Source organism: Quercus lobata, chromosome 12 (genome assembly GCF_001633185.2).
Source record: "Quercus lobata isolate SW786 chromosome 12, ValleyOak3.0 Primary Assembly, whole genome shotgun sequence".
Classification (NCBI taxonomy): Eukaryota; Viridiplantae; Streptophyta; class Magnoliopsida; order Fagales; family Fagaceae; genus Quercus; species Quercus lobata.
Genome location: NC_044915.1, coordinates 15,479,505 through 15,551,593, shown reverse-complemented (window position 1 = coordinate 15,551,593; position 72,089 = coordinate 15,479,505). Strand labels below are relative to the sequence as shown.

Here is a 72,089-nt window from a genome sequence, read left to right as displayed (position 1 = left end):
TGCTTGAGGCACAGGTATTTTGATTTGTTTGCTCTCTTTGCAACTTGCAGCTTGTAACAGTTTGGACGTATGTGTCCAAACTTTCCACAAAAGTGACAAACCCATGCAGGTTTATCATGTGTCTTGTCCTTAGATAGGGTAGGCTTCTTAGACTTAGACTCTTTCAGATCAACCCTAATCTTCCTAGATGATGAAACTTCTATGGGTTTGACAACCTCACTCACAGGGGGTTTGACAATTTCACTCATAATCTCACTCACAGAAGGTTCAGAAGAAGATGAAGGGACAAAGTTTGTGGAATGGGGAGCAGACACAGAGATGCTTTCAACATAACCTAATCCAGATTTTTCAGAATGAGACTTTTGAATACTCAACATTTGATCAAGTTTAGAACTAGCAGATCTAGCAACAGATAAATCAAGTTTCAAAGATTTAACTTTATCAAGCAAAAGCATATTCTCAGTTTTCACATTGTTCAAAAGATCATTAGCATCAAACAGTTTTACAAGCAAATTCTTCTTATCAAACTCAAGAGATTCAATTTTCTTCAGGCCAAGTTTAACATTCATAGCATCCTTTGTAGCAACTTTGCAAAGTTTATTATAGGCCTCTTGAAAATCTGCATCCTTAGAGAGTTCCCCATTAGAAGGGTTCTCTTCAACAGATATGCTTTCATTGACTACAGCAGTAGCAGTGAAAGCAATGAAGTTTCCATCCTCGTCACAATCCGATTCATTATCAGAAATTTCACCATTACTAAGGGTTACAGCTATAGCCTTACCCTTAGACTTCAAATAGGTAGGACATTCAGATTTCATGTGACCATACCCTTGACATCCAAAACACTGAGAACCCAAAGAATTATTAGAAAATTGACCTACTTTTTCTCTAGGTTTATCATTATTGTTAACCTTAGTGGGATCATGCTTCCTAAAATTTCTAGGTTTAGTAGTGTTCCTGCCTCTTGCCTTTCTGTTACTACTCCTAAGAAAATTTCTAAAGTTCTTAGCAAGGTAAGCAATCTCTATAGTAGAGAGCTCATCATCAAATTCACCACCTTCAACATCATCAACTGACTTAAGAGCCATTGATTTGGACTTGGTAGTTTTGGGCAGGTCCAACTCATAAGATTGAAGAGATCCTACAAGTTCATCAACAGGGATGGAGTCCACATCCTTAAAGATCCTACAAGTTCATCAACAGGGATGGAGTCCACATCCTTATTTTCAATAATGGCAGTCACCTTGGGTCTAAAGTCTTCAGTTAAAGATCTAAGAATCTTCCTAACAATTTTAGGTTGATCATAGATTTCACCCAAATTAAAAACAGAATTAACAATATCATTCAATTTAGCATAAAATTTATCAAAAGATTCATCATCAGACATTCTAATGTTTTCAAATTTAGAAGTTAATTGCTGCAATTTATTGATTTTGACAGCCTTTGTGCCTTCATGCACAGTCTGGAGGATATTCCACGCAGTATGAGCAACCTCAACATTAGAGATTCTCTTAAATTCCTCCATGGAAACAGCGTTAAAGATAGCATTCATAGCCTTGCTATTGAATGCAACTGCTTCTTTTTGAGAAGTTTCTCACTCACTAACAGGAGTAGTGGGCTTCTCCCACTGTATTCAACAAAGTTCCAGACTCTCTCATCGATCGATTTTAGGAATACTTTCATCCTTACTTTCCAATAAGTATAATTATTCCCATCAAAGTGAGAAGGAATAACTAGAGAGTGTCCGTGTTCCATGACAACAGGGGTCAAGGATCAGCTTAGTGATCAAAATATCAAAAATAAGAAAGCAACCCGCTCTAATACCACTTAATAATTTTTAGACCCCTTAAAACACAATTGGATTAACCTAGGTAATTAGCCAAGTTGTTACTTAGTCCAATTTATCAACACTAGGTTATCACAATCAAAACAATCATATCATACAAAGCAGCGGAAAGATAAATAACACAAAGATATAATCACCCAAAAAAACCAAACCGGTAAAAATCTAGGAAGGATTTGACCTAGCTATCCTCAAGGTAAACTTGAATCCACTATCTTGAAAGAATCGAAATTCATACAATAAGACTTACAAGCCCCCACGCTCGACTTTTTATTGCTACCAACTAGTAGAACTTACTGACATGACCACGTGCAAGCTTCGAATCCACGGACTTGTTCTTTCTTGGATTCACCACCAGATACAAGTACACCCGCTTGTGTTTTCTTTAAACTTCAATGGCAGCAACCGAGTTGATCATCAAGGTGTAGATAATATCTCCTCCTTGAAAACTCTAAGTTTGTGTAAAGGAAAGCTCCTCTAGATCTCACAAGAGATTTACATAAACAACAATATGAGCCATACTAAAACGTGGCTAGGGTTTGCCTTTTATACTTAGGACAAATTAGAAAACCCTAAACATTTTAAACAACTAGGGCTGAGTTGGAAATCTGCAGAAAAACACATTCTGCCCGAGATTCGATCGATCGAGCCTAAGCTTCGATCGATCGAGTTAAGCCGAAATGCACAATACTTTCTGCATTAGCTCGATTCCAACTTTACATAAAATATACAACTTTGAGCAAGACTAAAACACTTCTAAACACATTGTTTTGATCATGGTTTGCCGACAATACACATTAGAGTTCTAAATACATAAAAACCTAAGTCTTTAGAACCTAACATTTCATATCCATGACTGGCTTTAAGGCTAGTGAAGCCTTCAAGTCGGAATCAATGGAGAGGCCCACCTTAAAGGTACTTGCAGCAATTCCCCCGTTATCTCCCCCGATCTCGTTGTACAATTCCTAATAGCGATCTGAGTAAGCCTAAGGGTTTCACCTTCCTTCATTGCTGACGAGAGGAGTATGGTGAATGGTTTCGGGGTCTTGCTACTGCATGTCACAAACCTAGCCCTGACTGCCCTAATCAACTCGTCATAACCTCAAATAGCCCTTTTTCTCTAACCCATCAAACCATCTCATAGTTATCGGTCCCAAGCTAGAGGGAAAAATTTTATACATCAGGGCCTTGTTTTTAGAGTATATGGTCATGCTTTGATTGTAATGACTAATGTGCTCTACGGGATCCATCTTGCCATCGTAAATTATGAAAGTTGGCCTAGTAAATCTCTTGGGTAGGTTTGTTTTTTCTATGTCTTCTAAGAACGGGGATTGAGATATTTGATGTAGAGCCTTACTCATGACATCTTCATTGGTAACATAGGGCGTTGCATGGACTCAGGAATGATGAATTGGCCCTTTAAGCCTCTCCCCATCCAGCTCCTCCCTTTTACTCTTATGTGGAGGTGGAGAAACTGTTTTGTCCCTGAGGGGAGTTTTCTCTTACTCCCCATAGGGAGGAGGTGATCTCCTATCCTTTTTTCGATTCCTATCACCCACTCCGCGTTCATCTCCTTGGGAGTGACTGGGTGCTGGACTCGGTCTCCTTTGATGATGCAGCTCCTTGTCTTTATGACGAAGCAATTCTTTGTCCTTCTCCTCATCCCTTTGCAATAGGGCCACTTGCTTCCTCAACCTTTCTACCTCCATATCCCTATTAGCATAGGATGGGCTCTCTATATTGGTAGCTGGCCCTTCTCCTTGCGGAGAAGGAGTAGGTTGTCGTTAAGTCTCTTTATGAACTTCAAATCTCACTCGTTGATCTGCGTGAATAGATTCTTCCGATACACTGGGCCATTCCAAATGAACAAGACTGCTCTGTGTTCAGTTGGCCATAGTCCCAGACAATCCAACTCTTGTTGTGTCTTCTGCTTAATAGAGTGATTCCCACAAATGACGCCAATTGTAGGGACACAAAATTTAGCCATCATGGAGCTCACCTCAGAACTCTACAATAACAGTTTACACAACTTAAATATAAATAAACAATAAGGAATAAACATTCCACAATGGGAAACACAAGCAGTGAATTTCTTTGACTATTCATGTAACGATTACAATTACAGATGATATTATAGGAAACTATACTATTCTTGTGGTGACACTCTTGGTGTTCCTCTTTCTCTCTTTCTATTTCTCTCCCCCAAGTAGATTTTTCTCCCTCTCCATACTTTACCTCCCCTCCTCCTTTTATAGCTTCAATCATTGTTCTCATCACTACAATTGTCTTGTTGTTTATCATAGCCTCAGGGATATTTTTCTAAACTTTATCGGATTCCTCATCTCCCTTATCCTGAAATTCTAACTTTTGGGGGTTGCTACTATTATTCAAGTTGTCTCACTTGCATTTAATGTGGCAGGGGTGAGGTAAGAACCTCATCACCGATGCAGAGGTAAAAATCTTCAACCTTCTTGTATATTCTTGATCCTTCCTGTGGTTTCAAGAATCTTCTGGTGATCATACATGGACTGCTTACACCTCATACCTCGGATAAGATGACACTTTGCCATATCCACAGGAATTAATCTTTTGCGTCACTCATTTTTCCCATGATGCTGGGGATGGCCCTACTATTCTCCTTGTATGGTGCACTATCCTCCGAGCTTTCCTTCTCAACATAGGTCAGACCCAATTCCTTCCCATAACCCAATTGGTCCTTGGGCTTTAGGCTCGGGGTGTGACTGCTCCACTCCCTACACCTAACATCATTGTTTTCCTTTCATTCTTGCGTGAACAGAAGCTGAGGCTGCTAAGCATGCAGTGTTTCAGGCTTTTAGCATAATAGTTAGCCAAACTTTGTCTCATTTTTTTTTAATTGTCGTTTCTAACCCCTTCTGTTAACACACTTTGGCAAAAAAACATTACAAATAGTAGATGAGTATGTTGTATTAAAGTCTATTCCCACGGGTTTGGAACAGGTAAGTCAAGTTGACACCAGTAATAAAATTTAGGCGAAAACACTATTTTGGTCCCTATATTTTGGAGTCATAGTCAATTTAGTCCTTACATTTTGGTAACAGTCAATTTGGTCCTTTTTATTTTCAACTTGCAATCAATTTCGTCCCTACTGTTAACTCACTAACAGAAAATGTCTACGTGGCAATCAATTTGCATTGTTGGCATGTCCAATATTTAAATATTAAATAAAATGCTGACATGGCAAAATTTTAGTGGCTACATCAATGCTTAGATGGCAAGAAAACTCCACATCAGCTTTTAGAAAATAATTTTCTTTTCTTTACCAAAATTTTTCCTATCTTTATTTTTTTCTTTTTAATTTTATTACAATTTCTTTTAGCCAAACACCCATTCGCACCACCAATCTTTGACAACAAGTCCTCTGTAGCACCTAAAAATCTCCTCCATCACAGATCTAGGAAACCCATGTGAGAGACCAAGAACAGGAGCCTCGTGTTTGGACAGAATTAGAATACGTGATAAAGGGTTTGATTTAAATTTGATTGTGAGAATTGAGGGTTTATTTGAGGAAAGGGGAAGAGATAGAAGCCACTGACATTAGCGGTGGTGGTAGTGCAGATGTAGCCATGGTGGCTAGTCAAGAGAGACAAAGAGGGCTGAGAGAGAGAGAGAGAGAGATTAAAAAATGAAAAAGGAGCTTCAGCGGTGGCGAGATCCATGTAGATTTGCAGACAAAGAGAGGCAGATGCAGTGCTGGCTCAAGCATATAAGCAACTGATGCAATCGCCTAAGGCCTCAAATGAAAAAAGGCCCCCAAATTTTAACCAATAATTTTTTTTAAAAATTTTTTTTCTTAGAGAAAACCAACCAATAAATATATGTCTTTAACATATATGAGTATTAATTATAACCCAAATTTTTATTATTAAAGAATCATCTGGAAAACAAAAACAAAAAATTGTTGGATGTGCTAAACGATTCGTTTTCTCTATGGATAGTGTAAAAATCATTTAATTTCCTACATATATTGAAGCTGAAAAATCACACACTATCTCCCTCTCTACAAAGCAAATTGAAAGCAAAAAGCCCAAAATAAATTCAATCTCAAACCTCAATTTTTTTACTGATTGTTGACAAATTTCTACGCTCTTTCCATTTTAAGAGAAAAAGTGGTTTTCTGAAGTCTTCTTTGGAGTCGGCTTTGGATCTTCAAACCTCCCTTCTTTGTTGAGCCATAGCCTTCAACATCCAGGTTTGGAATTTTAACTCTAAAATCTCTGTTTCTTTAACCCTGTTCTTTCTTGCTTTAGTTTGCCTTCTTTTATTTTTGGTTGTTAGTGGTAGATAGCCCTCACACTTGTTAATGATCCATACATTTTGATAAATAAATAAAAAAAGGGTACGTGAGTATTGGGTACTAGGTTGCATAGGTTTACCTCCACACTTTAATAGTTTTATATGTACTTCCCTTTTTGTTTGTTATTATTATTATTTTTTTTGTGAGAGGATTCTTTTGGTTTTGTTAATATATAAATTCTTAATTTGTTAAAAAATAATAATTAATTATATCTTTATATATAACAAGATCAAGCTATGTTTTTGATTCCTAGTACAGTAAACAATGATGATAGTTTGAAAAAGTCTTGTCTATAATATCTTGAATGTTATTTCAAACATGATATTTATGATATTGATGGCTTATATTTATTAATAACATATTATTTAAGATCAATTATGCCATTATTCTCCTTCACAAAAAAAAAAAAAAAAAATTATGCCATTATTCTAAAAAAATGTGGATAAGCCAATTATCATTTCAAATGGAAATGTTAGTAGAATTTGATTACAAAAACTTGATTAATACTTTTACATTGCAAAAATTAATAAAATTAGGCTTTAAAAAAAAAGATATCAAAATTTAAATAAAAATTATTTAATTCATATTTGATTAATAAAAAGGCCCATTTAAAATTGTTGCTTTAGGCCCCACAATTCATTGAGTCGGCCCTGGGCAGATGCTTATGCTGTGGTGTCGACGATAGTGGCGGCAATGAGCATTGTTGGGAGGCCGATGCCTCTTTCTCTCGTATTCTTTGTTGTCGTCACTGTGTGATCTGCAAAATGGATACATGGATAATGAATTTTATTGAAATGTGTTTCAGTTTTGGGTTCTCTTGTTGTGTATTCTTTTTTAGATGTAGTGATCTTCTTGATTTGTAAGCATATTTTGATTATTGGGATCACTAGGAAGTGAGTATTGGTTTCAAAATGTTAGACATGCCAACAATGCAAACTGTTTGCCACGTAGACATTGGGTTTACTGTCTGAAGCAACCTATAAAGTAATTGGGTCCATTATCTTATTACAGGTTCCAAATGAAGTACTGACAAAACTTAGAAGTATGTTTGTCATACACAAAGCATCATCTTGTAGAACATTCAGTTCTGCACTAAAAAAATAAAAAATAAATAAAATAATGGTGCAAAGATTCACTTACTGTTGTTTGCAAATGCTTACTTTTGCTGAAAATGGAAGATGGCTGATCAATGCTTGTTAAGATTTTTACATAAGAAATGCTTATAAAAGATCACCATTACCGGTGATGCTAGGGGTGTGCAAAAAACCGACGAACCGAACAAACCGACCGAACCGTTGCCAAATTTTCGGTTTGGTTTCGGTTTCATTTTTTAAAAACCGAAATTTTTCAGTTTCGGTGCTAGATTTTTTCACACCGAAATCGACCGAACCGACTGAATATATATATTCATGTAACTCTAGTACATAACTGATCAGTGGCTTAGTGGTATGCTCCTTGTGGTTTGGCTAGCTGATCCCAAGTTTGAGCCTTCGAGCGGGGTGTGCGTTTTTTTTTTTTTTTGCTATTTAATTTTTTAAAACCCTAGAGCATGAGATAAATATGGAAATACCCCTCCCCTATTTTATTCTTCCCTTTTCTTTTCTTCAATTCAGCCGCCCCCTTCCCCAACTTTTTCTCTCAAATTTTTGTCTTTTTCCTTGGAATCATCGATGTGATTTTTTGACACACACACACAGGGCAAAATGGAAGAAGAAGCTTTCTTCACTCAAATTCTTCAGTCTCTTTCTTCAGTTCAACCGCCCCCTTCCCCAACTTTTTCTCTCAATTTTTTGTCTTTTTCCTTGGAATCATCGGTGTGATTGTTTGACACACACACACAGAGAGCAAAATGGAAGAAGAAGCTTTCTCAAGCTTTCTTCACTCAAATTCTTCAGTCTCTCTAACTTGTATATCTCTGATTCTCATATAATCGGTGAGTTTTTTTTACACTTTAGACTGTGTTTGTTTTGTTTCGTATTGTGATTTTTTTTTTTTCAAGTGAACAGTGATTTTGCTTTAGAGTGATCTGTGTGAAAAGGTTTGAGCTTGTGGTTTTTAACAATTCTGAGTGTGATTTTATATGCTTTGGTTTTTGCTTTATCATTTGAAAGAGTGTGGTTTTGAAAATCTCAATAACCCTCTCTTTGAAAAACCGAAAACCGACCGAAACCGAAATACACCAAAACCGATTGATTTCTAGCCATTTCGGTCGGTTTCGGTTGAGAATTTCACAAACAGAAATATTTGGTTTTGGTTGGCCATACCCATACAAACCGACCAAAACCGAACCGAGCACACCTCTAACCGGTGCAATGTTCTAATTTCTTCAAGATTGTAAGATAAAAATCGCAACAAGTAAATTGGCATTTAGAGCTATTGGTCTAAAAAATTGCCACTATAAAGCACAAATCTGTCTCCAATGATCCCATCGCTATAGAATTCATCGATTATGAGTACATCAAATGCATGTACCATAAGTACAACTCAAAGCGGTGGCTTTGTTTTGCCTCATTTTCTATATTCTAGCAATGCCTTATTGTGTTATTGAATGGTATTTCAGCCACAAATTATGATAGTCATTTAGGTGATGTTTGGATGAAGAGAGTTTTGAGTGATATCATCCTGTTTTCATACTCATGATCCAAAACTGGTGGGGCCCATGGAAAAGCACTTGTTTGGACTTCATGACTCATGATCTGTGACTTAGTTTCCATCACTCAATTCTTTGATTTTTGAGTTATGAGTTATGGAAACTGAAAACACATTTTAGCTGTTTTCAGTTTCCATAACTCATAACTTAATGGCATTTTTGTAATTAAACACACATGGAGGGACCCACAGCCACACCTTTTTACCTTTGACTTTTTTCTTTTTTCTTTATTTATTATTATTATTATTTTTTTTTTTGTTTTTCACTAGGTTCGGTTTCTAGGTTTCTTCTTCTTCTTCTTCTTCTTCTCTCATTGGGTTCGATGAGTTTGGGTGCTGGTGGTTGAAGGAAAAAAAAAAAGTAAAAGCTGCACAAGGTACAGGTATGGGATCCACAAATAGTTGAAAAATATTGAGTGATGACAAGTGAGTGATGGTGCCAAACGAGGTGGGGTGTTTTAAGTGATGAGTGATGAAAATTGAGTGATGAGTGATGAGTGATGGGTGATGAGTGACCATTTTTTTTTAAACCAAACAAGTTAGTAACTTAATACTTCAAAGATAGGCAGATAATCTTGCCTCTTCTTTAGCTTCACCAAAAACTATCTGCCTTTATTTCTCCCAATCTGGGAGTTTATAGACAGATCATTCAGCTATGTTTTGGGACCATTCAAAGCGAGGAAAATTCTTTTCACGTGGTGCCACATGCTTTTTCGTCAAGGAAAATTCTTATGTACTCCTGAAGTATAACGAAATGGTGCTCTCTTCTCTCTCATTCATAGTGAACTTCACCATAAATTTAATGAGTGGACTTCACTATAAATGTGAGAGGAGGGGGCCACTCACTATGCTCTGACTAGGGGTGTTAAATGGGTGGGTTTGGGTGAGTTTGGGATGGGCATAATTGGGTTGGGTCATAAAACCCATTTACCCATTAAAACCCATTTAATTAATTGCTTCTAACCCAAATCCATCCCAACCCAATTATTATGGGTAAACCCCAACTCACCCAATTATCCAATTATCAAAATTACCAAAATGCCATTAAAGTGAAAATGACCATTTTGAAGCTTTGAAGCTGGAGGATCTGGTGGCGCTGATACTTCACAGGGATCGTCTGATCTAATAATCTCATCCTACAATTTCAAAATTGCTCGGACTTTCAAGTGACTTAGTAAAGGCCTCGGCCAATACTGAGTCACTTGCTTCCGACTTAGAATACCCTATTGTTCTCAACCTAGATGATGTTTTGCCACCCCTAGAAGTTCTATACTAAGCTAAAGCAGAAGCTCAAGAACCCGATAGATTTTGATAAGGATGAGTTTTTACTAATTTTGAATCAGTTTCTTGAGAAAATTATTGGTTGGCAAATAGGCTTTCAAGAATGGTGGAGATTTGGCGGTGGCAGAAAGGGAATGGACAGCGGGGATGTTGGGATCAGAGGGCGGAGTGTTCTCTGCGTTGGATTTGGAGTGTTTGGAGAGAAATCTGGGGAAGGAGGTTTCAAATGGAGGAGGCGGATATGGTTCCTAAGAAGTGAGACTCTGTGGTCTCTGTGCTGTGTTTGTTGTGCCTCATTGTTTTCTGTGAGAGCTAGAAAGAGAAAGAGAGAGAGCAAACGAGAGAGAGAGAGAGAGAAAGAGAGAGAGAGAGAGAGAGAGAAGTGTTTGGAGGCCGAGAAAATGAAGGAAAATGAAAACCCTGAAATACTAAAATGTCTGAGGGTTTTTTTATTTATTTATTTTTTTTATGGGAAGGGCTGGGTTGAATTTGGGTATATTGTTTTTGAGTTAAATAGGCCTCAATGGGTTTTAGTTAAAACCTAATAATCATTGGGTTTAATTGGGTTGATGCTCATTTAACCTAACTAATAATTTGGTGGGTTTGGGTTCAATTAGAGTGAGTGGGTTTGGACGGGCAAATGGGTTTGGGCTTACTTTACCACCCCTAGCTCTAAGAGAGTACTTAAGAATTACTCTTCCGTCTAAGTTAACGGCAAACTTAATGTCGATGTGCAAAGTGTAACAATGATCATAGTTTATATAGAGCAAAATGTGCATTTAAAAAGTTTATGATACAAAGCATAATTAAGAGTATAATTTAAGATGATAAAGTGTAATATTCCCTAATAGAAGTCCTAAAACCTTTTAAACACACAAAAAAAAAAAAACCCTAAAACCTATGAACCCTAAACCGTAAATGCTAATTGCTTTAACCTTAAATCTCAAACCCCAGGGTTTGATGAATAACATTTTTCATATAAATATAACTAAATGTTAATTTTTTTTTTCTCAAGCTAAAACTTTAAAAAAAAAAAAAAAAAAAAAGTCCATAATCTTTAAACTTCTAACCTTAAACCATAAAATTTAAAGTCAAAATTCCAAAGTTTGATAAATACCATTCTTTATTTACATGTAACACAAAGTAGTTTTATAATTAATTTGTATAAACAAAATGAACAATGCTAGCTAGCTCAAAGTTCGGTTGGGCTATAATATTTATCCATTTTATATAATTTTTTTTTCCTAAGAATTGTTTTTATTTTATTTTTTTTTTATAAGTATATATATTGTTGCACATTAATGGAACGGAAGTTTGCAGTTTAGACATTAATGGTTTTTATTATTATTATTATTATTATTATTATTATTTTTATAATTTTGTTTAGTTTCTCTTGTCCTGGTGTCTCTTGTTTAGTTACATTTGTAAAGTCTATGATGGTTGTATATATAAGAGATTTGGGGTTCAATTCTTATTTATACTAAAAACTAATTGGTGTTTTGAATCTCTTTACCTGATGATAAAAAACTATCATCAAAAGTAAATGCTATAAGTTAAAACTCCTTAAACAGAAGAAGTTATATTTTCAAATAAAATAGTGAGCTTTACGTGAAAAAAAGGTGGGGAAATCACATTGAACAAATCAAGCACAAAATCAGTGATCATAACCACTCAAAATTTTGACGTGTCACCAACATTTTATCTTTTTATTCTGGATTCTTTTTTTTTTTTTTTTTTGAGAGAATTCTGGATTCTTATTAGTTATTAGGTTCTATATTTTTACTTTTGGATCTTGAAAAATTATACAAAACAGAAACGTACAATTGAGAGCACCTGAGAAGGCGAATAGTGGCACATTTACGAGTATTTTATTCTGGGGATTTTTTTTTTAATTATTATTTTTAAATTTAAATTCCTATGTGCTAAATGCATGACTTCCATATGCCGATTTCAATTAAAAAAGAAAAGAAAAAAAGAAAAAAAAGAAATGCATGACTTCCATATGCCGACTTCAATTAAAAAAAAAGAAAAAAAAGAAATGCATGACTTCCATTCTAGTCTATGGCTATATCACATAAATAAAAAAGCCCTAAAATCTTAAGCAACCTTAAGGCTTAAGGGTGATTGCAATATAGTTTGGTGTGATTTTAAGCCATTTTTAGCACTGCATTAATTTTGTGGTGTGCTTTAACCAAAACCATAATTACATCACACCTTATTTTTATGGTTACATGTACAATGCAGTGTATAAAATGCGATTTGAAACCAATTTGTTTTTTGAATTTTGGGTTTTTCCTACCCAGCTTAAAATTGATTTTGCCCTTTGTTTTGGACCAAATTTTAAACTATTGAACTAGTTTTTCTTTATATTGGGTTGACTTTCCTAATCAACACTTGCTAGAGTTATTAAACTTTTTTTTTTTTTTTGAAAACTAGGATTATTAAACTATTAATAATATATTTAGTATTAAAAAAATAAATATATTAATATATAAAGAGGATGTGGTGCGGTGCAGTTTGTACCGTTTTCATATTATAAAACCGCAAACTGCATTGCACTATACGGTGTGGTGCACTATTACTTGCGGTGTATTTTGCAAGTGGTTTTGGTGTGGTTTGTGCGGTTTGCTAAACACACTTACTAAGGCCTAAGGCCCTAAACCATAAAGCAATATAAATCCTGAAAATCCCAAAAAACCTAAATCCTACACCTTAAAAAACTTAAGCCAACTACACCTATATCCTACGAATCTCTAACCCGTGCCTTTAACTATAACTTTTAAACTCTCTTCACCCTAAAATTGGACAATTTTCTCTCTTTAAGCCCATTGGTGCGTAACTCTTTCATATTTCGATTATTTAATGTTAAATATTAGCATTGATACACCATGTTGAATATGCTAGTATGGATGCGGAAGCGAAAGCATAAAGTATAAAACACAATAACACACACGAGGTTTACGTGGTTCAGCCTAACGGCCTACATCCACGGAGGAAACCCTAAAAGGCTATATCAATAATATATTAGAGTGTAGTACAAATCCTGTGTTACAATGAATTATATCATGTGTATATATAGTAGACTAAACCCTAGACTAATAGACTTCTAGTACAAGTAGGAGACTTGACTTGCACACAAAGTAGAATTAGGCTTGGGCCTATGTTAATGGGCTAATATATCTCTAACACCCCCTCTCAAACTCAAGATGGAAGCTTGATGAAATTTTGAGATTTGATAAGGTTGAGAAGATCCCTTGAATGAAGTTTGGCTCTGTGACGGTAGTTTGAGGAAGGCAATGGTCTTGCAGTGTTGATGCGACTTCTAACGGTGACTTGATTATACCGGAGAGTTTTGACGGCAGTAGTAGGAAGCCAAAGAAGATGAACGCAGCGAAGAAAAACACCGAGGAAGACAAAGATTGCTCTTAAATATACCGTAAGGACAGAAAACCATGACCACAAGAAGGTGGTTCTGATACCATGTTAAATATTAGCATTGATACACCATGTTGAATATGCTAGTATGGATGCGGAAGCGAAAGCATAAAGTATAAAACACAATAACACACGAGGTTTACGTGGTTCAGTCTAACGGCCTACATCCATGGAGGAAACCCTAAGGGCTATATAAATAATATATTAGAGTGTAGTACAAATCCTACAAATCCTGTGTTACAATGAATTATAACATGCGTATATATAGTAGACTAAACCCTAGAATAATAGACTTTTAGTACAAGTAGGAGACTTGACTTGCACACAAAGTAAAATTAGGCTTGGACCTATGCTAATGGGCTAATATATCTCTAACATTTAATAAATATATATAAAAAAAAATAAAAAAAAATCTCTTCATACTTCTTCCTTCATTTAAGTAACAAATCAAGAATGTTTGCGACCATTTCTGCGTTTCACAACTTCATCATCGTGACCAAGGTATCCTCTTATTTGGTGGTCAGGATGAGTGAAGATTGGTGTCCAAAAATCTGTTGCGTAGCGCCGTGAAGAATGGTCATATATTTAGTTAGCATTGTTCTGGCAAATAATTATACTGGCAAATAACATGATTGTTTACAACATAATTAATGTGAGAGTGCTGTTTCTATATCATTAATCCAGGGCTTAGTCCCCCGTTTGCACATACTTGGTGTTCAGTGCTTCTATTATTGCTTGCAACTCAGCTAGTTGTCGTAGATTCATGAACAATATATGTTCTTTTCCTCAATTACCAGATGATAGATTGAGTTGGTATATGATATAAGAATTATTGCTTACACATTATATATATACATGGGGAACACTGAAGCATTTAACATGTACTTGTACCATGATTTCAGTACCACTTGCTCTGAAACTTTGTAACTTTAAAACTGATTGGTCTTTGTCAAAACAAAGTGAAAGTAGGGGGAAAAAAAACTATTAAAGGCAGCCTATAGCTTAAGAGGTTGGATCAGACTTCCCCATAAGCCTGCGGTGATGGGAACTCTGAGTCTTCTCTCTCTCTCTCTCTCTCATACTTCTCGTGCCATTCAATTATGGAAGTCTCTATCAAAATAAGGGGTTTCCTTTAATTTCTCCCTTTCTCTGAGGCTTCCAGCCTTTAGAACTGAAAGGATAAGAATCTACTTTATATAAAGAACATTGTAATCTCATGATGTGAGAATTCGACTGCTCAATTATAAGTGCCCGTGGCCATCTCCTTTGGACCAGGTAGTACGATGAGCACTTACGAAACTTTGTGGCATTCATTTTACCCTCCTTTTTTTGGTTATTGTCACGAGTTTTCATATGACTCCCTTTCTAAGGACCAATTATATAGTTTTTGTTTTGTCAACCAAAATCGTTATAGTTTTCAATCTAGATGGTATATAAAGATGAGTTTTACTAATGTATGTCCATAGTGCATATGTCAAACTATTTTAGGAATTTTTTTATATGAAAAAGTGAAAGAGTAATTAATTTTTTTTTTTTTACAGCTTTTTCAATTTTCTATAAAAAAAATTTTTAAAATAGATAATTAATGTATATCCTAACTGAACCTTATAAAGATATCGAGTTTGATTGTAAAAACCAAGATTGATATTTCTGAATAATAAGCTAATATATCAATATCAATAATATACTATAATATCGAGTTTAGTCTCCTTAACCCACTTTAATATACTAATATCATTATAGGTTTTTTTTTGGACTAGATGGGTGTATAGAGCTTTTAAAGAACTTGACTAATGCCTGAATGAATGTAATCTTACCTCCCACACATATTGAGTAATTATATGTATGAAGAAATTCATTGAGGTAGCCCAAAGTGTTGTATTAGGAGAATTGAATCCAGGAATTCATAAATTTTATGAGACTTGGAAACCATGGCAGAGTTAGGATTTCAGTTAGGAGGCAAGATTAAAATAAAAAGTTGAAAAAAAAATTTCCAAAATGTTAATTAGTATAAGTAAAAAGCATTTTAATTAATTATGAAAAGTTTAATTGACATGGAAAAAAAATGTAAATATTAGTTATAATTTAATTAATCATGCTTAAGGATAGAGTTGAGACTTAATATAATATTTCTTATGCTTAAGGTACTTTATAATCTAAGGTGACTAGAAATATTTATCTGAAATAAGTAAAAGGTATAAATAAAAAGTTAAAAAAAAAAATATATAGTAATTAATAGGTGAAGTTAAAATTAATCTAAATACATGATATTAAAACAAGTCATTTAATAAAAGCAAAATGGAAAAATAAATTAATATAAAACTACTAAATAACGAAACTATATTAAAAAATTTTAAAATTTTGTATGTATGTCTTGATTTTTTAAAAAGATTGTATGAAAATTTTATTAATTTTAAATTAACTAAAAAGAATCAACCTTTATCTATTTTATCTTAGCTTTCATTTCCAACTATAAAAATATGAGATTATTGAAAAAAATATAAATAAAAAATAATGCACTATCAAAGTTTTTTTTTTTTTTTTTTTTAAAAGTAAACAAATAAAATTTGATATAGTGGTTAGAGGAAGTTGTGATAATATACACTTTTAATGATCACTTTAAAGCTTCATATTGGATATTTTCCCCCACATTTCAAACCTTGCCTAGCATTTGAGGGGATACGTAGACTATGTATAGCTTATGTTTATATTGTTATCATGCAACATCGACCTCTCATGTCTTTTGAATAAATTAACAAAGATGCACGTGCCTTCTCTTCCAAAATGTAAGAGCCGTATATGTCTGAAAGGGGTTTAATTTTGTTGCAAGTTTTTAGTCATCATAGGGCTTCATTGTGTTGTCAATAGTCAATGTCGAACTTTTCCTTCGTGTTGAGTTTAATCCTTTAAGAGGGGCCCTGATCAATGGACTTGTTAACCACTAGATGGTGGATCTAGTTCAAATGTTAAATCATACTTATTCTTTGCTAATACATTAATTCGACCTCCTGAGAATTTGACAGTACTTTCGACCACCCGAAGAAGTTGGGAATCACTGTCTCTCAAGTTTTGATTTAGGCTCTCCATCTGTGTTAGCTATAGTTACATTGTATACAAATTGATTGTCAATCAATATAAGGTACCATGACCCACCATGTGATTAATAGAGGGATGGATTATAAGTGAGATGATTTATACCACTAACTAAAGAACATTATCTATCATGGAGCATAATTTGATAGCTGAAGTCTTCGTATTGCTTCATATGATGCTTAGTAGGAGTTGAGTAGTGGTATTTCAAACGAATGTGTTATGCCTACAACGATAGTCTCATCAAGATCTTGGTAGTACACATGGTATTACTCTTACCCTCACATGGTGTGGACTCATTTTTTATTCAGTAAAAAAAAAAAAAAAAAATGATGGCATAGAGATTATAAACATTTTATACCATTTTGGTGGGTGCACCCATGATTTATATGCAGAACTGGACCTTCTTTCTTTTGCTTTATTGAGTCAGAATGAATGAATGTCAGATGAACTCCTTACCCTTTTATTGTCCCTACAACTTCTGCCATTGGATTTCAATGAAAGAATAAAGATTCCAAGGCGTGTTATAGTGAATAGAGAAGGCTCTTTTAGAATGGGAAAGAGGCGGACGTTCTTTCAAATGAAGGCGTGTTAATAATGAATATGAATAGAGACTTTTATTTGAAATCATAGTAGAGGTTGATGCTCTTTTTTTTGGCTCCATAGTTGAATTCGAAAATTGTATGTCAGTAATAGTAGATTCAAAGCAGTCCATCTTTACTCGCTTTTCTTCTTTTTTTATTTATGCAAAAGCTATCTCTCTCTCTCATGTACTTTCCTTATCACTTTTTTCCTTTCTATCTAGTCTCAAAATTTCGAAATCATAGTGCTGAATCTCGAAGATTTATGACTGCCCTTCTAGTATCTGATATTGGCTCAAACATCACTCAAGGTTGTCGTATGCCTTTGTTTACTTTTTAAGTATTTTTTATTTTTATTTTTTGATTGAGTTTTACTTTTAAGTATAGAAGTCAATAAAGTTGATGAAAGATTTTGAGCTATCTTTGTCCCACTGTACTGAAATATTGAGTTAATTCATGGGTCATGGCATCAAATTTCCAACCAATTGGGTGTTTTCCTGGTTATCCTCTCTCTTTTACTGATACATATCAATGGATGTATAGTTATGATAAAGCACAGTTTATTATCTTCTAACAAGAAAACTTATAATCTTTGTTCTTTGCATATAATGCAGGGATGACAACCAAAAAGAGAAAAACATTAAAAAAAAAAAAAGTCATAATGAAAGTAATTAACGCAAAGTGGCCATAAGTCTTGAACCCAATACTTCTTGGTCATATGAAAATTGGAACCACTAATCATTTTCTTGAGGTTTCACACTCAAAACCAACTTAAGACAAATATTCAATTCTTGTGTATTTTTTGCTATGTAAATAGTGGGGAAAATATTGGGTACCATTGAAAGTCTTTGTACCATCGAACTATCGCTTGAATTCCAATTATCATGTTAAAATAATTAAACAATAAAGTTTTTATTCCTAAAGAGTACACATTTTATTAGGAAAAAGTACGTCTTTGTAACCAATTAACAAAAAAAAAAAAAAAAAAAATGTAATTGAATTCTCCAACTATCTTCCTTGATGTGATTTAGAGCTTGTTTGTTGCTGCTATAGGAAGTAAAGCTTTAAATTTTGTAACTTTTGGGATAAAGAGTTCAAGAACTTGGTTTGTTTAACAAAACTACAGTGATGAAGTGTTTTGAATTTGTTATACTTATGTTTGGTAACCAAATTTGATTGAGTTTTTAGATTTGAGAAATGAAAGAATCGAAGAATACGTAATAAGAATTTGTTATACAAAGTGTTTTGAATTAGTATTTTCATATTTGAACAGAAAAATCATTTAATGGACAATATTTTAATTTTAATTTTATTATTATTAGCTCTCTCTCTCTCTCTCTCTCTCTCTCTCTCACAAAATGGGTGGGCATTAGGTGTCATTTAAAAACAAATTAACATGGACATTCATGTCCAAAGTTGAAGTCATGCAATAAAGAGCTTTAACGCTAAGGGCTTGTTTGATTTTGAATTTGGAGGGGTTGAAGAGTTCTTTAAAAGGTTGAAACTCTTTCTAGCTAAAATTGCTAAACGATTTTCAATCTCGCTAAGGAACTTTAAGGATACTCAAAATTGCTTTTAGATCTTTTTAGCTTTTGTGCATGTTTGGCATTGCTCTAGGAAATAAAATTTTAACTGGACCTTTAATCATAGATTTAACTGAAAGATCTTTAGTATTATGAGCGTTTGGAAAATTACAATGAATAATGTTTTAATGTTTTAAATTTATAAAACATGAATAGTGAATTGTAGAACTTTTCTTAAAAATTTTAAATGTTTTCAACTTTAAGGACCCCTTGAAGTTTTTATTTATTTATTTATTTTTATTTTTTATTTTTTTATTTTTATTTAAGTGGATTGTAGATAAGTTCTTAGAAATAGAACTTTTGTGATATATTACTTTAACTAAAAAGCTTTTTAGGGTTTTGAGTTTGACAAATAGCAATAATTGAAGCTTTAAAGTTCTAGATTTATAAAGCTTGGATACTGAAGTGTGGAGATTTTTTTACCTAAAAGTTCCAAAAATTTGTTTTAACTTTCAAACTTAAAATAATTTTAAAGACCCCCTTAATATTAGCTCTTTAGTGAAATTGCCAAACAATTTAACAATTTGACAATTTTTGCAAAAAAGAGCTATAAGGCTTTTAAAGCATTTTAACACCTCTTCAAAAGGTGAACTAGACGGTAGAGAACTTTAAAATATCATTTACTATAATTTATAAAACACTAAAGCGTTTTTCAATTAAGGCTTTTTATTAGAGAAACGCTACCACTAAGGATATGTTTGGTTATATGTTTGAGTTGAAAAGCTTTTTTAATTATGCAAAAAATGATGGTGTTTGACAACCCATTGAAAAAAAGGTTTAAAAGATCATTCAAGTTGAAAACAACTTTAAGGTTAAAATTAAAATTTGGAGATTTTAGGAAAAAGTTATACAATTCACTAGAACTTAAAGATACCATTCATTGTAATTTTCCTAACGCTCAAAACACTAAAGAGCTTTTCCGTCAAAACTCTATATTGCAAAGATCTACTACAAAAGTTCTACCACTAAAGCTCTATGTACTTCTTATAGCAATAATAAGCGGGAACTAAAAGCCTAAAACCCTATAGTTAAAACTCTACTTCCTATAACGATATCAAATGGGCACTACATAAGCTTACAATAATAATAAGGATACACAAAGTTTTTACCTCCAAAGATCTTGTTATTGCACCCAAGTTTTGTCTTACTATTCAGAGTACCAAGATTGTTATACAAACTTTTCTCTATAATAAATATAGTATACTTTATGTAAGTGTTTCTTAAATGAGTGTGTTTAGGCTCAACGAGAGGGAGAAGATTTGAACTAATGATTTCTACATTTGTTATAATTGTGTGCTAAACTACACTACACACCTTAGTGTCTCCTTTATTTTCCAGCTTGATTAGAAACTCTAATGACTTTGAGACATTCTAATTACTTCTAGAGATTAGGTTTGTGTATCACATGAAAACTTATCTATACTATACGTGTCTTCTTCATCTTCTTGTTTTTTCCAGCAATACAAAATTAAAATCCTTGCCAATGTAACTTTCCTTTAGCAGTAGAAATAGCTTCCTTTTGTAAACCCAACCAACTTTGCGGTTGGAAAGTTAGGAATTGAATGCAAAAAAAGTCGTGGTGAATGTGAGGAGGGGTAATTCGGTCAAATCACCACACTCCCCCCACTTTCACACGACTCACGTTATGCCCCTCACGACACATCCATTTTTTTTTTTTGAAGTACGACACATCCATTAAAACCCCGTAATTCACAACGGTAAGCTTAAAAAAGGAACAAATTTCCAAATATACCCTTGTAAAAGTAATTAGAATTCAAATCTTCATGGGTTTTCTCGTACTTTTTGCTCAAAAAATAAAATAAAGTTAAAAATGACCCACTTTTGTTTAATTGCTAAAAATAATGTCTAATACTGTCTCTCTCTCTTTCATCTAAAAAAATACCGTCTCTCTCTCTCTAGAGTCTTGAAGAGACTGTCTCTCTACGCTTTAAATTGAGGAATGCAAAGCAAAACAGAGGCCGTGTTTTTCTGAGTCACATCTTACACGATTTAGGTCCCCTTCTAGTTCCACGTAGTACAACCACCTTTGCCAAACTTCAATTTCACCACTTGGGTCTTGTTGGGTCTCTCTTATTTTATTCTCTCTTACAAGAAATATTGCATTTTTTTGCACTGCTATTATTTTGTGTGCTACTGTAACATTGAAGTATAAGGCATTTCTTCAATGGCCTAAATAACTAGTATCAGTAGGCAGTGGCAGACCCTTTTTTTTCTTTTTTTGAAGAAGCTTCATTGGGTTTGGTGTTAACAATGGCCACTTCAGGTGGTGGTAATTACAGAAATGGGACACACAAGAGCTCCATGAAGGTGGATAGGTCTCTCTCTTTGAATTCAAACCCAAAGTCCTCTGTAAAGTCCAAGTCTTTGCCTTCTTCTGGGCCCCGCCGCAATAGCACTGGCTCTCTAGCCGGTGGAGCAGCCAAGGATAATGCTGGAGGTGAGTTTTGTGGTTTTTATTTTATTGGTGGTTGAAGAATTTGAAAATTGTTGCACTTGGTTATTGAGATCTTGGGCTACCCATTTCTTGTTTTGGTTGGTATAGGTGTTGTGTGTATAAGGAATGTAGAATTGTGTTACAAATTTTGATGGGTGTTTTGGTTTGTGGGAAAGAGAGGCCTTTTTTTAAAAAAATTTAATTTTTTTTAAAATATTTTGGGTTGTGTACTGCCATTATGGTTTTTGCACTTTACCTTATTTTCTTGCTTTGAAGGCGAAAGTTGCATTAGGTAATTGGGTTACTGTTTAAGAGGAAGGAAAGTACTTTCAAAATGCTAAGCAAATTGAACTATAGAAGTTTGATTATTATTGTATTTAATTTCTGAGGATAGATATTGGATAGCCTTTTGATCACTTATAGAGGGAACTCCTTTAGTTTGGGTAAATTTGGGTGTCTTCTGAAAATAAAAATGCTTGTTAAACAGTCTTGGTGGGTTGGCACTTAAATTATTGTTTAAAAATAAAAAAGATTTTTTCCCTTCTACAACTTGTTCATCATTCCTTTATATCCCTATTTCTCTATAAAGCTCTGAATGCTATGAATTGGTTTGTCCTGGTAAGGGTAAGAGATTATGCTTTTCTATAATAATACCAACTTGTAGAGACTTTGCCAACAGTTTCTTTGATAAGTTTCTGAAGCATTGCCTTTTCATTAATTAAAAAGGGATGACTAATAAGATTTCCTTTTTAAAGAAGCTGTGTTTTTAGCTTTTGTCAGATAATAAACCTTTTGTTGTTCATTATATGTTTCTATTTTGAGAGTAGTTCCTGGAAGAGTTCGAGTAGCTGTGAGATTGAGACCGCGTAATGCTGAGGAATTGGTGGAAGATGCTGATTTTGCTGATTGTGTAGAATTGCAGCCAGAGGTGCTCTTCAATAGTTATTGATAATTATGTTCTAGATGGTTTCAATACTTGTTTTTAGTATAGGAATTCATACTCGAGTGTTCCTTTTTCAGCTTAAAAGGTTGAAACTTCGAAAAAACAATTGGGACTCAGACACTTATGAGTTTGATGAAGTGCTTACCGAGTTTGCATCCCAAAAACGTGTTTATGAAGTTGTAGCAAAGCCTGTTGTTGAGGTGTGTATAAATGTGATGACAGTTTCTGTCATACATGTTAATGCATTTGAATTTCAGTTTTTGTTTTTGAAGACATGGGTGGTTCATGGATTAATTTTTGATTATGTTATTTGTCTTGGTAATCTGTTGGGAATGTATAATCAGGATAGTGGATCATATCAGTTAGATTCAAATATGGGGTCAAACCAGGAATTTTAGTATAAATGCAGTTAGAAAGTTACTATAATATATTTGCATATGCTAAATTAAAAAAAAAAAAAAAAAAAAAAAAAAAAAAAAAAAAAAAAAAAAAATCTGAGAGCCATATTGTAGAAAATAAGAAAATAGCTCTTGGATTATGTAGGCTTTCAAGTAATGAATAAAAGTGCAAATAAAGCTCTTTTATTTTCACTTAAATCATAAATAGGGTCAAAGTATAAGCACCTAAAGGCGTTATTTAAAGTTGAGTTTTCTTTTTGAAATTGTAACTACATGTTGTGTTTGCTGTTCCGGACATATAAAACTATCACTCACTCGCTTCATTTGTTCATATAAGCCAGCTCAGAAAGTCATCAGCTGCTTGTTTTCTTACTGTTTTATTTATTTATTTATTATTTTTTAAATTACTTTTTTTTTTCGCCTTTGATATGCATTCAAGGGAACTGTTTATATGTTTCATTACATAAATTCGGGTAAGTTTGCTTAGTTTTTGTGGAACTCCCTCCAAGTGATGTGCTTCTTTGTAATTTTCTTTTTCAGAGTGTTCTGGATGGTTACAATGGAACCATCATGGCATATGGGCAGACTGGTACGGGTAAAACATATACTCTTGGACGACTTGGAGAGGAAGATACAGCTGCTCGTGGAATAATGGTGCGTGCTATGGAGGATATTCTAGCAGATGTTTCGTTGGAGACTGATTCAGTCTCGGTCTCATATCTGCAGGTTGTTGTCCTTGAAAGTAGAACCTAATACATTGTTTCTAATATCATCATTGTCGTTTGTTTAATTCTTTATTAGCTGGTTTATACACATGACTTTGTCATCATTTTAGATATATTATGTTCTGAAGTCTATGTTAAACATTCTGACAGCACTGTTACAAGTTCATGTTTAACATTAGGCTCCCTACACATACATGCAGCTTTATATGGAGACTATACAGGACCTTCTTGATCCCGCCAATGATAACATTCCTATTGTGGAAGACCCAAAAACTGGTGATGTTTCAGTACCTGGGGCTACCCTAGTGGAAATTAGGGACCAGCACAGTTTTGTGGAACTACTGCGATTAGGGGAAGCTCATCGCTTTGCTGCAAACACAAAATTGAATACAGAATCTTCTCGTAGTCACGCTATACTGATGGTGAATTACGCATTTCTTTTATTTTGATGCTTGTGCTCTTGAAATTTCTAGGCACTTATTGCAGTTATATGAAGCTTTTTGTTGTTTTTGATTGAGCATTAATAGATGTCCCTAATCCCGCAGGTACATGTAAAGAGATCTGTCAAGGCAAGGGATTCAGCATTTTCAAGTGAAAATGGTAACAGTCCTCATATGAAAACATTAAAACCTTCCCTTGTTCGGAAGGGAAAGTTAGTTGTGGTAGATCTTGCTGGTTCAGAGCGTATTGATAAGTCAGGTGTGTGAGTGTAACAAGAGGACTTAATTAGTCCTCTTTCCTTGTTATGACTTTGTCATTTTACTATTGTTTTTTGTTTTATGGCCTGACTCTTTATTCATATGAATAGTGTCCTTGCTGTTCTTAAATTTTTGCTAAACTATGTTACAATCTGTTTCTTTATATGGGTACTTTTTCCTCTCTCTTGGTTTACTGAAAACATTTTCTAATGAAATAGTCAGTCATTATAATTCAGTTTCTGCTTTTAAGGTGAGTTTTGGTCAGCCAGGGTGCAAAGTTATAACAAGAAGTAGCGGGAGCAGATGAAGAGGAAATCTGGCACTCCTGGAAATTGAATAAAGTATACCTAGGAGCTTAAAGTGTGGATTGGCGAATATTTATCCCAAGAAATATGTCCAAAGCTAGACATCATCACAAGATTAATCCCAAATGAAAACACAGTTAGCTAGATCTCATTAGAATACCTTGGAAATTAAAGGAAAGAGAAATTTGCAATCCACCAGAATTTGAGAGAAAATTCTTAGAGAAATATTTATTGCCATCTGATAAAGCCAGTGAAGTACAATGTCTTGTAAAGTTTCCTATGACTTTGCTGAAGACTAAATTAACAAGCCATTGACCTCAATTTTTGACGGTCCTGCTTTTTAAAAAATTCCAAGGAAACATGTTCTACATCACATATGTAATTATAATGGGAAAGAGTTACAGGCTAAAAAACATGTATTTTTCAGTTCTTCCTTCAAATAAAAATAGATGTAAGTTACACATACAATGGGAAATTTATATTTTCAGAGAAATACTGTATGATGATATTGTTAATTAATAAGTTAAAGAAAAAACTGTCAAGTACCAAGATCTTCGTCATATTTATTTTAACCTACGTCTTTTGGACTCATCTTTAGGTCAATTTATACATCAACCTGAAGCAAGAGTCTTTGATTTGCCCCCTAATTTCTTAAATTGTAGCTACAAATTCAAGTATTTTCTTCTAGTAGGCTGTTTGAAGATACTTCTCGTTTGGAAAAACATGAATAACTCATGAACTTCATGAATGATATGTATTTGATATGAAACTGAAAAATTAAACCCATATTCTAACAGTGGAATCTCTAATTTATCAAGTTCCAATAATGTTTGATAAATATAAAGTGGTGTATTCTGATTTGTATTTGTTGTACAATATAAATATGGATTTTGGTGATATCCTTTATTATGGTTTTGGTTCAACTCAAAACAGATATATTTCAAGACTGAGATGGTAAGAATTTGAAATTTTTAGGGAGGTCAAACATCATTTCTGGTTTTGAACAAGCTAGAGGTGTACTGGGACAGTGTTTGGGCAAGATTTGCCCCATGCCTTGGGGGGGGTGGCTGTGGGGGTTGGGGTTTAGTTAAGCTGTATAAGGAAGACAAGGATAGGGAGGAGAAAAAAAAAGAGAGGTCTTTATGCTGCAGTGGTCTAAGGTGCATTCAAGGTAGTTCTGGAAAAGAAAAAAAAAGAAAAAAGGGAAGGGCTCTCGCTGAGTGGAGGTCATTGGGTCTTACAAGGCAACTTGTTCCTTGCAAGTCCCTGACTCCTTGTATCAAGTTGCCCACCATCAATTGGCTAGAAGAATTGATAGAGGGCTTTATGTCAGGGAAGTTCAATTGTGCATTATTGGAAGGTCATGATAAGAAAATTGGATTACCCTGCAGCAAGTTTGCTACCATCAGTGGGCCAGTTGGAGTCCCAATGACATGGACATTGAAGGTTGTGGCCTTTAGGGTGTATATTTAATATTTAAGATTGGTAGCTGCAAGGTTGGCAGGATGAATAGCTTAAGGTGACAAGTCAATACATCTGAAATAGCTGGCTTGGGGTTGTTTCCCTCTTATATTTGACAAAGCTTTAGGTGGTGCTTTGGGCATGGTATGGGTGCACCCTTGTTTCCATTCCTTGATTTGGTAAAGCTCCTCAGTGGTTTCTCCTGCTGAGGGAAGTGTCTTATACTCTTATGTCAGGATTACTGTTGATAAAATCACCTTTTTCAATTGGGGAAGCCAATATACATGCCTTACAATCTATTCAGATTTTGGGATTTCATACCAATCGCTTGTGATTATTGATTTGGGAGAAACTGACAGCACTTGACTAGCATTGGAGAGGTTCCAACTGCTAAATTTTATTTAAATTCTGTGAGTTTACACCAGGGCTTTTTCCTTGAGAAGGCATTCTTGTAAAATTTTCACCTTAATTTTTCTTCATTCAGTGGAACAGCAACTATTGCCAGTTGTAGATATGTCATATTGATAGATTCTGCGTATGCATGAAGAATGCATAACAGATTCATATATTTTCTTTCTTTTCTTTTCTTTTTTCCTGATGATTTGTGCTATTATCTTATTTTATCTTGCCATGTGTTAACCTATCTACCACATATTGAAAATTGTTTATTCTTCTTTTCTCTTTTTCTTTGGCAGGAAGTGAGGGGCATACACTAGAGGAAGCCAAATCCATCAATCTCTCCTTGAGCGCATTGGGAAAGTGCATTAATGCACTGGCAGAGAATAGTGCACATGTTCCTGTTCGTGATTCAAAGCTTACAAGATTGCTTAAGGATTCATTTGGAGGTATGAATCATGTTACTATTCACATGGATATGAATTCAATTTTCCTTTTGTGTTATGGGTTTAACCTCCAATTTTGACAAATGATTTGACATGTTCATTCATTAAAATGTATTGCAATTTGAATAACTGAATGAGAGTATTTTAAATTTGATCTCTTTCACTTTCTAAAGTTTATTGTGTGTTTGGTAGAGTTTCAAAATTTTGAAGGTGTGGAGATGTAGATCTCTAAATCACCAGTTTATGTTGACTTTTCATGTACTGAATTCATATATATACATATAAGGAACTGTGTTTAGGGCCTGAGATTTTAGACACAAGATGATTTTATCATATGCTTGCAAATACAGTTTCAAGGCACCATTTGTGGCAGAATATTCCATCTTTGATAGTGCCTTTTATTAATTAAATGTCCAGTATTTTCTTTATTTTTTTATGAAGTATCATTTGCATTTTGCTACATATGTTACTGACATTGAAAATTTAACAGGCACAGCAAGAACTTCACTGGTTATTACTATTGGTCCATCCCCACGTCATCGAGGAGAGACAGCAAGTACTATAATGTTTGGACAGAGGGTGGGTTACGAAGTCATTACCTTGCTTTCTCACATTCTGAATATGTATCTCTGACTTGTTAGTGTAGTCCTGATAGATGGAGTTATGCTATTTCTCTTTCAATATCATTAGGGCAGGCTGCTAGCATTTTTCTGCACAATAATCCTTCTTGTCTGCTTGGATCTCAACTGTGTGATCTATGGCAGCAATCAATTTTTTCATGGGGGGCTTTTTAATATTAGTGTGTTTGTGTGTGTGTGTGTGTGGCTTTTTTATTATTTTGGAAGGTGCTAATATTTTGTCATCTCATAGGCTATGAAGGTGGAAAATATGTTGAAATTGAAGGAGGAATTCGATTACAAAAGTTTAGCTAGAAGATTAGACATACAATTAGACAAACTTATTGCAGAACATGAAAGGCAGCAGAAAGCATTTGAGGATGAAATCGAAAGAATAAACGTAGAAGCACAAAATCGGATTTCTGAGTTTGAAAGTAACCATGCAGATGCATTAGAGGTAAACACTTATATCTACATTTTATATATATATAACTAACTTGAATATTGTATGTGCTTGCACCTGCATAGAGATAATGCAATATTCCAATAGCTTGCCATAGTACGTTTGGCTTGTTTCTTAACTATGATGTAATAACTACAAGCATTGTCATTTATATCTCTGTTGATTTCTTAAGGTAAAAGTGATAATGCACACAGTGACCTCTCTACGACTTACATTTGGGAAATCATATTCTACATGTGCATTGTTCTCTACCCCCTTCTTAAGAAATCTGTTAGCATTTACATGATTGGTAGCTTGGAGAATTCTCTATTATTTATTTCCAGAAGTTTTGTAAATCTCTTCATAGGAATAGTTGTTATAAGTAGCACTTTTTTGCCAATGAGCTCTAGCTCAAATGGCACCTCCTCCCATTGTAAGAGCAATGTGGAGAGTGAAGTTGTAGATTCAAAATCCAATAGGTGCATACTGTGTTTGAGTTTAATTGCCAGTTGAACTTCATTTACCAATTATCATGCTTATCTCATTGCATATTGAAATCCATGTGTACTTTTTTCTTTTGTAGAAGGAAAGACTGAAATATCAAAAAGACTATATGGATTCAATAAAGAAGCTTGAAGAGCAATTGGTGAAGAATCAGCAAAAGAATGGCAGTGAAAAAGTTCCAGTTGGACTCAGAGAAGATGGCTCTGCCTTGACATCTAACACAGAGGTAGCCTAGTTATGAATCTGCATACCTTGTCATTTATTGTTGTCCATACTGTAGGTAAATGCATGGTACATGTGCTAGTGCTATTTTAAATATCTGATTTAGTTTATGGATCTTGATTGCCCAATACCTTTGTCACCGAGTCCAAAAAGTGGCCTATGTAACCCATGTTTCTATCTTTTGTCTCTTACTCTTCATACTAGGGTTAATTTCACTATAATCCTCTTCCATTGTCAATATTACTTTAACTTTTTGCATATTGAGAAAAATAGAAGAGGAGAATTTACTAGAGGTTATGGATGCACCATGCTATTGTGCTGATTCCACCTTTTGGGTAGCTGCAATTTGTGTCAAAATTTCCTTTCCTATGGTTAAGAAAATGAATTTGGTGTCAATAACAGTTGGAAAATTTGAATAATAATTGGAGCTTGATTTGAGTTCAGTACAAAGATGTAATATTATGAGGCACTGGAAGTTCTTGAGATATTTGCTTTCTCCATTTTAATGGCCAACCAAATCCACCAAAAACCCTTTTGGAATTTTGGGCTTGCAGAAGCATATTCAAACAAACAAGAAAAAAAATCCACTTAATAACAATATTTAACATGGTTGGCCAACTTCATGACTGTATCCACTGGCAACACCAATCAAAATCCACTACCAATGATGGGCTACAACCATATGCCTAACCATGACAACATAAACTCTTAAGACTCTCACAAGCAACACTCACAACCTCTGAAACAAACACTCTCAAAATACAAACTAGCCTACATCTCCCAATATACCTATTTAAATCAAATTCTTAGTTCTAAATCACAGACTTGACAAACTCATAGTCCTAAAACTCTAATATACCTAATGGTGCTCTTACACTAACACCTAAACAAACCCTTAAGTCACACATGCAAGTATCTCTCAACCCTAAGAGAGATACTAAAAAGTTTTTCAAAGAAATCCAGACACTTTCTTTTTTTAAGTGTCTTCTCCTCTCTCCATATGGGAGGACCTCTTGGGCCAAAAGCACCAAATCCCTTATAGTGTTGTATATAAATAAGAACTCAATACTAATTTCTTGTTTGACAAGTAATACTACCTCCGTTCCATATTGTTGGTTATGTTTAGAAAATCCAACTTGTTAAGGGAACATCATTTAATGTGTTGTCTTTTAGTTAAAAAGGTACAAGTTTCCAAAATTACCCTCATTAATATAAACTCTAGTGAGAAGTTGATAGAATTTTTAAATGAAGTAAAGGGTAAGTTAGGAAATTAATTTATTGACTTTTCAATAAGGACTACATTTTGGGATGTCCCAAAATGGAATAGAAGACCAACAATTGGATATAGAGGGAGTATCAAATTAATTAGTTTACAAAGAATAAACTTTCCTTCCATATCAAATAGCCCAAGCTAAATCAAAATAGGAATTTGAGTCAATTTCTACCAAACCCTGTAACTAATTGATATGGTATAGTATTACCTATGCTATAGCCTTCATTCTTGCCATAGTCTTTACCTAATTTTAGTCCATAGTCTTTACCTAATTTTTTGTTCTTTTTCTCTCTGTAGTTCTAGAATTCCAGTGGTTGAACCTTACAAGGGGGAGGGGTGAGTTTTTGGATAACAATTTATAGGGAAAATGGTGTTTTAGGCACCATGTTTAAGAGAAGCAAAAGAAAACAAAACACAAGGAAAAAAAAAAGTGGTCTTCTGTATTGTTTTGTGACCTTTTTATTTATTTATTTTTAAACATATTTTTCTTTGTTCTTTTAATTTAATCTGCCAATAAGATTTTAAAATTTCAAAGTTTCTTAAATTTTTTTATTTTATTTTTTAAAAGATGTTTATAATTGATGCCACGACTTTTTTCATTGGATACAATTGCAAAAAAAAGGGTAGAAAAGAAAGGAAAACTCCTCAACATTATACATGTACCCCAGGGTTTTTTTTTTTTTTTTGAAAATTTCAGCAGGTGCAATTGCACCCACTTGCTACGATGTGGCTCAGCCACTGCCGGCTTTGGACTGAAATCATCCTATTAAGTTTACCATTCATGTATGGAGTTGGAATTTTCTACTATTATTTATGGAAGCTTGTATGGGGAAGCATATGAAAGGAGTTGAACTTGAATATAGTAGGACTATGGCCACAGTGGAGGGGAACTATCTATTTAGTAGCCTATGCCTATTTGTAGGAGATTTCTCTTTTTAACATGACATGCAGTGTGGGGAGATGGCTCTAAAGATGCTGTTCTTGGCTGTATATATATATATACATACATACATACATACACACACATACAAATAATTGGGTAAAATGTAAAACTGACCCTCTAAGCTTTTTCAGATTTCATTTCAGTCCTTTAACTTTGCTTTTATTCATTTCAGTCCTCTAACTTTTAAGTTTATTTAATTAAGGCTTTTCCATCAACTTTTGTTATATGTTGTTAATTTTTCAATTTTATAAAATTTTCAAATTAAAAAAATTCAATTAATAATTGAAAAATATTTTCCATATATTTTTTTTTTAATTTTTAACAAAATTTAACAGAAAGGCCTTAATTGAATAAATCTGAAACTTAGAGAACTAAAATGAACTAAAGCAAAATTAGAGGACTGAAATAAAATTTAAAAAAAGTTAGAGGGTCAGTTTTGCATTTTAACCAAAATAATTTAATGAATTTTATGTAACAACTGGGGAAGGAATTCACTAGCATCCAAGATTTCAGAAACTTATGATAATGTTTATACACCTTTGTATGAGTTATCAATGTTGCTCGTTCTTTTAACCTACAACATTAAAACAGAAGCCAGCTCAGTTTTTAATGCTCTTATGCAGTTTTAATTACCGTCCTTTTTTTTTTCATTTGTATTATTTATTATCATTATTTAATATTATTGGTTCACATGTTAAACCATCCCTTAGCATGTTCCACCCTTTTTAATGTTTTGGTTTTTTGGATAAGTAGAAAGTTTTTTGAAAAATATAATTACTTCAAGTTCATGATAATGAATGCAAAGTGTCTAAAAATATTACAATGAATCAAACAGAAAAGCTAATAGTTCCACCACTTTCAATGTTGTTCAGAGTTCCAAGGTCTCTGCTGCAGAGGAAGTTGCTGAGCTGAAGAAATTGCTTCAAAAAGAAAATCTTTTACGGAAGACTGCTGAAGAGGAAGTTAATAATCTTAAAAGTCAAATAGCTCAATGGAAAAGGTCTGAGGTATGTTTTATTTCTCTCCAAGCATTTCTTATTTCAACATTGTCTATGCTCCATTCTCTGCACCCCCATCTTTGGTATCTTTGTCATATGTAGAGTGATACTTTTGATATCATAGGCATCAGGAAACTCAGAGATCTTAAAGCTTCGCAAGATGCTGGAAGATGAGGCAAGTCAGAAAGAGAAACTTGAAGGAGAAATAGCAATACTACAAAGCCAGTTGTTGCAATTAAGTTTTGACGCTGATGAGGTATTCTGTGCTTGGAATTTGTAAGGCTGTGGTTTAAATTTTTTGACTTTCTAATCAGACATCTGCCATTGGAATACTCCCTTTTTGAATTTCTCCCCATGTTCCTTGCATCACACTCTTATCTGATAGGGCTGAAGTATTCCTCTTTGCAAAAATTGTTTATTTCATGGGATTAGATGGTCAAGGTTTATAAATTCTGTTGGTTTTGTTCATTGTGTATTAGTTTGAACCATATATGTATATTATCAGAAATTTATGGAAGGTTGGGTGTTCATGAATTAAATTTAAATCCTGGGATTCTTAGCTCCTGAGGATGCCTTAATTCCTAAGAAATGTGGGTATTTTAAGTCTTGGTTAAGGCGTAATAGTAGTTACTAGAGCGTTGAGCATTTTTGCTATATCCTGATTTTAGCTTCCAATGGTATGATTAAGGTATCGAGTAAGATGTGGTTGTTTTTTTTTTTAGATTGGTACACCTAGTGGGTTTAAATTTTTGAAGTTTGAATTTGCACCTCACCCTCTACTCATTATTGTGGGAGGATAAGTGCAGTTTGAACCAGAGCTCATTGCAGACGTGGTTATTTTATGCATGTTGTTTTTTATGGTTCCTTTTTTGGTTGCACCATGCATTCATGCCAAACACAATAGGCATGTTCTTAATTCATGCATTCAGCAAAACAAGGTGGTTTTCAGCAGCATGATAGGCTGACGCCCTGAGCCTTCCATGTGGTGGCTTCCTTGGCTGTGTAAATGGTGTGGACACAAGATACAGTCCCCCAATTACGCAGACTTATGGACATAGACGCAATGAGAAGACGGTCCAACCAATGGCCCTATGGATGGAGACTACTATTTATTGGGCCTAAGGCCTGATCAATTAATGTCTAGGATTTACTTTATTTAATTGGTTAAACATTATTTTCTTTTCCTACTTGGTTTAGGAATTTAATTCCTTTTCTTACTGGGATGAGTAGAATTAATTCATTTTCTTACTAGGATAATAACTATTGGAACTCTATAATCTATTTAAAGAACATAGGGTTCAGTATTGTTTTACAGTTCAATTCAGTAATAAAATTTTTTGTTCGAGTTTTCCTTAATAGCTTGGTGTTGATTTCAAGCAACCCTAGGTTTTGATTCCTTGATTATTATTTTCTCTTGTTTGGTTCTGATTCCAACCAAGCCTTGGTGCTGATTCTTAATGCTATTTTACTATCTGTTCTTTGTTGAAATCTGTTTGTCTTGTCCTGTGTCAGTAAGCTTGGCTAGCATCAAGCCATACCTTGAGTTTGCTCTGATGTTTCTGAGCAGATGATTAGGAGGCCTATACAGGAAAATCTAAATGGAAATGAGGCCTCAACAATTTCCCGTTGCTAAATTGTTGGTTGAACAAGGAGGCCAAAGCACATTTAATTGGAAGTTTAATGCACTTTTTGCAAAGTGTGCAAGTTGATAACAATGGCTATTTGGGGTATCTCGATATCCTTTTGATATTTATTACTTGACTTGCTAGGAATTTACAATTGGAAAACAATATGAATCTTAATTTTTGGGACTTATTTACTCTCATGTTGGGATCTTGTAACTTTTGTGAATCAGTTTCAGCAAATTAGTGGGCATTAAATGATGTTTCTTATGTCATCTTTGTATGCATTTAAATGTGTTCATGGTATGCATCTATATCTATCAATGTAGTATTTGATGAATTCTAAATTAAATATATGACATGTAGACAACAAGAAGACTTGATAGAGGTGGATCTGGTAAAGTTCCAAGCGGTCTAGATTCACTTATATCTCAAGTTAAACATCACCAGCAAGATTCAGGAAATGGGGAAAAGGCCTCAATAGCCAAACTCTTTGAACAAGGTAGCAGTCAGTGCCTGCATGACATTTGTTTTTATTTTATGCTAACAATTAGGGTTAATCTGCCTACTTTCTTGCTAATAAAATTCAATATTCTTATAGTGGGATTGCAAAAGATCTTATCGTTGCTTGAAGCTGAAGATGCTGATGTGCGAATTCACGCTGTGAAAGTGGTTGCAAATCTAGCTGCTGAAGGTGTCTATTTTTCCTTACACTATTATTCTGTTGAATCACTAGCTCATTCTGAATTGCCCTGTCAAATTGTGCTTGCACCATGGTCTTATGTTATTGCCACATGTTCAATTCAAAGTTCTTCTTTCTCCAATTCTTGCATAATGTTTGTGATCTGATGGGTTTTGTTAAATTACCGATTGTCCCAAAAGCTTAAGCTTTTAGGGAAATCGGTAATTTAACATGGTATTAAAGCGGGAGGTCTTGAGTTCAATCTCTGTCTCCTCCATTCTACCTACCATTTAAATTCCCACTTGTTGGGCCTCACCTATAAGGGGGAGTGTTAGAAGTATGTGGTTAAATGATTGAATTTACCATATCCCAATAGCTTAAGTTTTTGAGAGAATTGGTAATTTAACAAGTTTGACTTTTGGGATGCTTGTTTAGTTGTTTTGATTATTATTATTATTGAAATGGGAAGACTGCTGGTTAGTTGCATGCATGTAATAGAGTTGATAGAGATAAGGATTTCTATGAAAAGTATAAGATATTTTCTTCCTATAACCAGTAAAGGTGATAAATATTCCATGAAATTAGTGCATATCACTCCATGTAGAATTGGAAAATAGAGATAAAGAAATTTCTGGGGGAGGAGGGGAAAATTTACTCAAGAAGTCATTAGTGAAAACAAGTTTTAGATATTAGGTACCAAGGTGTTGACATCAGAAGACTAGGGAAGACTGGGATCCCCTTCTTCAAAGTTGATTTTGAGTCTGTATCTTCTTTCTTATTAAAATGATTTTATTGGTTGTTCTTCAAAAGACTGGAAGTTGAAGTATTATAGGAGGTTTAAGACGTATAATATCTTGGTTACGATCAGGTGTTATGAGGAGGTTTAGAGGTTGATTTTCCTTGTCATTTTATTTGGAAGGCAAAATTTCTGGCAAAGTTGGCATTTTGTAATATGTGCTTGACTTTGATTATAATATTGTGCTGAAGTTGAAGTGGAACTTTGTTCTTTCCCATCATGACATATGTTTAATTTTGTTTACTGTTCTATATTGAACCAAGCTCTCTTCTTGAACATTTGGTTATCACTTTAATAGCACTTGATATGTGCTATTATATTACTTCTATCTGCAATGATATGAACTTCCTTTCATTCCCTCTAATGTGCAGAGATGAATCAGGAAAAGATTGTAGAAGCTGGTGGACTTACATCGTTGTTGATGCTTCTTAGGAACTCTGAGGATGAGACCATACATAGAGTTGCAGCAGGTGCTATTGCCAATCTTGCAATGAATGGTAAATATTTTGGGTCCATTTCTATGTGATTTGTAAAATATATGCCAGTCTTGGCTGATAATATTTCTAGTTTGGCTATGATTTTCCTCATATGTGCAACCTTTTGTGGCCTGTCAGAAACCAACCAGGAGCTCATCATGTCTCAAGGGGGCATTGCTTTGTTATCAATGACAGCAGCCAATGCTGAGGATCCTCAAACCCTTCGGATGGTTGCTGGAGCTATTGCAAATCTTTGTGGCAATGGTAAAACTGTCTGACCTCTTTTATTTGTATGAAAATTTGACAGTGTGTTACCAAGTATGAAAGAGATGTTTTGAGTATATTCATACTTGATTAAGGAGGGATTGAGATGGAAAATTGAATAAATTTAATAATCTGTTTGAAAGAAACTGGATTTAAGTTTATGGATACTTGGAGTGAGCTCCATATATTTTTTGTGCTACTCAAGCTTAGATGAAAAGATAACATTAGTAGAAAATCAGTATTAATAGAGAAGATTACACTGCTTCTTCCTGCTATAATGCTAGACATACTTGCAACTACTAATTTTTGTTTCCTTTTCCTTAAATTCTGTCATCAATGATAAACCATATATTTAGAGTAATAGTTTAACCTGAAAATCTGAATGGGATTGTGACTTTCAGCAACTAGTGTAATAATATTTTTGCTACTTATGGAAAACAGAATCAAGTTTAAATTGGGTATACGTTGGAAACATGATGGGTTTGAGTGTAGAATGCAAACTAGTGCACTTGTTCCCTTGGAAAGTGATAACATCCCTCTTTTTTTTTTTTTTTTTTTTTTTTTTTTTTTTTTTTTTTTTTAAGATAGAAATTCTACTCTAGCTTAATCTAAGTGTATATGTGTGTAAAAGTTCCCTCTTGGAGACTTGAACCCTTGCCGTTATCCCTTCACACCCCACAAGTACTTATACTTGTGGAATGACCATTGCGCCAAAGGTGATAACATCTAGTTACCCAATAAAAAGTTCATTTGAGCTAGTCCAGTACATTGGCAGTCTACTGTCACTAACAAAAATAAAATTGCATCAATTAGATAAGTTGCAGATGAAGCTAAGGAGTGAAGGTGGTATCAAAGCATTGCTAGGAATGGTCAGATGCAGACATGCTGATGTTCTTGCACAAGTTGCTCGTGGAATAGCAAATTTTGCAAAATGCGAGTCAAGAGCAGCTACGCAAGGTGAAAAGCTCATAAAAGCACCTTCCTGATGTTCTTGTTGCTCTGCTTGTCATGTTATGCACAAAACTATCGTCTTTATTCTTAAGAACTGCTTCCTAAGTTTTGTTGTCTTTTTGACAAAATAACCAGTTTATAAGTCTCAAATTATATCATTTATATTCATCATGATATTTTCATGAACCATCTGTATTTAAATCATCCTGTTTTTTGAGCTTAGACAGTTTTTTTAATGGTATAGGAACTAAGACTGGAAGGTCTCTTCTGATTGAGGATGGTGCACTTCCATGGATTGTACAGAATGCTAACAATGAAGCCTCACCAATCAGGCGTCATATTGAGCTTGCACTTTGTCATCTAGCACAACATGGTATGTTTGCCTTCTCTTGTCCTTGAACAAGTTGAGTTCCCATAGAATGTTGCCTAAGAAGGCTTGGATTACTGCATTTCAGAAGCAAATGCAAAAGATATGATCAGTGGAGGTGCTTTGTGGGAGTTGGTTCGCATCTCACGAGACTGTGCACGGGAAGACATAAGGACTCTTTCACATCGAACACTAACTTCCAGCCCTACTTTCCAAGCTGAAATGAGGCGTTTAAGGATAGGTCATTGATAAATTTGTGAAGTAATTGAAGCAGCTGAAGGTGGGGTAGCTTGGAAATATACATGTAGCTGATCCCAGCTGGAAAGATTGATCTTTTCAAGGTAAAAGAAGCAGGATGCTTTGACTTTGCTGTCAGTGTCAGCTGTATTGGCCAAAGTTTTGTTATTAGTGGGGTATGCTTGGGTTGTAGGCCTTGTATGAAGTTGATTACAGATGATAACTCTAATTTATTAATCAAATTATAGTCTTGTAATGTCATTTAATGTATTCACCCAGGTATGACCTTCCCATGTGTAGCTTCTAATTAGCTTGTAAATTGATTTGTATATGAAATCATTAGGAAAAAAATTGGGGGGGGGGGGGGGGTAGGAGAAAAACAATATTTTTGTCTCAAGAAGTATTGAGATTGTAATTTATGTAGCACATTTTAATTTATTTGTTCAGCTTATGCTGATATTGTTTAATATGAAATTTATCTACCATTTCTACAACTTTCTCTGATATTTTACCTTCGATGAGATGCTGTCTGCATAAATTATGCGTTCAAATTATCTGTGGATAATTGAATTGTCTCACTCTCAAGTCATTGATTATGATACTCTATAATGGTATTGAAGATTCTGCTTAGTTTAAGGTAATGAAAGTGTGCTTTTTTTTTTTTTTTTTTTTTTTTCAGGTGACTTATTATTTTTTAGACACATGCGAAATAAGCATATCTAAGATTTTTTTTTTTTTTTTCTTAAAATAAAAAAATAAAAAATAAAAAAAAAATCAATTTTGTTATGTAAGCATATCTAAATACTCCAACAGTAAGGGTTTTCTATTTTAGTTTCAGATTTTGAATATCAGCACTACAAATCAAAGGGAACATACTGTGATGGACCCGTTGCCTGTTAATTCATGTTAGTCCTCATAAAATGGGCGTTTCCTCATTAAAATAGAAGAGATTAATTTTCCAGTACATGGTTTCTTACTTATTATAAATATTTTTGAGAGATTGACGTCTGTTACCAGTTACCACCTCCACCTGAGACGGTTGCTTTCCTAATTTCTTTTTGGGTGGTGTGGGTCAAAAGTCCATGCCGATCATATATTTTACGGGCCAGTGCTAATCATGCCGCAATCTGGATAACGATATTAAACTTCATAGTGTACAAAGGGGCATGTACTACGTTTTTCTTTGATAGAGATTATTTAAAAGAGAGGAGTTTCTTTACTTTGGTAACATTTTGTCAGTGAGAGTTGTAAGACTATTCACAAGGTATGCATGAGTATTGCCACAGTAGTGACAACCTAGAAACAAACAACCTCAAGGGTTTGGTCTAGTAGCTCCCAAAGTTTTATCAATCTTAACCTGCATGTTGGGGTCACTCTAAGGAATTTTTCCTTGTAATTAGCTTGTTGGATGAGGGGATATACATATTTAGAGAATAGTCAGGATCTTGAAAAGCTCTTGACACCCACATTAACTAGTAAAAAAAATTAAAAAGTTAGAAGCAATATCAAGAAAAGTAATCTTGACAAACTAGAGGGCTTTGAATAAAAGATCCATGTTAGAAGCAAGCACCATGGGAGTATTTTTAGCATTTGATTTGTACAATGGATGCCGTACAATGTGTGAACTCCACAAGTTTATGAGATCCATATGCTATGAGACACTTGTAACATATAACGAGTGTAAGTGCATGAGATTAATAATATTGTGAGACACCTGTTGTATGTAATGGATACATAAGATACCTTTAAGGCCTAGGTCAAATTGTGTTAATAGTATAACACAAACCCAAACTAGTAGTAAGTTTGTAAGCCTGGGGCAATAACAGACACATTGTTCATATGATTGTACACGTTTGGTGTGGACATGAATATGTTATAAGGGTGTGCTACTCTATTAATAGTTCATTTGTTAATTCTCCCTAGCATAAAATTAATAGAACAAAAATGCTATAGTCTAGCCAATATTATTTTTCTAGTATTCAGAGTTTATTTATGAAAGAAACTAGGCACTTGGATTTCAGCCAAAACATTATGAGGGAAAGGACTGTTAGTACTGTTTACAGCAGGATTGTATAATGTTGTATATAATGATGGTTGCTAGCATTCTCCAAACGCATGATTTATACAGCATCCACCGTGAGCCAATTTTTGAGAAAGAATATCTCATCTGGTACTTCATAGTTCTTGAAAAGTCATCCACTAATTCTTGAACGAGCATATTACATTTTGATATGCTTGACGTTCAAACATGACAATGTTCACCAAATGCATCCATGGCACCGATGGTATACCACTTTTCTCCAAAACTTTAATGTTAACCAAGTGCGACTATAGCTAAAATAATAACCCCAAAAAGGAAAAGCCAAACTATTACATGCAACTTATGTGCTTGACGTTCATAACTCCGTTGGTCATGCACTCTCAAGTTCTCAAAAAAAAAAAATTCCTAGAGATAAGAGTAGAAAACAAAATGAGTTCAAGCTTGGAACAAAAAATATAATCATCCCAAAGTTCAAAATTAAAGGCAACCCATCTAAGAAAATAAGATTTCAAACCTATGGTCAGTTTGGGTCCACACAAATAGGTTGATTTTCAATCATTTCCTAGAGAAAAGAGTAGAAAACAAAATGAGTTCCAAGCTTGGAGCAAAAAATATAATCATCCCAAAGTTCAACATTAAAGGCAGCCCATCTAAGAAAATAAGATTCCAAACCTATGGTCAGTTTGTCTCCACACAAATAGGTTGATTTCCAATCCAAATTAGGTTTAACTTGGTTGGATTTATCCGTAACCTTGCTGATACATGCTTTTATAGGTTTTTTTTCTTTTTCTTTTTTAATTTTTAATTTTATTTTGAGACTCAAAAGCTACTGTTATTAAATGCAAACCTCTAAATTGGGTTCAGTCTAGCTAATTATTGATGGGTTCTTCGTTCGATAATCCAGAACTAGTGGTGAGGTAATTAGAGATATTTATGACAACATTTGACGCAATCTATAAACATCACACGTTTTTTTTTTTTTTCCTTGCAGGTTACTATTTGGTCTAAATAGGTTTGTGCCAAAGTGGGTGGTGTTGTCCCACTTTGACATGATTAATAACAAGCGAGTCCATTTTGATTTGGCTTCCGTAACTCACGATCATCGATTGTGAAATAATTCAATTCATATAAATAAATTCCCTTTTTACCCAATATAAATATAAATTTTAAATGTAGAATTGAGTGATTAAAATAATTTAATGATGAAAGCTCATATTTGTACTAAAACATAAGAACTTGTTCAGATCCCCAATTAAAAATTATGGCCGGATAGCTTTTACTCTAACTTATACCAAGTGTAGAATAAGAGTAAATAAGTACAAAAAACTGTTAACACTACCCTAAGTCATATTCATCCATTATCAACAATAAAATGAAAGCTTAAAGAGTAGGGAAGAAAGATGCAAATACAAGATAACACCGAGATGTGTTATTGAAGAGAAAACCGAAGAACTTGACGAAAAATCTCTCCACAACCCTCCAAGTCGAAATTGATCCACTAGAGAATAAAGTTGGAACACATGAATAAGAAAAGACCCTCCAAGCCTAGTCTACCCAATGTACTTAAACCCTCCAAACTCCTGCTACTAACGAACTTCTCAGAATCATGTCTTCTCTAGCTTTCCAGATCCCGCAATACGTCCAATTGCATCTACCAAGCCTCACTGGCTTCTCTTGGCAAATCCCCAAAGTTTCTCAAACTCCAAAACACTCTCTACACTTTGAAAATGTGTGGGTTGTGTTTGGGTACAAATCTCCTCTCAAGTTATGGCAATGGGAGAGAGAAGGAGAAGATGCTACAATGATTTCTCACTAAAGATGAATAGCTCCCTCTCTCTAAAAGATGGGTGGGTTGTGTTGTAGAAATCTTATCTAAGGTTTTTCTCTCTGAAAAGTCTCATTATAATTTGTGGGTAATGAGGGTATATATAGTGTGGGTAAAGACTTGATAAATCAAAACACAACTTTTTGCCAAACAAAAAGTTTCACGGGTCCTTCATGGGTTGGCCTTACCCATGAGACAGTTGCGAAAAACCCAACTTGGCACGACTCTTCATCTTCCAGTCATGTGCTCTATACGTGGCTCTTTTTGCGGGTTGTTTCTCGCGAGACAGTTGTGAGCCAGTTGCGAAATCCACTTGTTCAACTTTTGAAGCTTGATTCTTCATCGATCTCTAACACTCATCCCTTACAATTAATCCCATATACATACAGGGAAAATAATTGAAGAAATTACAATCAAATTTGGTACGGAATTAAAGCCAACACAATATAGTTGGAAATCACAACTTTACAATATTTCCCTTTGGCTATTCCATGACAAAACCCCTAAATAAACTCTAGACTTAAATGTGAGTTTGGGAACATAGGCAAAACTCACTCACACCTAATTCTAGAAATTGTGAAGCACTTGCACCATATACACCTGTATCCTGAAACATTTGCACATGACACAAAACTTCATTAAGCTCAAGACAAGTAGAACACAAGGCACGTATAAGGAAAAAGTAAAAACGTGATCAAGATACCAATTGAGAATATATAACATGAAACAAAACTTGAGCAAACATGAACAGTTATTAGGAAATGACTACAATAAACATTTATCAAGTAAATAATCATCCGGACACGCAATACAATTAAGAGCAATGCTAAAATCAATTGCATGTCTAAACAAACACATGATGCATTAGAGAAACTAAAGCTAAGAGCATTAGAAAGAAATAAGTATCAAAACGGCTATAACCAAGATACAAAACAGTACTAAAGAAAACAAAGTTTTAAATTAAAGTACTTGAAAGTTTTAAATGAAAGCATTGTAAAAATATCCAAAAGTTATAAAAACTTAAAGTAAACTAGAAATCACCAAAACAAACCAATATATACTAAATTTGCTACTTTGCTACTCCCCCTCAATCTACTCCCCATTTTTTACTGGAATGGCCAGAGAGACTAGAATGCATCGGACTTTGAATCTGACTCTGGCTCCAATTTCCTCATCATGTCATCAATTTGAGACGAGAGGGCAGTGATTTGGTCTTCAAGGTATGTGAATTGAGATGTGGAGTAGCTGATATGTGAATCTAGAATTACATGCAACTCTTCAACCCTTCCAATTAGATGATCAATGCGATCGGGTGCTCTTGCGCGTGCTTGGGAAGAAGGTTGTGTAGTGTCCTCCGGAACTGAAGTGAAATGCTCAATTTCCTTTTCAGTGTCTCCTCTTTCTTTAGCAGCATCATCACTTGGAATTTGAGAGACATCAACAGTTGGTCCGGGGATATGAGCTTTGCTTCAGATGATGGTTTGCTCACTAATAGGATCTTCCATTTGCATCACTTGAAGTCCACTTGGAATCTTCACCCTTGCCCTTAAAATAAGAGACATGATAGGGCTTGGGAATGGTAGAGTTAGCCTTGAACTCCTTTTTGTGATGCTTTTGATGAAGAGGTGATAGATGTGACCATAGATGTTGATCTCCTTGTGAGTGAAGAGATCAAATAGGAATATGGTCCTTGATATGGACAAAGTGGTCAAGTTCTTCATTGGGTAAAGGTTGAAGATCATGATGTAGGCCAAAGCCCGCATTTCTGAGGTGAACGTAATAGTGTGCAAGGTCTTCTTCTTAAGTTGTCCACCAAGAATTTCCACGAAGGGGTTCTAGTTTCTCCTTTCTCTCATCATATTGCAGAGATGTGTCTGGAGTTGTCGGTCGAATCTCCAAAACATCTTGAATTAATTCCCTTGTGATTAAGAACTCTCTCCCCCTTAGCCAACAGTTGATGTGATCACCTTCCACAATAGCATTTGCGAAGAATTCTCGAATGATATCTTCAAACACATCCCCTATCGGATTAAGTAGCTTTGTCCATGTCCTTTCTTTGAACACATCTGGAATAAAGGTGCCCTCTAGGGAATCTAAGTCTACAAGCCTCTCTAGGACGATTGGGGCCCATTTATAGTGATCAAGAAAAGTCATGTTAGCATCATCATTGCAAAATGAATCCAAGGTGGTGTGGGGACACTTAGAAGACTTCTTTGTGGCCTTTTTCTTAATAGGAGACATCTACGAAACAAACAACAATACAAAGAAACAAAAACAAGTACAAACAAGAAAAGAAACTTTAATAGACACAAGTTAGTTAAAAAACAAACAAAAAGTCCAAAAAAACATAAAAACAAATAAACAAATAAACAAAGTCACAAGATCATGTTTTAAGTGCTAAAGGTCTAACAAGACTTACATAGCATGAATGAAATCCAAAACATGTCAAGTGATCAAGTGTGTGCATCAAGTGTGCATGTGGTGTGCATGTGAGATGCATAAGCAATGCATGATAAGGCACTCATGGGGCAAAGTGTGTGAAACACACAACCAATGTTTAAAACATGTTAAGAATGTAAAAACATAGAAATCCCCAAAATTTGGTACTCATCGTAGTTCAAAACAATGAGAAAATGTGCATACTGACCACTAAGAAAAACAATGCATGAATATGTTGAAATCTTGCCTAAATACATGTTAAAAATGCCACTTAGGGCTAACACAAACACAATGGGACATAGCCCAATCAAGAAAATTAAAAAATTTTGCATGAACATAACTTTTTCCCAACCCCTTTCAAAAATAACCCAACCCTAGAAATCCTAAAATATAAGACTTAACCTAAGGAATCAAGAGTGAAAAAAGTGTTAAAACATACCTTAGATGAGTCTTAGGGATGAAAGTTTTTGAGATTTGGGTGAGATTTTGAGTGAAAAGGTGTTTTGGGTTGAGAGAGGCACAAAGGAGGCAAAAAGGTTGATTTGAAAAACTATCACTATTTGCCATTTAAAAACTGAAAATCCGCTCATTTCGTAGGTAAGCTTCTCGCGAAATGGCCTCTTATGCACTGAACATGTTTCGCGGAAAGCCTCTTCTAGCGAAAGAGTTGCGAGGGAGTCATGAAATTCTCTATGTAAATTTCTAGAAAAACTGAAATTGGCTACCTTATTTTTGCAGGTAGGTTCTTACTTGCGACTTACTCGCGAAAATGCCTCTGAATGAGTTTTTCAACAAAAACAAAAATGGACTATTTGGAAAAAACTATTAACACACAAAAATTTATAAAAACGCTTTCAAAAACATATAAAATACTTAAAAATCTTTTTGGGTTTGATCATCAAGCAATTGAGTATATACATATTACATTTGAACACGTACAATCACACAAATGAAATAAGCATTCATCGAACATTTGACTTGTGTGTTGTGTGTGTGGAGCAAGTATGAACTAGTCCATAGTCTAGTATGAAACTTCAATGATCAATTCAATTAAGTCATATACAACTAATAAAAAGTCAAGTGACCTATCTCACTTGTAGAAATGAACATATATGACCATTCACCAATGTGTTTATATATTAATTGAGAGCTTTTCATTTGGCTTCCATATTTCATATTTTTGATTAAATACAACTCAAATTTTTGAGAAAAGATGCCATGAACTTTTTATATATTTTTGACAAATAAGCAATTGGCTTTGGCACCATACATTTTAATACAAATTTGCTCCACATTTTTCTAGTCAAACTAGTTTTTGAAATAAGGCTTTTTCAGCTCTTTCTCTTTTCAGAGATTGACATTTGTAGAGCTCTTTTGAAAAAGAAAAAAAAATGTGAGAAGATATATAGGCACAAGTCTATACATGTATCAAGATCAAGCAAGACCATTTACCAATCATTCATGACAAGCTTGAAGATCTATTTACAACTATCAAAAGTAGATTTCTAGATGTCACTCACACTTAAAAAATGTGCATACATAACAAGCTAAACTCATAAATGCACTACGCTATTAGTACGGAGGTATTAGACCAAACTCAACATGTGATATACATAACACAAGCGATCAAACTTTTGAGATTTTTCACTTTTTAATGGTTTTTTGAATTTTTCAACATACTAAAAAACAAAGACACTAAAGTAAAATCAACAAAAACAAGGAAAGCAAACAAAGACTTGTAAAAGAAACATGCTTAAAATGGAAGCAATGACATAAGAAGATTGCATATGTTATGATGCATGAAACTATAACCCTAATACATTGGAAGTATTAATGCATGGACCTAGTGAGTGATCATGCATAAGTACCTTTCTTCACCCACATCGTACAAGTGTTTTGGGTGAGATCCTTGGATGGAGGGATACGACCGACATAATTCTCAAACCTCGGGATAAAGCTAGCAAGAAATGATGAAATGTTCTTCAACATCTCCAATGAGTTGTCCTTCATTTTCTCCTTTGGTTTGGTTTCCCTTCGGCATTCTTCTTAAGCTACTTGGCCACATAGAGAGTTTGCCCTCTTAAGAGCTTGAAGCTTGAAGCAATTTGGTCTTGTGTATCCTTGCACGTCACAATGGTGACAAAAATGCTTTACTTGAGGTTCCCTTTGACTTTTTGGTAATAATTTCTCTTTTTCCTTTGGTTTTGCACCAACAGTTCTCTTTGTTGCAACAACGGGGGTCTCAACCTTCGGCTTCTCTACAAATTTGGCCAACACAAAGCTCAATTCCTTCTTGGGTTCTTTGTTTGAGCTTCCTTCACCAGTATAGCCTAGACTAGTTTTGTCATTTAAAGGTTTTTGAGAAGAGAGCACGCTGTCAAGTTTCTTAGTAGAAATACACTCCACTTTGACATTTGCTTGAATGATTTCAAGTTCAAGGAACTTGATTTCGAGTAGGCGTTCAACAATTCTTCCTTTAGCCCTTCAACTTCTTATTTTGCGTCCTTGAGTTGCACAAGTGTGGACTTATGCTCTTCTTCAATTTTCTTCATCTTTTTAACTGTGTTCTTTACAACTTTGGCATATTTGTCACAATTTTCAAGCAATGCATCATACACTTATTGAAGGTTCTTCTCACCTTCATTAAGATACACATCTTCATCTTCAGAATCATCAACTTCTTCACCTTCGGAATGTACTCCTACCTCATCAACCAACTCGCTCAATTCATCTCTAGAGTCAACTACGGTAATTGCCATGAAAGCTGAATAGTTTCCCTCATTATCACATTTTCCTTTCACATTAGAATTTGAGTTTTCAAAATCACTAAAGGTAGTTGCAAATACTTTACCCTTTCCTCGCAAGTAGTTTGGACATTCTTTCTTGAGATATCCATGCCCATTACATTCATAGCACAAAATTCCTTGAATTGATGACAAGTCTTTCCCATCCTTCTTCTTGAACTACCTCTTGTCATTCTTGGAGGATGAGAACTTTCCTTTGCTAAACGACTTCCCATTGTTCTTCATCTTGAGAAATTTTAGGAAGTTATTCGCAAGAAATGCCACCTCCTTTTCTACGTCGTCTTCATTGGACGAATCACACATTCTCTCATTTATAGTTTTGAGAGCAAGGGATTTGCTGAATTTGTGAGAAGGCTGTCCGAGCTCATATGTTTGGAGAGATCCAGTGAGTTCTTGAATCTTTATCTTATCCAAATCTTTGCTCTCCTCTATGGTTGGGACCTTAGCCCGGAAGCTTTTGGGTAAGGATCTCAAGATCTTCCTCACCACCTTAGAGTCTTCAATCTTCTCCCCAAGATTGAGCTTGGCAATCACTATCTTGTTGAGTCTCCCATAAAATGAATCAAACAACTCATCGTCACTCATCTTTACTTCTTCAAATCGAGTAGTGAGCATTTGAAACTTGGTGTCCTTAACCTTCTTGGTACCTTTGTAAGTTATCTTAAGAATGGTCCATGCCTCTTTGGCGATCTTCACATGTGAAATCCTGTAAAACTCATCAGTAGAAACACCACAGAAAATAGCGTTAATCGCTTTGCTATTTGAATTTGCCAAAGTAAGAGCAGCCTTATCCCATTTGGATTTGGTAGTAGTGGGTCTTACATACCCGTTTTCAACAGAATCCCACACCATCTCATCAATGGCACAAAGAAAAGTACGCATACATACTTTCCAAAAGGCATAGTTACTCCCATCAAATAGGGAGGAGCATTAAAGGATTGAGATCTATCCATCTCACTTGGGGTCTAAGATCACACTAGGATAATGAAATTTGATTAAGTGTACCCACTTTGATACCAATTGAGAGCTCGAATTTGTACGAAAACACAAGAGCTTGTTCAGACTTCCAATTAAAAATTACGGCTAGATATCTTTTACTCTAACTTATACTAAGACGGAACAAGAGTAAATAAGTGCAAAGAACCGTTAATACTACCCTAAGCCATATTCATCCATTATCAACAATAAAATGAAAGCTTAAAGAGTAGGGAAGATAAATGCAAAAACAAGATAACACCAAAACATGTTATCGAAGAAGAAACCAAAGAACTCGGCGAAAAACTTTTCCGCAACCCTCCAAGTCGAAATTGATTCACTAGAGAATAAAGTTGGAGTATACAAATAAGAAAAGACCCTCCAAGCCTGGTCTACCCAATGTACTTGAGCCCTCCAAGTTTCTGCTACCAACGAATTTTTTGGAATCATGTCTTTTCTAACTTTTTAGATCTCGCAATACGCCTAATTGCATCTGCCAAGCCTCACCGGTTTCTCTTGGCAAATCCCCAAAGCTTCCTAAGCTCCAAAACTCTCTCTACACTCTGAAAATGTGTGGGTTATGTTTGAGTACAAATCTCCTCTCAAGTTATGGCAATGGGAGAGGGAAGGAGAAGAGGCTACAATAATTTCTCACTAAGGATGAGTAGTTATCTCTCTAAAAGATGAGTGTACTGTATTGTAGAAAACCTATCTAGGGTTTTTCTCTCTGAAAAACCTCTTTATAATTTGTAGGTAATGAAAGTATATATAGTGAGTGTAAAGACTTGGTAAAGCAAAATACAAATTTTTGCTAAATAGAAAGTTTCGCAGGTTGGCCTTACCCACGAGATAGTCGCGAAAAATCCAATCTGGCACGACTCTTCATCTTCCAGTCATGTGCTCTACACGTGGCTCTTTTTGCAGGTTGCTTCTCACGAGACAGTTGTGAGCCAGTCGCGAAATCCATTTATTCAACTTTTGAATCCTGATTCTTCACCGATCTCTCACACTCATCTTTTAGAATTAATCCCACATACATATAAGGAAAATGATTGAATAAATTACAATCAAATTTGGCATGGAATTAAAGCCAACACAATATAGTTCGAAATCACAACTTTACAAATGACTATATTGATAAATTATTCATTTTGTGGTAATCCTTTATATTAAGTTGAAATGAGTCATGCTTATATTAACCGTATACATATTTACTAAAAAGGTTGAAATGGGTTGTGTTTGTGTTAACCCATCATGGCCTGTATCTTAAGCGTGTTACATAAGTCATGTCATGTCAATTTGCTTAATAAATATGTTGTATTAGGGTTGAAGGGATTTGAGTTTGTTTGACTTAATTATTAAATGAATTGAGTTATACAGTTAACCAATGTTATTGAATACTCTTATCTTGATATGATACATACTTGACCTTAGGGGTGTTCGTGGTGCAGTTTTGGGTCATTTTTAGTATCGCACTTTGCGGTGTGGTTTAGCTAAAACCATAACTGCACCGCACTTTATTTTTGCGGTCATATGTGCGGTGCAATGTGGTGCGGTTTAGAGTTTAGCCAAAATCATAACTGTACCGCACCTCATTTTTGCGGTGACATGTGCGATACTAAGTATAAGATGCAGTTTGAAATCGGTATATTTTTCAAATTTTAGGCTTTTCTTACTCAACCCAAAACTAATTTTTCCATTTTTTTGGGCTAAGTTTTAAATTATTGAGCTAGGTTTTTTTTTTTTTTTTTTTTTTTTTTTTTTTTTTTTTTTTTTTTTTAATTTTGGTTGGCTTTTCTAGTCAACACTTGCTAGGGTTATTAAACTTTTTTTTTTTTTTTGAAAACTAGGATTATTAAACTATTGATAATATATTTAATATTAAAAATAAATAAATATATTAATATATAGAGAGAGTGCGGTGCGGTGCGGTTTTCTTATTATAAAACCGCAAACCGCACTGCACCATGCGGTGTGGTGCGGTACGGTGCACTATTACTTGCGGTGCGATGCGGTTATGCCATTTTGCGGGCAGTTTTGTTGTGATTTTTGCTGTTTGTGCGGTTTGGTAAACACCCCTACTTGACCTACTAACATGAATGTCACTCCTAATTAGATATTGTGATCAGTGGGTTCGAGGATTCTCATGCCATATTGGATTTGCCACGAATGTAGTGGCAAAACTTTAGGCTTGGGATTGGGGTTATTAGAGATCAATGTGGCTAGTGGATTTGTGAGTTATCATAGCATATATATATATATATATATATAGAGAGAAATTACCACAAGTGTAAAGGTAGAACTTTGGTCTTTAAAGGTTGGGTTATCCTATCTTCATCCTTAGGCTATACCTATTTAACAGTTGAATTGGATGCTTTGACGGTGGTCTCCTTTCTTAGTACTATTAACGTTCATTCTGGATTGATTACAGAAATGGATGATTGCATATGTCTCTTGTCGATAATCCACATATATAGACTAAATAGTCAAGTATGCTTACAAGGAAGCAAATAGGTGTACCTTGGTAGCTTTGGGAAGATCTCAAGTAGAGGACTTCTCTTTGTTTTCTTCACCCTCGTTTAGGGTTTAGTTGTTTTTGATGTTTTGGAGAATTTCAGTATTCAACTTATGAGCCCGTTTGTTAGGCGTATTGAGAGAGCTAAACGCCCGTTTATCAAATCGCAGAAATCAGTAGAAGTTTGGTTGAGTGAAATTTGTGGAATTGCGTTTTTGAATCAGCAGATTTTCGCGTTTCAGGAAAGGCAATTTCCCATTGCAATTTCGATATCGCGCGATTTGCAAATCGTGATTCCGCCAAAAATTTTTGCTGAAAACCAAAAATAGCCTTCAGTCCTCTCCCTTTACCATTGCGTCTCCAGTCCTCTCCCTTCACCATATATATCCTCAGTCCTCTGCCTCAACGCATCAACTTCACAAGGATTGGTTCTCTCTTCAACATTTTTGCTCTACTCCGTGTATCGTCGTTCTTCATCGCAATTCCAGGTAACTATTCTCCATTACCCATCTTTGAATTTATGATATAGATTTGGGATTTTGGCATGTTGGTTTACACTATTTGAACTCAAAATATTAGAATTCAAAGATTTGTTGTTGTTGTTGTTGTTGTTGTTTTTGCTCTGCTCCATTTATCGTCGTTCCGATCCACCAATTACAAAATCTTAGTAGATAGGGACAAATTTCTGTTTGATGTTCAAAGGAGATATGGATTCTATCTTCTTAGCATTAGATAATAGCAATTACACAATATGATGAATGTTTGCCTCAGAAGAAAATGTTGGAACACTGCCCTCTGTGGTTTGCTAGTTTTTGAATGTTTGCCTTAGAATAATCTTTTAGAAAAGATAAAATGAACTAAAATTGTTGTGCTGTCTTTTGCTCATGGATCTTAACTCTGCTTGGACACTCAAATTTTAGTGGCCGTAGTGATATATTAGTTGGGTTTTGTTCATTGAGTGGCTGTGATAAAAATTAGATTTTTATGGTTCTGTTGTTAGCACAAGTTAAAGTTTTTGGTGTCTTGTTGCCATTGTGTGTATTAAATCTTATGCAATCATCTTCACATGTCTCTTCCCTTGCTAATAATACTGGAAATAAAAATCACATTTTCGTATAATCTTAGTCTTGACTCAGCGACTAGCTTATCAATTTGTCTGATTCAGAAATACAAAACATAGCCAAAGAATTTCTCTCCATTTTCAACTTTGTCACCATTCTTTGTTTATCAAAGCTTTTAAGCTTATATATTTTATCACACGGACCATTTGTATTACCATTTGTAACTTTGTGGCTATAGAACTTACCTAGGAAACTTACTCCTACTATGCAATTTTCTCATGGGTTTGGCTGTAGAACTTGTTGTATTTGGCTGAACATTAATATTAACAAACTTATTTTTTTTTAGATGGGTAAGCCATCCCAAAATAGCTCAAATGTTAGAGCTCAATGGCCATCAAGAGTAACAACTATCTTTTGTGAAACTTGTGTGGATGAGGTATTTAAGGGTAATCGACCTAATACCCACTTTAGTAAAAAGGGTTGGACAAATATTATAGCAACTTTTGAAAGGAAAATTGGAAAGGAATATCCTAGGGTGAAGTATAAGCATAAATGGGATAGTTTGAAGAAAGATTGGGTACTTTGGAATAAGTTGAAGGGAAGTGAAACTGGATTGGGATGGGATGCAGCCAAAGGAACAATAGCTGCAACTGATGAGTGGTGGGAGAGGAAACTAATGGTATGTTTTGTATAACCCATTGTACATATTTTGTATTAGTAGATAAACCATGCTATTCGAGTTATTAATGAAAATATTCAAAATTGTAGGAGGTTCCTGAAGCTGTAAAATTTCGAGATAAAGGTTTGGAGAATGTTGACTTATTAGACATTATGTTTAAGGACATTGTGGCCACAGGAGATTTAGCATGGGCCCCCACCTTAGGTGTGTTACCTGATGATCTTGAGACACCTAAGGAGGGGTTAGGTGATACTTCTGCTGACTCATCTTCTCCAAATGATGATGATGACGTTCATGAAGATGAGACTCCTAACCTCACACAACCACCTAATCCAACACAAAAGAAAGGAAAGAAGCGAGTTTTACCATCATCTACACAGAGTAAAGGGAAGAAAGGAGGAACGACATTACAATTGATACAACAGCTTAGTCGTATTTGTGATGTTGTGGAGTTAAGGAACTCAGCTTTTTCAGTGGAGCCAAGTAGTACTATTCGTAATGTCATGGAACGCGTGTGCACCTTAGATGCCATTGAGAAGGGTTCTGAACTCTACCTCATGGCAGCACGTATTTTTTAGAAACGAGAGAAGAGAGAGATGTTTGTTGTGATGGAAGAACCATATTTACAACTTCAATTTCTTCAAGAGGAGGCAAGATTGTTAGGAGGGCACTACTTTGGCACTTAGGGTATTTTATGTTTTATCCTATGAATAATGTTTTATGGAAGAGAGATGTTTAATGTTTTATTGTTTTATCCTTTGAATAATGTGGCTGTTAGGGAGGTCAATACTTTGACACTTAGGGTGTTTTATGTTTTATCCTTTGAATAATGTTTTATGGAAGAGAGAGATGTTTTTAATAATTTATTGTTTTATCCTTTGAATGATTTATTGTTTTATTCTAGATGGCATTTTTTTGGGGTAAAATCTTTATAGTGGTCCAATTCACCTTTTTTCTCATAATTGTTAACACATAGCAACTTCAGATTTGCAGACAGTACTGAAAAAATGATTTAGTTGGTTATTTCTAGTGGAAATCAAGAAAGAAGAAGGTTATGAAAAAAGGGTTAAGTTGGACCCAATTGTTACTGGTATATCTTGTTTTAGTTGTAGCTCTTAAATTTATTGTACTAAACTTGAACCTCTAGTCTCTAATTGACTGATGCCATTGTTTCTGGAAGTGTGAATTATTAGCCTACATGTATTTTACTTTCTGCTAGAATTGGTGTTGGTTTTAATTTTGAATATAAAGCTAGAAGTTAATTCTTTTTCTTTTTCTTTTTTCAATTAGTTGTTCTTAATAGGGGTGATTGATTGTGACCAGCACAACATATTTTTTGTACACCCTATGCCTATTAAATAGTATTGTCTACATTGGTAATGCGTAATTCTTTTCAGGACTGAATTTTTTTTACCAAGTACTTGGGTCTGGCTAAATATCTTTCCTTGGCATCCTTGCTATCCTTTTAAATCGGTATCCTTTGGATTACTTTGCTGCAAATCTGGGTTGATTAACACTACTGCTGGTTTGATCTTTGGCCAAATTATGAGTGTTAAGGAAGTGTAATTGAACACTGCTTGCACTTTATTTTGGAAGATTTAGTTGATGAAACAGTTTTATTTAAAAGCTATTAGATTCTTGCTTATTTTCTTTTTATAACAGCCGATCCCATTACATATTTGTAACTAGAAACTTTATGCTGCATAAGTTCCAAAATAAATTTCTTCTGTTACTAAATTTCAGTTTCAAGTTTTAGTGACTTAAGAGAATTTTGTGGTTTCAACTTTCAATGCACGTGTATCAAAATTGGAACATCCATTAGAGGACAAACTTATAAATGTTTGTGCAAATTGTTGTGCTTATAGACATGTGAATGCATATCATGTCAGTTACTATTACTTTTCTTTGACTAGGCTGCTTCTCCTATTCCTATAATTTGCTTTTTAACATTATTATTGCCAAGTGCCAAGGTCTTAGCTTTTGTATTGATGTGATTCAGCAGCCAAAGTGAACATAAAGATTGCTTGGGTTGTTACAAATAGTGTTTTTTTTAATGGTTTTTTAGTTGATCTTTCTTGAATTTTTTCATGTGTTTGAGGTAGTATTGGTGCAGGTCTCACCTGCTTTAACTTATTGAATCAATACAATCCATTTTCTCATAAATAAATAGAGAAAATAGCACTTCATAATTAAGTTATTATAGATTTTGTTACTTTAGCTACACTTGGACTACCAAATTTTAAGATGTGAGCTAGTTCAAATAGAGTTACCTTGAGTTACATAGTTTTCAGGTTGTTATAAGTCCATAAGGTTTGTAATCTCCCTGGCTTGATGTTAACTAGTATTTTTACATAAAAATGTGATTAATTTCATCACAAATGGTGTAACCTGTTTCTTCTTTTAAATGTTTGGTCATTTTCTTTATTGTGATTTATCTAATTTATTGTTATAATTTTTTAGGTGATATTCCTATGGATTACAATGATCATATTGATAATAGTGATGAAGATCATTCTTATGATGTGGAAAACGATGAATATGATGATGAGGAATTATATGAACTTGCTGTTGCTGGATGTCATGTTACAGTGACATATTATATTAAATATATTGATAAAAAACCTTGTAGAGATTCTGAACAAACTGGCTATATGTGGTTGATGGATTGTTTGACGAGTAATGAAACGAAATGTTTAGAATGAAGCCACATGTTTTCCTTCAATTGTGTAATGTTTTACAACATACATATGGGCTTCAGCACATAAGGCATATTAGGCTTGAAGAGTCAGTAGGTATATGTTTAATGATACTTGGACAAGGAGCTTGTTATAGGATGGTTCAAGAAAGATTCCAACATTCTGGTGAGACTATACATAGACATTTTCATACAGTTCTGAAACACCTTAACATAATGTCAATGGATATCCTCAAGCCTTCTGACCCTACATTTAGTGTAGTTCCAAGACATATACAGAAGAATCCATTGTACATGCCACACTTTCAGGTATTCATTTCATACATTCTAATTTGTTTCTAAACTTTATTTCCTAAGTATCTAAACTTTATATTCTATTTTAGGACTGTATTGGTGCCATTGATGGTACACATATCCAAGTTGTTGTCTCGGACGACAAGAAAGCTTCATATTATAATAGAAAGGGCGTGGCATCTTTTAATGTGATGGCAGCATGCGATTTTGATTTACTTTTCACATTTGTGATGGCTGGATGGGAAGGTGCAGCACATGATACACGTATTTTCTTAGATGTTATTCATTGACAATCTTTCAACTTTCCAAAACCACCACCAGGTATATAAAATTTTTATATATTAAATATGTATGAAGGATATTATTTATGTACATCTTATATTTTTTTTTCTTTTACTAGGAAAATATTATTTAGTTGATGCTGGATACCCCTTAAGGAAAGGATATTTGCCACCTTATAAGGGATAGAGGTATCATCTTTCAGATTTTTGATGAGCTGGTCGAGGGAATCACATAGAAGAGAGGTTTAATTATGTTCACTCATCACTTATAAGTGCAATTGTGCGAACTTTTGGAGTGTGGAAGAATAAATGGAAAATTCTGAAGCAAATGCCACCTTATGACATTAAGCACCAAAGAAACATTATAGTTGCTACTTGTGTTTTGCATAATTTTATTAGAAGACATGATAGGAAAGACGAGGGATTCAATTGGGATGAACATGGCTTGGACAGACCAAGAAGCAATAGTAGTGGAGAAGGTAGTAGCAAACAGGCAAATGTTGAAAATATACAAGATGAGGAGATGAAATTTGTTCGTGACAAAATAGCTCGATCCATTTGCCGGTTGTAAACAATATTTTATTATTTCTGTTTTGGTTTTTAATTTTTCGGATAGGAACTTTTTTATTATTATTATAATGGATTTTCTAGTATTGATATTGTTGGCAATTAACATTTTAATATAATTATTTTCCTAATCAGTTTAATATCTTTTTCTTGATGAGTTATTTTTAATATTTTAAATTTGATAAACTTTTCTCCATGAATTTCAACAACAAAAACATCATTATTGCTGTTATTATTAATGTAATTGTTAAGCTTAATTACATATTTTCAATAATAATAAAAACATTGATCACAAGAAAAATGACAATATAACCTTCAAAAAATAGTTAAATCCTTTTTTGGAATTTATACTCAAAATAGTTATTTTTAAAACAGCTTATCCAAACGCTTAATATGGCTTTAAAAATAGAAAATGCATATTTTCACATTTTTACCAAACGCTTATATGTGGTTTTTAAAATGGAGTTTTTAAAATGCACGTTTTTAAAACGCACATTTTGAAACAGCTTATTCAAATAGGCCCTATATCAAACTCTATTTACGTTATTACTCCTATTATTCTCAGTTACCAAAAAAGAGATTCCAAACCTAAGTAAATTTATATAAACAAGATTTAGAAAGTAAATGTCGTGTTGCTTCTTCCTCGCCCTTTTTATGATTACATGCACATTGAAGTAAAACAAATCATATAAGGAAAAAAAATTCCAATTTCAAAAATTCCAATTTTGAAATTCCAATAGCACAGTCGGAAAAAAACAACTAAGGCTCTTGGCTAACAACAAAGAAGATGACCATCAAAGCAAAACTGAGAAAATCCCACACTTTGTTGTAGGATGAATTATTTGGCTTCAAGAACCGGATTTTTGAATTTTAAAAAGCAGTTGACCAACAAAAGGAAAATATAGGAGAAGAGACTTGATGGGGCAACAGAAGAAGCAAAAGTTGAACGTAGAGGTCTCCCCAAAGGCCATTGAGAGCTAGCTAGCTTTATGAGAAAACCAAAGCGATTTGTTTTAAGGGGGAGTATCTATACAAAGAATCTGAACTGGGTTCTGCCTGAACCTCAATTTTTTATAGAAACTCTTTTCCCGAGAAGTCTTGTGTCTAAACTTTGAAGAGTTACCTAATCCCATATTCCCTGAAACCGAGAGAGAGAGAGAGCCATAACGCCCAGGGCCACTTTGTTGTCCTGGTTGTTGTTGCCTTTTAATGAAGTGTTGGTGGTGGTGGTGGTGGTGTTATTTGAGCTTCATCTGAACAGTGCACGTGTAAACCAGCGCCTCAAATTTTAACGCGGCCTCGTATATTAGAAACCCTTCATCACAAACTCTCTAGAAAGAAGGAAATTTAGATGTGGAAACTCTAAGAGACTAAGCCCATACCTGTTTCCTTCTAGTAAAACAGTTTGCCAATGCCAACCCCATTGAAAACCGTCGCTTTAATGAACCCTCCTTTGTTCTCTGAAAAATACTAAAACTACTACTAATTTTACTACAAAATGCTTACAAATTAGTATGATATGCTTGTTCCTTTCAGCATATTAGCATAAATAACAATAATAATAATGATGCTACCAGCACACATAATTGTGATATTAATATGTTCCTCCTCTCTAAATGCTGCATAAAATAATAGAGAACTGTTTTATATATGGGGGCCGATAAGTGAATAAATTAAGAACTTCTTCACAAGGTGAAGGAGATTTTGCAATTGATCAATGGATACTCAATGTGTGAAGAGATAGGAGTTATTGAAGCTATCTGCACGAGACAACTTGGGTGAGAAAGAGTGATTCTTATTAGCTGCATTTGTTCTTTCTTGTGCTTCATCTTTTTCTACAGTCCTACACTCCTACTAAAAGGAAGAAACTCCAGCTGTTATTTCAATAGCATCAAACTCACTCCAAGAATCCATAAATTTACACAGTCCTTCAATCAACAAGTGAACACATTATCTAATCATCAAATGCAAAACAAAAAAACAAAAACAAAAAATCAAAAGGCTAAGCATAAGGATTAACCCAAAAAAAAAAAGTGCGATGCTCAACAATAACCAAACTTTCCTAGCTACAACGTTCATGATATCTCGGTAAGCCGAAGCTGATCAATATGGAAATGAAAAACCTGGCATGACCTTTAATGTTGTTGTCAATATGGAGGGCGACCAGTAGCCCAATATGCCTCAGCTGGCAATTGAATTGAGTTGAGAAGATTAGGCGGTAAGCCATGAAAAAGAGGCGCATTTGCGTCTCCACCTAGAAGCTGTTGCTGCTGTGGTTGTTGCTGCTGCTGTTGCTGCTGTTGACCAACCCCACCTGGGGACCCAATTGAACCCCCTTGCATTGGCAACTGGGGCTCCTCTTCTTCCAAAGGAAGCCTTTCATATGCAGCGTTACTAAAAGAGGCAGCCATGATCACAACTGGCCCAGATGCAATTAGCGTCCCAACAACGCTACCCCCCACAACTTGGCCTTGTCCCCCAGCTAAATATATAGTCAAACCTGTTGCAGCAGGTGGTGCTGGTGGTGGTAAAAATGACCCAGCTAGAGACAAAATCTCAAACCGACCATGTAAAGTCACAATTGCACCTGGTGAGGCTGGTTGCCTTAGAGTCACATTAGTCACAGTTCCAGTCCCACTCATAATGCACACACCCCTCTGGCGTCTTCTTGCAAAGTTAGCAACACTCTCAACAATATCACAACCATCACCAATTTCCATTACATGGGTGCGTAGAGCATTAGCACTGTCTCTTGTGATGATGATCGGCGGCTTGGGCTTGTTCTTGGATCCGGCTGGCCTTCCTCGAGGTCTTCTTGACATTTCTCCATCTCCAGGACCCATGATGAGTTCCTTGCCTTCACTGCTGTTGTTGTTGTTGCTGCTGTTGTTGTTTTCATCGCGATCTCGCTTCTGGGGTCGGTTTAGGCCACTACTACCGCTTTGTTCATCTTCTGAATTCTGTTGGTGGTGGTGAAATTGTTGTTGTTGTTGCTGTTGGTGGTGATGATGGAGATCTCTTGTGTGGAAAGGAGGTGGAAGAGAATGGCCATGCGCTACTGGATCCATTAGTTTCTTTTACTTTATAACTTGGTATTCTTTCTATCTCTCACAACCCTTGACTAGTACTACCTCACATAGACAGAAACTAATTAAGTAGTACAACCAGAGAGCAAGAAACAGAAAGACAAAGGAGTAAATTAAAGGTTGTACAAGTACTCTATATGAAAAAGAAAAGAAAGGAAGTGGGAGCACAAGGGAATAAATAAGCTTTGTGGCTTGCTTTCTGGTTTCTTTATCTAGTTTAATGAACTAATTAGTGCTAGGCCTTCAACAGAAAGGAGAGAATGAGTGGATTTTTGGTGTCATCCACCAAATTCTGAGCTGAACTTATAAACCATCTTTTAGGGAAGCTTTTGTAGTGGATTTAGTTTCTCTTCTTTCTTGGTGGTGGTGTTGTTGAGAGTTTGGGAGAGAGAGAAAGAGATGATGAAATGAAGAGGGAAGCATATAGGATAGGTTTGGGTTTCTCTTCTTTTAGGGGGGGCTATTAGTGTAATTGGGTTAGGGTTAGATTGACACAAATAGATCATAGATGGGTTTGGTTTTGGTAAGACTGACGGCGTGCTTATGGGCGGTGGATTGGTCCCCACCTCTCACTCTCTCTCTCTCCCTCCCTTTGTTTCTTCCAGCACCACGTTTTTCTCTCTCTAATTGTATATATATCAGCAAGGAAATTACTATTTTAAGCTTCCTCAACTTCTCATGGTCCTTAAGTCCTCGCAAACTCCAAACTCAATCTATGAGCTCATAAACCTTGCTTCTTCTACTTCTTACAAATACTATGTTATTGGTCATATAGTTTTCTACACTTGTTCTTAATCCTAATCTTGTTCTTAATTTTCCCATTTTTAGCACCTCATCCATGTGTGGTTTTTCTTTTGTTATTCAAGTCTATGATCCATTAATTTTTGTTATTGTAAGATCTAAGATACATATTGACAAGTTTATTTTTAATTAGTTTATTTACTCAAACCGAGGTAAATAGTGGCTTAAGATAATTAGCTTTTTTTCTCCTAATAAATCAACTAATTAATTTGTTTAAAATCACTTTTATTTCACCTATAAACGAATACGCTAGCAACAAATGAAAGAGGATATGCTATTTCTTTATGATTTTTATTTTTTTAAACCTAAAAGTTTGTCTCATATAATTTAAAATTTAAAATGAGATGATATTAAATACTTTTTTAGATTTATAATATTTAATTTGGATAATAAAATAAATTCATTTCCCATGAAAATGATCCTTATACCTAGCACAAAAAAGGTAGAGCCAAACGTTTAGCACCAATCGTTGGAATTCTCTAGCTGTGACTGTGAACTATTTACTATTTTCAAACTGTGGCCTAGAGCTGAAACCCTTATTATAGGACCATTCTTTCTATTATTCTTGGATATTCCTAGTTTAACAAAAAATATTACTGGAGCCAAAGTTGAAATATGGTTTAAACGAAACAATAGCTGGCACATTAAAATTGGACTGTCATATGTATTTACAGGAGAGAGAGAGAGAGAGAGTGGGGTTTGTGCTTCAATTTTCTATGACCCACATGCATCTCTAGGGTCCGCAAATTCCATCTTTATCTCTAAAAGTCTAAAACCTTAACGTTAAGGTCCACATGCCCCCCGTAAGCACTATACTCTATACGTGTCACTTCCCCCACTCTTTTCAGGTCCCATTCAACTCAAGTTCATCTTTACCTTCCTCCTATTCTCTGCTTGGTTAGTGTTTGGTCATGACCGAGCAATTTCTCACTTGCCATTGGTCTATTCGGCAATGGTTGTATCAGCACACACCCATGAAGAGGTATTAATTCTAGACCAGTGACTTGGTCACCGATTATTAATTTTGTTACATATGGGTCACAAGGGATCATTCTAGGTCATAGCGATGCCGAAAGTCACAATTCTTTGAATTGGTCTAAATCAGTTTACTGAAAACGACCCCTTCAAAAGAATAAGGCAAAAACATTTGGGAAGAATGAGATATTCTTGTTTCACATTAGAAAGTTTTGTACTACGTAAAATTTGAAAAATATAAATATTTAGTACCCGTTTGGATTCAGCGTTTTTCGCTGAATCTTGGGCTGCGTTTTCTGAATTTTTTTTTTTTTTCCCAACCGCATTATTTGACCAAGTCAACCGTGAACAATGCACTCTTCACGGACCCACAAATTCCACTTTTCAGCAATTTTTTCATTAAAAATGGGTCTCACGATACTATTCACATATTTAAAAATTATTTTGCTATAGTGTTTTTAGTTTCAGTTTTCAATTTCAGTAAAAATAAGCTCAATCCAAACGGACCCTTAGTGTTCATATTTTCAACATAATAAGTATGAAATGTGTACAATGTTAGTGTATCATAATAATAATTTTCCTATTTGAATTATACGCACACTTGATATCTACCTCAATTGTGTTGTAGGGGAGTGATTTAGAAAAGCATCCTTGACCAAATTGAATGGGATTAGTAAGTTTGATGTTACACATTCTTAGTTTCATTTGAATTATTCAATAGTATGGATAATCCTTATTAAATGTTAGAAATTGTCTCAAATTATTATTTGGACTTATTTTTATTATTGGGTTTTCTTAGTATGGAAGGACATGTCTTTCTTTGGCATGGAAGAAAATTCTTTATTGAAAAAGTGATTAGCTATTTTTTGTTGTCAAGTAATAAAATAAGAGCCTTATAAATACACATTATGACAAAGATGTTGATTTTTTTCATAAGAAAATTTGATTTTGAAGCGCACACAAGGCATTATGCGAAGGCCTATTTGTTCCAAAATCTTATTAAGCAACACTCCAACATCATACATATGGGGAAGGGTAAGTGCAACTACAAGGTGCTTTCCTTCGTGACGTAGTTTGGATTTGAGCTAAATCTAGCTCAATTAGGATTAGGTCTTCGTCAAAACCTAAGGACTAAACAAAAATTTCCTTGGAATTACTCAAAGTTCAAGATATGAGCGGATCTGACATAACTTTGATTTGGATTGTGGTGTTACTTGGTAAATATTTTTCACGAGCAAATTCGTTCCCTAATGAGTAATGAACCAAACGTGCATACTTTCTATGATGAGTTCTTGTAATCTTTTTATTTTTAGCATTATGCCTTGAAACTGATCAGTCAAATGAGTGATTCATACTCAAACTTAGAAGATGAAGCCTACTAACAATCATCCATTTGATAAGACCAAATTCAAACCCCACATCAACATTATAATTATATTGATTCAAAACATGTTTCAATAACAATTATCAAATGTAACTTGCACATTTGACCAGCCAAACAACCTATAGAGAGAGAGTAGGAGAGAGAGAGAATACAAAAATGAATGAATTATGATGGAACAAACAGGGTGTAAGGTTGGTAGTGGGCATGGTTTGACCGCATAATCCAGAGTGTTGGGGGTGTGGGAGTGAGTAAAAGACGCGTGGGAAGCGCTGACAGACACACAAACACACAAACACACACATACACACAAAGCGCCACTGCACGAGCGCCGGAGAGTTTGCTAATAGATACTGAAACTGAAACTGAAAGAAGCTCGCATGACTTGTGAGAGCGCAAACCCATGCATTAAAAGATGCTCTTTGTCGGGATCTCTCATGGTGGGCCCTCACACCCCCCCATCTCTTTATTGATACTATGTCTTACTCTTATGTATATGTAATTGTAACCCCTCTCTTCCAAGTTCCAACTCCTATACGTAATAAGCTAAAGCTAAGAACACAGTCCCATTACACTCCAAAATGCAAATAGGACAACACAAAATTGATTTACCCCATATGGAAGGACTTTTATAGCTAAGCATCTTTCTTTGCCACCATGTTGCGATTTAAATACAATGGGGTTTCTATCTACTCGAAGTCATATACACACACAAGAAAGGAAAAAAAAAAAAAAAAAAAGATAGTACTTCTCATTTTTCTGCATCTTAATTGGGATTGATTGTCCTCAATAATAAATGAGATGGTTGTACAAATACTAATAAATCAAAAAAGAATGAGAGGTGTTGTTGAAGATTATATGAATTTTTTAGTTCTTTCAAGGTTTCACATGTGAACATAATCATGAGTGCATGCTTGAGACATTTTAAGATACTATTTATTTGAAATGAATTTATTTAATGATTCATATTAAATAGTACAAATGATACATTGCTTAAAATTGCAAATAATGTGGTATTTTATATGCTATCAAATCTATATAAATAAAATAAAATCTTAACTATGAAATAAACACTATCATGTTTGAATTGAAAACAATATGTATTGAATACAATTATATAGCTACTAATACTATTAGGTAGACTAAGACTCTCTTGCATCCACTATACATTGCACCTGCATGAGATATCCTCTCATGATAGACCCATTCCCTTTTGAGTATTCTCTTTTGGAGGAGTTTACAATTTATATTTTTTATATAGAAAAAAAAAAACCACTTGTCTTGTTTCTCTAATTAATCACTTAAAAAAATTGAAAACAAGAAAAAAAAAATATTATTAGTACTCTTCAAACCATTCACTTTTCATTATATGATGTGACATTTCAAGTGGTTTACTGCAGTAAAAGGATAATATGTCCAAATTCAAGTCAAGCCCAGGCTTAATCCTTTTTAACCTGCATGCAAAATATTCTACTCATACAATGAGTCTAGTAATCATACTACTGGTTAGTTTAAAGTTTAGTCTTCTATAGATACCTTTATTGGGTTCATTGTAATTGAATAATTTAATAATGTAAAGATGTATCCATCAAGTACGACCCTTTGTGGGCATAAGTCATTAAGCCAAATTTCGTAATTCTTACTTTTATCTTCATTAGGCCAAACCACGTAATTCTTACTCTCATCTTCTTTAATTAGTCTATTGCTACTACCATGGTGCCATTAAACTTTCAGCAAAGAATTACATATTGCAGCCTCAGTTCAACTCACCATTGCCACCATTAGAAAATCTTCCTCTGATCTACTTGACACTGGACGAATTGTGTCAATCAGAGTTTCCACTCACCTGAATGTGTCGTTAACAATTTTGATGGTAATCCCACGCACTTCTGGCATCGATACCAGCCAGCAACTTCCTTCACATGTCCCCATGCATGATACACACCGGCCATATCTATCTACTGCCACATCCCAACACTAAGTCATGCCATCTTTGCACTAATGCCACTTTAATAGCACACATCAACCAGACATAAATGTCAGCGTTGCCATGTCAACCCAGCACCATGTCAACCTTGCCACACTAGCACCCTTGTGCCAAGTCAACACGACACACCAACCTACTTGCCTCATTAGTGATCAATGGCTTTTCATCTCTATTTGGGTTGACCCGACCCGAGTCGGCCTGTAATGGGTCATTAGTGGAACCGTTGAACTAAACCAAAATTGGTTCGTTAATCGAACTAGCTAGATCGAACCATTAATCCAAGTTGAATAGATTGTTGACAAGACCAATTCAACCCGTTAATCAAAGTGTACTTTGTTTCAATTGGGTGTATCCCACTCTTGTTTTCGTAGATATCAATTTTTGGTCCATTTTCACATCTAAGACACCCAATTCACACCAAAGCAAAATAAATAAATAAATAAGACACCCAAATCACACAAATTGGTACATCTCTCATGCTTTTTTACTTCAACCCATGCGAAGCCCGTCAACTCACATGCTTCATCACGCTATCATCCATTGATGATGTTTCTTAGGCCCTTAATGTAACCGTTCTCTAACTATAGCAACCCCTCCTTGATCACTGATGTAGCTGTTCTAATGTCGCGGAAGCTATAAGAAAGCAAACATATTGTTTTCTGAAAAATAAAATAAAAATAAAATAAATAAAATAAAAAAACCAAAAACAAAAACATAATACATTAGCTTTTGAAAGAAAATCTCAAATTCACGAGGGATCCCTTGAATCCACAAGATGATGGGGTTTTGGAATCCACCCGAGAGAAATAGACAAAGTCTGTATTAAATCTGAAAACTAAATTTCCCTAGATACTATAATATGTTTAAATAGTAAAAGAAACTCTAGGGTAGTTATGAAAACGCCCAAAAACCCTAATTCATGCTAATCATGTAATTAGGTGGCAAAATAGTTGTTTTTGCCAAATATAGCAAAATTTAGATAATTGCAGAATTAAAATTACTGTCTCTAAGAGATGTTCTAAAACAAACGAGATCTTATTCTAACTTTTAATCTAAAAGTTATTAAACAAAAACACTGTTTTCAGGACCTTAACGATGAAATTTGCCTAAATTTTGGCGACACTCAAGAGAACTCGAGTCTAGATCAGAATGTCATTTTCCTTCAACCTGCCAAATTTTATGCAATTCCAATATTATCACCCTAATGGCCTCAATTGGCACCCCCTTGATCTTGCACTGTGACTTCCAATGTCATTGCTATTTCAGGAAGGCATGTGTTGTCTATTCTATATCATGTTCTTAGGCATTTATAGCTATCTTCCAGCATTCATCCATTGCATATTCATTCTACGTTGTGTGTTGTGTCTGGTTCATTCTCAATCCAATTCGGTCATTCATGGTCATCTTCAAGACATCTTGGAGGTATTTTCAAAGCATTTTAACGAGCGTACATTTCAAACTCAAGTTGTCTTGAAGCTTTCATTTTGAGTTTAAGGGGGACGTTAAAGATAACAAGTCTAAATTGAAGTCAAAACCGAAGTCCAACGATACTTGGTGTGTAAGTAAAGTATTCTTCTCATACAGTAAGTCTCATAACTATGATTTAGTACTACATAGTTAATCTATGGTTTAGCATCCCATAAATATCACCGCATTGGTTCATTGTAATTGAATAATTCGATACAGTGAAGATGTACTTATCCACCAAAAGGTTTTTCTATGTTGCGGTTAGGCCGAATCCTCGGTGAGAGATTCCAACAAGTAAATATGACGCGCACACTTTGAACTTTTAATGGAGGAGAATGGATGAGAACTATTTTGCTAATCTTTTTTTTTGAGAAATCTATTTTGCTAATCTTGAGTTGCCTTTTATGTTTTCTCCTTTTCCGTTATAAATACACCGACATTTCAAGGTTAGTATTAGTAAATATTAATGTTGCTCGATTATTTTTCTCACGTGCCTCACGTTTTTGTACCTTGAATTTTAATCCTTCTTGAAATGACCCTACATGTAATATTAGGCATAGATTCAACTTTTATAGGGTTTGATTAAATTAACAAGTACACAAAAGCCGACCACAAAGACACACACGGTTTATGGCATCCACATTATAATTAGGGCAACAATTTCCAGGAACACAAAAAACAACAACAATTGATAAGTTTAACCAGCAAAGCTTGTTCAAGATGCCATGTCCCAAGATATCTCAAAATTAAAATGATAAAAAAAACTAAAACATGCTGAGATGAGATTCGTGAGACCTATCAATGCTGCCAAACATAGTCACCTCTTTCTCTCATAATCATCTTATAATTAACTACAACACTAACTTTCTTCAAGTTGACCACCTTACACATTTCCAATATGAATTAATAATTGAGAGAGAAGGTGACTGACCTAACGAACTTCATCTGTATTGTCATTAAACTTTAATGTCGAGCAGGGAAAACGACAGGCCACCAAAAGTGTTATGGATTCCATGAGGTCATGTGGGGCACATTGATTAGGGGAAAGATCACTGATAAGAACATATTTCATTAATTATTTCACTTTTTTTATTTTAAGTAATAAATACACACAAAGGAGAAAGAAAGAGATTCTAAGATAAATGCACATCACAAACTTCATTCAAAAGTCATGATGATAACTTGATAGAGAAGGAGATTTGAGTTATAAGTTTTATGTTTTAGGGCAAATTCTAATATCTTTGTATAAGCTCCATCAAATTATATATCTAATTCTTTGGGGATTATATATAGCATATTGCGGATCTTCCATCAGACTTTCTTTCGATCAATCTCATCTTTTGACAGGAAAAAATAATATGAAAACTTGAAATACAAATTATAGTATATGTCATGCCACTATCATTGTTGTGTCTGATAATTTATTGATAATAGGTTGAAATTAACTAAGCTTCAAGTGCCTTTGTCTCTGGAAAAGTCAAGGAAGGGATGCAAATTCCACATTCAAGACCCTCTAAGGATGGCTATGTAAGTTTGTAATGTAAAACACATTTTTGTTTGAAACTCTTTAAGCGGTTAACTAATCTGGGGTAGTACAATTAAATAAGATCACGTAAAATAGATAAAAACTCATTTGATTGTTTTAGAAAATTTGTGAATTCGTATATGTCTTATGAAGATATGGGAAAACACTTCCTCAATAAAGATTGGACCATTGATATTACCAAAAAAAGATTGGACTTTTGAGTTCTTAACCGCTAACTGCTTGTTCAACATCATTGTACTATTTTCTTTCTCACTGGATTCAGCCAGCCCTCCTTTTATTTATTTATTTATTTTTGAATATTCACAGTATAAAATATAGAGAACCTACAACGGAAACATGCATGTTTAAGGCCAACCAATGAAGCCCACGTGCATTCCACCACCCTTTTCAGTTGACATCTATGTTAATGCTAGTATGTATTTTTCTTTGGGTCATGTTAACAGGTATCTTTAAGATAATTATTAATAAATCATTTTAGAAAATTTTTGGCATCACTTTCAATGAAAATATAAAAAAGCTGTCAAAATAATTAATTAATTGATTTTTATTTTTTCATAAAAAGTTAAAATAGTTCCTAAATCAATGCTCTTAGGGCATCCATTAACATTTTATTTTTTCTTTTTTAGGTTTTTTGGATGGAACATATGTGTCTTCTTCCATGTACAAAGCTCACCATAAAATACTAGGGCTATTGTGGTGCTTTCAAAATGTCACTATAGCTCCTAAAAATGCTGCTATAGGTCTATCTAGGCTATAGAGGCACTAGCGTCAGTGTTGAACAATCCCAATAGAACCAGCGGGGCTATTGCAATGTTTCAGAAAGTACTGCTATAGGATATGGACCTATCCCGACGTTTCTAAAACGCCTCTATAGAACTTTTTTTTTTTAATTGGTTGTAGTGGCGCTTCCAAAGCGCCGCAATGGATCCATAACCTATGGTTTTTTAATTCATTCTTTGCATGAAGAGAGCTCTTCATGCAAAGAATGAATTAAACAACCATATTTTCATCCTAAAATAGATTTAGGTTTTAGATGTTATTGCAAAGATAACCATTAACATAAAAGAAAAAAACAGTACTTATGGTTTGGGTTGAGTTTAATTTGTCAATTTGTGGCTTAAAAGTTAAAACCACTTGACTCACTTGCGGTCATTTCTTTACAGTTCTAAATTTTTAAATCTTGTGTGATATAATCACATGCCTCAAGAAGTAAGCTAAAGAAAATATAATAGAGACCTTATTACAATCTAAATATATATATTAAATTCATCATAGTCTAATGACCATCCATCAGTAAACATTATCCCCCTCCCCTTTTTTTCATTATTAAGTTGCATCCCATCAGTCTTAAACCTATGATTTCATTCCCAACTCGATGAACCTTCAAAAGAACATGGTGAAGGAGATCATTTAAACTAAAGCTCATTGTCCATGACAATGGTACTTATAATTGATAATTCGCATAAAAAAAAAATGAAGTGGAATAGTAGTACTGATTTTGTGAAATGACCTATTTTGCAAATGCCACTAGAACACACAGTAACATACTAAAATCAATATGTTTTCAACGATCGAGCGGTAAGACTTGTGAATGACTTGAATCTTATCCTGTTTCTGGATGAAGATTATAAAAATTCTGAGAAATTTAAAAAATATTAGGATTTAAATTGATGAAAATTTTATTCTGTAAAATTATCTATTTTACAAACCCACCATAACACACCACAATAACATCAATCTGTTTATCGGGGGCGTTAAGAATTGTAAATGAAATCTTTTTTAGATAAGGGATTTTAAATGCTGAGATTTTTTAAAAAGAAAATTAGGATTTAAATTGATGAGAATTTAATTTTATCGTTTAAAATTTGGCCAAATTACATTTTTGATCCTTCAATTTTCAAAATCAAGGTCCCTCAACTATTAATTGTATCAATTTTATCTTTTAAATTTTAAAATTATATCAATTTATCCTTACAAGTTAACTCGATTAAGAATAAAATTGACTTAATTTTGAAAGTTGAGACAAATTTAATACAATTAATAGTTGAGGGATGAAGTTGACACAATTACATTTATAGCAACAAAATTGAAATTAGCCCCATGTTGGAAGACTAAAGTTGTAGTTTGGCCTTTAATTAATTTTCATTAATTAAATGAACATATTTTAAAACTTAGTAAATCAAAGATTAAAGTAGTCATAACAATTATGATAGTGATGGTAACAATAACTTGGTAACAGTAGTGTTATGGTATCTTGATTTTCGTGGTAACAGCAATGTGATGGTGGTGGTTAAGCTATGGTAAAAGCAGTATGAAGATTAGTAATGATTTGACAATAATGTTGTTTTTTTTAACTCGAATATTACAATAATAATGTTGATATATAATTTGTAAAGTAAACATTTCCCTGTTAAATTGGAACTTGGGATTTGGATGTTTGAAAATAAGTAATTTCTATAGGATTTTGGAATTACCCTTCTTCCTAATCCAAATTAATGAATAGAAATTAAAAATTCAGGAATTTCTAAATTACAAATCCGATCATAAAATTTCATCTCAAAATTCCCCATCCAAATTCAACATCAAGGTAAGTTAAATGGTATATTCCCATGTCAAATTGCATCCCAATATCAACACTCTCAAGATCACAAGAATAGATACGATTATTTGTCTCCTTTCGATACAGTTATAAATAAGCTTTTCATGCTCCAGAGTCTTAGCTACGTTGAGTTCACGGGCTGCTAAAGAGGTAATTAAGCTATCTTTGTAAGAATCAAGGTCGTAGTTTAGACTTAAGACTTTCAAATTTTGTACACTTATTGATTTATGAAAATAAGCATCAACTTGTTTGACATTTTCTACACAATTTACGTTCCTGATTAATACTGATACATAGTTTATAGTCTATAATCTTAGCTTAACAAACCCCAAAAATAATAATAATAATAATAATAATGAACCCCATTTGTAGCTCTTGTTGACATTAAAGTTGAGGTCTTCAAAGAAGGGAGGCTCTTGCCTAGAGAGAGGTGGTAGCGTGTAATTGTGTTCTTGGTAATGATGTTGAAGTTGAAGTTGAAGAGGTGAAAACTTAAAAGGTTCACTGCTTCAATGCTAGTGACTTAATCAATATTTTAAGACATATAAAAAAAGATTAATTAATCTAGTGCATTTCATTAAACAAATCAACTAATTAACCCGTCACAATCTCCATAGAGATTAAACAATTAATATGTACAGTGCAAGTCCAAGGAGGGGTTAGAATAATAATTAAATTTGGGAGAGGAATTATGGGAAAAAATATAGTTAAATGAAGTCCCATGTGAAAGGCACCTATGACCTCAAATCTGGCCTAGAGAGAGTTGCATGTGTCTGCTTTCTCATCAGCCCTTTATTTCCGGTTCAACACTACTGTTGAATGCCATTTGCTATATAACCTTATTCTCTGAGAGTTCACATGTGAGTTAATTAATTTTTATTATTATTTTTTAGAGACTTAAGCAAACGACAAATAGGGTACCCAGCGTGACTAATGGCAGCTTATCATTTGGAATCTTTCGGGTCATCGCTTTCCCTCTTGCATGAAATCCGCTTTGTGTCAAAGACTCTATGAACCCCTCTCACATTTTTGAAAGTTAGATGCTAGGATCTTTAATCGTTGACCTATGATTAGTTTCTTTGTGTGTGATTAAAATTTTGAAATATTGGTTCCAGTTAACTCAACTAGTAATCTCGACTCTCATTGTTGAATAAGAGATTTGGAGTTCGAATCTCGCCTAAACCAAAAATTAATTAGTATCTTAACCTGATGATAAAGAGTATGCTCATTTTAGAACAAACACCATAAATTGAAATTCTATCGTATTCTATCATATGATTATCATTTTTGGTAGGTAGCTATAGATGTACTGTGGCTAGCAAAATACAAGTATAAAGGATATAATGATATCCATGGTTACTCAGGGAATATGTAAGATAGATCATTTAGAATTGAAATCATTATTCTTGTTCAAACCCAAAAAAATAAATAAATGTTTATTTTAACAGGTAAACAGTGATAGAGAGAGAAATGTTGGTTTCAAACTAAAGACACGAGAAATCACAAAAGATGCTATAAGTAATGCACCATCACTTGAACTCCATAAATGTGCTTTTTTCCCCATTTAGAAGTTTGTAAGAATTTTTTTTTTTTTTTATCTATATTTTATTTTTCACTTTCTTTTAAACCTAGGCAAATACTAGTATATAGATATGTATTCAAGCTCTTAGGAAGACTTTAAATTAGGCATTATAGTAGGAATTTGTTTTTGGAGAACCAAATAAAATATTTGATTATTAAGTACTTTTTTCTTTGTATATATTATATTCCTACTATATATGATAGTAGTATAGAATAGTTCTATAAAGTATAAAAACAAGTCTATAATAAGTATTTTATATCCCTCTGTGTACTATAAAAAATATACTTACTAAAAAAACTTCAATTAAGATTAACAACAATTCCCTCAAAAAAAAAATTAACAACAAGATTCAACATCTTTAAATTATCATTAATTAACTATCAATTTTATGAGGAATGAGCAAACGTTTTTTTTTTTTTTTTTTTTTTTTCACTTTAATCTTTAAGAAAATAGTTAAGATAATTATGCATTCATTATAATTATATGATTTTCAATTAATTTAAGTAATTGGTACTTATAACTATCACTAATAGGATTGTGATTCTATTCAAATGAAGAAGGAACCTTACTTTCTTATAAATATTATATAATAAATAATAATAATTTTATTTTTATATATAAAAATATTTATTGGAATCTAGTGCCCATTAATATATAATAATAAATCATTTTTAACATTTTAAGGACAATTCCATAGATTTAAATAATGTCTATTAAAAAATTATTTGGGGGCCGCCCTAAAGTGGTTCGGCCACTGTAAGGTATAAATACCAAATGTTTTGTATGGTTCATTTTAACATATGACTCCAGTTTGTGATTTTGTCAATGAGGCTATAAATAAAATATGAAAATGTTCTTCTTCTTCTTTTTTGATTACTTTGTTATTAAGCTTTAGTTGAACTCAATTTCAATATCAAGCTCAATATTAATATTCAAGCTTGATTCATTAATTTTATGATCGAGCTTGAACATGATTATAAGTTTTGTAGAGTTGGTTAGGTAAATTAATATACTGCAAATTTTACCTAAGAAAATTGTTAATGCATATTAACTACCAAATTATATTATGAAAAATTAAATAATTTATAAGATCAATAATAATATTTTTTTTTTATAATACATGAAACAAAAGTTCATTTATTGATAAATCTCATTTCAGTTTTTTTTTCCCCCTTTTTTTAAGTGAATTTCACTTTAATTTTTTTTTTTAATAATTCGATGATTACAATGAGTGAGGAGGGATTTGAATCTTGAATGTTACTATTAAAAATACTAGAATGTAATAACCAGTTGAGTTACAATGCTCTTGACCACTTTAAGTTTAATATATTAATTATATTAAAAGTGTATTATCTTTAGGGCTCACAAACATATGGAGTTAAAATTGGGTTTACAATGAGTCAATTTCAGACTCAAGCTTGAGCATGCATGGTTTGTATAGGTAAGAAACGAGCTTAAAATTGCATCTTA

The 72,089-nt window shown here is 34.1% G+C and overlaps 2 protein-coding genes across 2 annotated transcripts; one reads left to right on the top strand and one right to left on the bottom strand.

Moving 5' to 3' along the window:
• Positions 1-20,678: 20,678 nt before the first annotated feature.
• On the top strand, positions 20,679-37,370 carry LOC115971017 (kinesin-like protein KIN-UA). Its single transcript, XM_031090682.1, has 19 exons — positions 20,679-21,256; positions 22,081-22,181; positions 22,274-22,396; positions 23,135-23,320; positions 23,520-23,741; positions 23,865-24,018; positions 26,479-26,628; positions 27,116-27,204; positions 27,496-27,699; positions 28,268-28,414; positions 31,499-31,633; positions 31,749-31,880; positions 33,613-33,748; positions 33,848-33,940; positions 35,096-35,221; positions 35,339-35,464; positions 36,278-36,421; positions 36,660-36,788; positions 36,871-37,370. Exons 1-19 carry the CDS (start codon positions 21,070-21,072, stop codon positions 37,029-37,031), a joined length of 2,745 nt encoding a protein of 914 aa, XP_030946542.1. The 5' UTR covers positions 20,679-21,069; the 3' UTR covers positions 37,032-37,370.
• A 19,687-nt stretch (positions 37,371-57,057) lies between these two features.
• LOC115972141 (AT-hook motif nuclear-localized protein 24) lies at positions 57,058-58,694 on the bottom strand. The gene has a single exon (XM_031092315.1). The coding sequence runs from the start codon at positions 58,261-58,263 to the stop codon at positions 57,343-57,345; it is 921 nt and encodes a 306-aa protein (XP_030948175.1). The 5' UTR covers positions 58,264-58,694; the 3' UTR covers positions 57,058-57,342.
• Between the last annotated feature and the right edge of the window lie 13,395 nt (positions 58,695-72,089).

Bases quoted from the DNA above. Each gene is read 5' to 3' on its own strand.
- LOC115971017 (XM_031090682.1), top strand. From the start codon at position 21,070: ATGGCCACTTCAGGTGGTGGTAATTACAGAAATGGGACACACAAGAGC. The intron at 23,321-23,519 runs GTTGTTGTCCTT...ACATACATGCAG, and splicing joins TCTCGGTCTCATATCTGCAG to CTTTATATGGAGACTATACA. The intron at 36,789-36,870 runs GTATGTTTGCCT...ACTGCATTTCAG, and splicing joins TTGTCATCTAGCACAACATG to AAGCAAATGCAAAAGATATG.
- LOC115972141 (XM_031092315.1), bottom strand. From the start codon at position 58,263: ATGGATCCAGTAGCGCATGGCCATTCTCTTCCACCTCCTTTCCACACA.